Below are 72,089 nucleotides of genomic sequence, written 5' to 3'. Positions count from 1 at the left end.
TTCTGACCGTCCTCGAGCTCTATGAGATAAGAGCGAGGCCCGGTGATGTCTATCACTGTGGCAGGAATCCATAGAGTTTCCCTGGCATAGTTGTGGGCATAAACTGCATCCCCTATGCTAAAGTTCCAAATTTTGCTTGTGGAGTCGGGGTGATGTGGCAGAATAGTTTGGGTGTAGCCGGTCTAAGTGGGACCTTAGCTGGCGACCCATGAGAAGCTTGGAGGGGCTTCTCCCTGTAATGGCACTTGGCGTGATATGTTGAATTAGCAAATAGTAGTCAACCCGTGTTTGCCAATCTCCCGGGCCCAGCCTGGATAGGGCCTCTTTTGCAGATCTCACCATTCTCTCCGTCTGACCGTTGGCGGCTGGATGGAATGGCATGACCAGAGCATGTCTGATTCCCTGTGCTGCTAAGAAGGTCTCAAATTGCATGGCCGTGAATTGGGGCCCATTGTCAGAGACCAGGACGTCGGGCAGGCGGTGTGTGGAGAAAAGTTTCCGTAGTACCTTGATGGTCGCTTCTGCCGTAGTGGAGGTCATCAGGATTACCTCTAGCCATTTTGAGTAGGCGTCCACAACTACAAGGAATGTCTGGCCATGAACTGGGCCAGCAAAATCAATGTGTACCCTAGACCACGGTGCTTGAGGTTGCTCCCACTCCTTAGGAGGCGCCTCTGGGGAAGCTGGTCTGGACTCCTCGCACGGTGTGCAGGTAGCCACCCATTCTCTAAGGCTAAAAAAGAGGGGGGTTAGGAGTAGATAATTTCCATTGTTTTAATTAGGAAGTCTGGTATTCTTACACATTCAGTTAAAAGAAAAAAAGACATGACTTCTTAAAAGTCAGAGTGAGACATGGAAGTTATACCTGTGAACAAAACATATTTAATAGGCTAAAATATATTAAACACTTTAATAGAAATATTAGTGGAAGGCAATGTAAGGCTAATGCGTACCTCAAAATAGATGTTATTTTAAATCAACTGTGTGATGTTTATATTTGGTATAACTACTAGCATAAGTTTCTATCTTCTGAGGTTTATATTAATGCACATCAGGTTGGCCTTATTACTATGTGAGGTAAATATATTTCTTTCTCATGTCAATACAAAAATCTAAACCCTATATGAAAAAGTTAGTGGTTAAAACTTAGGTCTTTCCTGTCATTTTTGAAACATTGCAAAGCATACACTGGAGATTAGCAGGGGAATATGTGCAAAATGTCTTTTACAAGAGGATGAAGTATATACATTTGCTGATAATATAAAACTCATTTTATTTTCACATTCTTCATCAGCCATTCATATGAGTACAGTTAATATAATACAGTTTTGGAAAGATTTAAATTATACAGTGTATCAACAATTTTGACATGTCCGGTTAGTACATCCTGACTCCCGATTTTATTAATTAGATTTTAATCCTTATTTTTTTGTAATCAGAGGTCAAAGTATCATAGATAGGACTCTCTCTTCCTGTTTCTCCGTATAACAGTGCTAAGGTTAGGGAAAAAGAGAGTGACTCACCCAAAATTACCCAGCTTCTGTGCTTGAGTGTAGCTTAGACTAGATTTCCTGTTCCAAATTCAACATTTTAATTGCTGCACCACAGTGGCTCTCACTTCTATCTTGGTTTGCATTTTTTTTTTTAAAAGAAGGTCTGAGAATATCAGACAACAGGTCTGCCACTTCTAATAGTTCCAATGCCCCGGTTTATTTGCATTGTTTTAATAGATAGATCTGAGTTCTAGATAATATCTTTCTACTTGTTTCTGTAATGCATCAAGATTGAAATTCAGAGAAGCTATTTAAATCATTTCAGTCATGTACTGAATGCAGAAAATTTAAGTCCTGATCTTTAAAGTGATAATATATTTGACTCCTGGGAGACAAAAATGGCAGATAAAGGAACTGGTCATCAATATCAAAACAATGTTTTATAAAAATCTCATAAATGTGATTAAAAATGCATTTCTTGATTTTTTTTTTCAAGTGCTAAGTGAAATAGTGAAGCCTGTTAATGGAAAGCAATTTTATATAGTATATATAGAAGTATATATAGAAAGAAATTAATGTATCAACATTCATCTTTCAAAGAAAATGTATATATCTTCAAGTAGAGACTCATTTAAGTTTCTTCAGTCTCTGGTCCACTGTGAGAAAACCAACGCAATCTATTAGGTATGCTTAAGATTTCTGAAATTTTGTTTTACACAAAAATATTATCTGCAGATAGAAAAACTAGGTGTTTGGAATTGAAAAATGTCCTAACACTGAATACTATTTTCTAATAAGAAATAGTTGAAAGACAGCAAGCATTGCTTCTCTACAAAAGCAAATCTAAAGATTTTATTGTGAAAGGCTTTTTGACATTGATCTGACCCTATGGCACAATTAGATGCATTCTATATTATAATAATTTTATCAATACAAAATGATTTTTAAAAAAGAGAAGTCACAATCTATTTTTCTGATATCTGGAAATAATTAGATTGGTTCTAAATGATCAAAGCTATCCTTCCCAGGGTCCTGACAACGACTTCGTTAGCTTTTGTTTTATGGTTTAACTTTTTTATTAGTTTATTGAAGTAAAAAATACAAAGAAAAAAACATAGAATAGTAAGACGAGAGGAAGTGAACAAGTGGGAGTATAGTGTAACAGGAGAAAAAGAAAAGAAAAAAAGACCAACTTCTGACTCTCTTTGGCACAGTCGAAGGTAGCAACATTACAACCACAACTTTTTGCTATTACACAACAGTTTGTACAACATCTTTCTATAATTATAAGCCTGCCTAGTTTACAAAACAGAATCAAATTTCATTTTTTCCGCATTGCAAACACAAAATCTGGAAGCAATTTTGAACTAGAGACAAAATTAAATATAATCTATTATTTGGATAAAAGAATCATTTTAACCATCTCAGCTTCTCCTTGCTGTTGGGAATAAAATATAATTCATTCTCATATTTTTAAATCTACTCCATAATATTTTACCAACTTTAGAATATTATTTAGCATTACTTAAACAACCGGCAGACCTGCATATACATACATATTCATTTTATAAAAACAAAACTAATTAAAGCTTTCTATCAGTACATAAATATTTTTTTTAAAAAAATCCATGCTGATTAATCAAAATATATTTAAGTCACTTCCTCCAGCTTATCTTCATAGAATATTGTCTTTTTCTTCTCGGGAGAGTCTTTCAAGTCTCCTTTCCTGAAGAAGTTCTCAGCTTTATATCCATTAAAAAAAGTCCCAAAGCTGTTCTGTCAGGCCAGGGGTCAGCAACCTCTGGCTCTGGAGTTGCATGTGGCTCTTTCATCCCCCTCTCCAGTTCCCTGTCGCTGGTTGGCATCACAATTGATAGGGCATTTAGTTAGGACAGGTAGACGAAAAAGGATGCCGTGCTAGAAGGGGGCTCTATGGTGAGGAACCAGACTTCCAGGTAGCAGAGGAAAAAGGATGTCACGCTAGGAGGAGACTCTATGATGGGGGAACTGGATTCCAGTTGGCTCCAAAATTGAACAGGGCTGTGTGTGTTTCCGTTTATGACCTAGGTGACTCTTTTAGTATTTAAGGTTGCCAACCCCTGTGTTAGGCGTTGTAGGTTGGTCTGAAGCAAATCTTCCCATTTAAATTTTCCCTCCCTGAAATAGCTGTCATATCTTTTTTTCTTGAAGAATTCTCTGCCTTGTTAGTATTCATAAAACAAAAGTCCAAAACTTAACCTCTAAAAAATTGTGAATTCACTTGATACACTTGTTTCAGTTGCATTGGGAGGGTTGTCCCATCGTCATAAGAAGAGCTGAAGTCAGATTTATATTCTGAGGTTAGTTAGGTTGTTTGCATTACCCGATGTTTGTAAAGTTGACACAATAGTTTGATAATTTTCTACATTTTGTACACTTAGTTGTGTTTCTTGTTCTATTTTGATATCAACTATAGGATAAATATATTTTAGCTGATTCGCAAAATGATGAATCTTCTCCAATGACTGGTCAAGAATCAGTTTTATAACTGACACCAGCTCAGAATTAGGCATCCTCATAGCTCCCTCTAGCCATCAGAGACTGTTATTTATTTATTCGTTTAATTATTTATTTCTTTTCTCAGTCAATCCGAACCCTTAAATATCAGCAGATTTTAACCACCCACAACAAGAAAATACAGAGCAACCAGTTGTTTTAAAGGTAGTAGATTAAAGCCACAACTTTTATCCTTATATTTCAAACAAAAGAATATTCCATGCTTCCTTATTTTAGCTGCCTCTAGCAATCCTCTCCTCTCCTGGCCATGGCATTGGTGGATTTTGTTGATCTTCCCAATCTTATATCCATCTGCCAATCATTCTACTCTGAGCAGATCTTTCTTTCCCTCTCTTCCTCTCTCCCCCCCCCCCCCCACATCATTATTTTCCATCTCAGTGACAGAGTGTGCCTTATTTTCCATTATAAGGGTTTCTTGACAAATCACTTCTGGAGAGACTGTCACACTTTTGAACTGACCAAACCTTTTAGTATCAAACAAAACTTTCTTTCATAATTATTGTAACTTTCAACAATCCATTGGACTTTTCTATATCCTTTAGTCTAAGGGGTTGTATCATTTATTTTTATAAATGGGCTTTAAATAAAATGACTGTGAATTTCCCAAAGCAAATATAGGCCTTAAATTTATGTTGGAGGAAGAATTAAAGAGAGAAAGTAAAATGAAACAATTAAAAAGGGATTACGTAAAGTGTGAAAAAGAAAATCAAATATCTATTAAAAGCCTTTCAAAAGAACTTTTCTACTGGAACACTGCATTATATTCCCAATAGCAGAAAAATATCAGATATTTTAATGCCATTCTGGATAATTATTTATTATTATTATTTCCTTTTCCACAAAAGGATTCTGCCTGCATTATTGCTGACTCAATGCATTTTATTTTCCCAAATAACTATCTTTCTTGGCTGAGGAATTGCAGTCAAATTCTAAAAGAATCAGGCTAAAAGTTTTCCCATTCTAAAAAATGGGAAACAGAGAAAAGAGGAACTGATTATTAAGTCAGCAGGAAATATCCATTATTTCTGATCGTAAAAAGTATTATTCAAGGGTAGTGTGTGTTTGACATATGTAAATTTAGAAGTTTCATTGTAGGAAGCCATGGATTGTACCATTTGTTGTTAGAAACCAGAGTTTTTCAAACTTGACAAATTATGATGTGTGAATTTTATGTTGGCTAGATAATTCATTTAATTAACAGAAGTCTATTTTTCATACACGCACACATACACACACACACTGTTCCATATGGCATTTTTATTGCTAGAAATTGGGGGTTTGATTCTTCTTTTCTAGCCAGATAACATTTCTTGCAATTGCATTTTTGCCATTTGTAAAACAGAAAATGTCTTTTTTTTGCAGATACATGTACATATGACCTTTATAAAAAATATTTAGAACTGTGGCCGTTTGATTTAGATTAGTCAGGGGACACAAGAAAATACATGATCACTCACATGTTGTCTACAAAATATCCAATTAGCCACTAGATGGTGATGTGTCCAATATTTTTAGATGTTCAAAAGTAGAATGATTATAATTTAGGAGAGGGGGGGAGACTTTCTCTCTCTTTTCTTCGTACAGAGTGCTTGAGCAGGGGGATGGATTAGAAGACCTCCAAGGTCCCTTTTAACTCTGGTATTTTGTATCTGTATTCTGTATAAGACAGACACATATTTCATAACTGGCAAGGGATGTTATATATAATAGATATTTGTAAGTAGTTATGCAATTTCAGATTTTAAAATTTAAGGATTTTCTTGTGTGTGTGGTTATTAACAGGAGGTTCTGAATTATGTATATCATATCAGAAAATGGAATTAAAGCTAACAAGAATGACAGAAATTTTATTATCAGTAACTTTTTTATTCTTTTAATGAAAAAGATGAAGCTAGACGATTAAAACCATACAAACTAATAGAAAGTAAGGGAAAAAAGGTAAAAGAAATAAAGAAAAAATTAAGATACATTGGGGTATGTAGACCTAGGCTATTCTACTGAAAGTGGAAATACATTGAAGAGTTCATTGTGAATATAAAATGATCTAAGTTAATGTTAAATATGAAGAAAAAATGACTATAATGCTTAGTGAATTTACCAGTGATCCCAAAATAGGTAAAATGGTAGGTTTTTTTCCCTTTTGCTCAAAACTATGCTGGAGAAGTAAAGAAATTAATCCTAGGGATAATCAAAATATAAATTTAGACAAATCATTTTTCTACATGAAATATTTTCTATGGAAGTTGGATCTGATAGAATACCTTCCTACCTACAGACATACAGACCATTCTTGTATTTTGATCAGCACTTACTGAAAAAGTATTTTAGAAAAAAAAACTTGCTAAGAAAATACATAGAACATTCTTGAAAGAAGAAGGGCGGGGTAATGAAAAAACACTGATGAATTGGCAGAAATAATTGGCAGAAATAAAAGTTAGACTTGATGTAGAAATTTGGGAAGAGAAGAAGATGACTAATAGTGGCTTTGGTATCTTTGAAAATTAACTATTTCTCTGTTCCAGAACAAGATGTAGAAATCTCCCAGAGTTCACCAAAAGAGAAATGTATTGAATAATGTGCAAAAGTGGTCTGAGGAAGGACTATTCATTCATTCATTTAGTTTCTATCATCTATCATTTATCATATATCATCCATCATCTAACATCTAACATCTATCATCTATCAAACTTTATTTCTATCATCTCATTTCTTAATGCCCATCTTCCTCAAATAGATGTTTAATATATTAAAAAAGCAAGGAGACCTCACATATTCTCATCTAACTTCCTGCTCAGTGTTGACTATTTGCTTTTAGTGTCATCCCTTCAAATTGACGATTAGGAAATCAAAGGTACCAAATCAATACTACTTATATTGTAAAGTTATAGTAACAGAATCTTGCAAGCCTTAATGCAACTACCCTCTTCTTTTACCTTTATTTGAAGTAGAGAGGGATTTGTCTGAGATATTTCTGTATGTTACAGTTCTATTCCAGCCTCAGATTTCTTGATCTGACTGTTGCATTGGCAGCAGCTCTCCTCCACTCCCTCAAGGCTTCTTCTTTCCTTCTAAACGAGTCATTTATTCTCATGAATGTTTTTCCCTCAGCATACATTCATTTTTTCCTTTCAAGTGAGTCATTTATTCTCATGATTGCTTTATTTCAGCATACACTGCTTTTATGAGGTTCAGCATAGAATTTCCAAGTATAGTACATATTCATCAATCAATCATATATGTAAGTTAAGGCTATTTATTTTATCATAAGCTTTCTCTAAATCAACAAACATACAATACTGTGCTACAGTATTTCTTTCTCACATTCATACATTTCTCCATGAGAATGAGATGCATTTTATAATTTTGCTCAAAACAAATAAACATACCTCTACCAAGGCATAGAGAACCAGTTTGATATAGTGATTAAGACACTGAACTAGGAAGGTAGTTTTAGTTTTGCTTTAGACATGAAGCGAACCCAGGTGATATTCTGATGAAATTCTTTCTCATCCTAGAAAACAATAGAAAATCATTTTTGAAAAATGTTGCCAAGCAAACTGCATGGACTTATGCATTAAGACACCAGGAGTCAATATTCAAAGGCAAGCAGATGTGGGTATGTGGCTATATATACCCCAAAACAAGATATGGCAATAAAATACAAACATTTTATCCTGAATAACCCGAAAGATCCTCTCTTCCTGTTTTTTTTACATTATGTTGATTTACAATTCTGCAGGAGTTGTCTACACAGCAGCATTATCCATTTAAATTTACACAATGTTCATAGCTGATTTCCTGTTTCTTTTAAAAAATGCTGAATGCTGCAGAGATCCTAGTTTTGCCCAACATTTGTCAGTAACAAGAACACGAAAAGCACATAAGAATTGCTGATTCAAAATAATCTACTGTAAAAGGAAATATTATTGCATGAATGGGCATAGTCAGCAAATTAAAGAGCACGGGAAAAAGGTCAGCTCTAGATCAGTTGGTACATCTCTAGATGATTTGAAATCAAATGAAGTGAACTAAGGAATTTCAGTTGACAAGTATTTAATCCATGCAACAATAAAATCATTCCCTCCTATCTAAAATAGCATAGACATAAAGAAAAGATATAGGCATGCAACAAAAAACAGTAGCCTGATTTATGGTCTTTTGGTTCAAGCCTTTCTCAGGTATTTACTTTCTCTGCAAAGCAAGGCTTTTTCCTAAAACTGGAAGGCCAAAACTCATGAGTTTAAAAAACCTTGCTGTTGGTTAGAATTAAGATAATAATTATGCTTGGCTGGTGGACTCTTGGGATGGCAGGATGTAGTCTTCTTCAGTTATTCAATTTATAAGCTGCTCAGAATTGCTTCGGATATTGAGAGGGCAGGGAGGCAGGCAGGCAGACAATCCTTCCTTAGACCACATTTGCACATCCTTCAATACTTTTCTCTTTTGGTGAACCTTTACATCTTGTTCTGGAACAGAAAAATATTAAATATTCAAAGCTGCCAAAGCTACAACTAGTCATCTTCTTCTCTTCCCAATTTTTTTACATCAAGTCTAACTTTTATTTCTGCCAATCCATCAGTATTTTTTCATTACCCCACCCTTCTTCTTTCAAGAATGTTCTATGCATATTTTCTTAGCTAGTCCCCCTGCCCCCAAGATACTTTTCAGTAAGTGCTGATCAAAATAGAAGAATGGTCTGTATGTCTATAGGTAGGAAGGTATTATATCTGATCCAACTTCCATAGAAAATATTTCATCTAGAAAAAAGATATCGTTCATGGTTTGTCTAAATTTACCTTTTGATTCTTCCTAGGATTAATTTCTTTACTTCTCCAGCATAGTCCATCTCTAGTTTTGAGCAAAATGGAATTTTTTAAACCTATTTTGGGACCACTGGTGAATTCATTAAACATGATAGTCATTTTTTCTTCATATTTAACATTAACTTAGATCATTTTATATTCACAATGGACACTTCAATGTATTTCCACTTACAGTAGAATAGCCTAGGTCTCTACATATCCCAATGTATCTCTAATTTTGATTTATTTCTTTTACTTTTTTCTTTCTTACTTTCAATTAGTTTTTGAGCTTTTAATCATTTAGCTTCAACTTTTTCATTAAAACTATATAAAAAAATTACTGATAACAAAAGTTCACATTCCTTAATTCCATTTTCTGATATGATTTACATAATTCAGAACATCCTGTAAAGAACCACGTGTGCGTGCACGCACTCACATACATACACAAAAGAAAATTCTTAAATGTTCTTGTTTTCTTCCATATATATGAGTTATTTGATGTAACATTAGGCTGCCTTTCCTGAACCCAGCCTACTCATTTGTATTTTTTTCTCCATGTATAACTTTATTATTCTTCATAAGAATAGTTCAGCAGATCTTTGCTTCTCTAAGGAATTAATAGAATTCATTGATATTTTTTTCATCTGCCTTCTTTGCCATGGATACACACACTAATAATTTTAAGACTTAAGGCCAGACAGTTTTGTTTCATACCAGTCAATGTAATTAGCATGCTATCAATCTCTTCTCCTTGAATTTTAAGAAGTTCAATGGATATTCTATCTGTGTTCATTACTTTTTTATGTCACAGCAACCCTATCATTTCTCATATCTGCACAATGGCTCAGCAGTTAGATACTGAGCTTTCAGCCTCAGTTGAGAGCCTGGGTTTGAGATTTGAGCTCCGCACAACAGGATGAGCTCCCATTACGTGCCCCAGCTTCTGCCCACCTAGCAGTTCAAAAGAATGCAAATGCAAATAGATTAATAGGTACCATTTTGGGGGGCAGATAAAGGTGTTCCATACACTTTTGGCATTTAGCCATGCAGGCCACATGACCATGGAAACTGTCTTCAGACAATGCTGGCTCCCTCAATCAAGAAACAAAGAATGTTCTAGAGTCAGAAAATGACTGAGGGAAAGTTTTAATTTTACCTTTCCTCTATATTGTCTCTCAAAATATTTTGTCATTTTATAATTCCATTTGAAAGGAATGTTTTCTTCATTTCATATTTTTTTCTACTAAATTCCATCTATTACTACTCTTTAGTAATCCTATTAATCTTAAATACATTTCACATTTTCATGTTCTGTAAATGTTGATAGTTTCCCCTGTTGGTTACTTTTAATTTACATTTCTTTCACTGCTTTGACTTGCATGATTTTGAGAGTCTGTGTTCAGTCACCATATTTTCCTTTTGTGGCCCAAGACCTTCATCCTCCATCTTTCCCTAAACATAAAGGTGGCATATTCTGAAATCTACTTATATCTTTCTGCTTCAGAATATTAACAGAATAACACAATTGAAAGGGATTTTGGGGGTCTTCTAGTCCAACTCCTTGCTCAAGAACAAGACAAATAGTTGTCCGATCTCTTCTTAAAAATCTCCAGTGATGGAGCACCTACAACCTTGGAGGCAAGCCATTCCATTGATTAATTGTTCTCACTGTCAGGAAATTTCTCCTAAGTTCTAGATTACATCTCTTCTTAATAATTCTCCATCTTACTTTTTCTTGCCCTCAGGTAATTTGGAGAATAAGTTGATTCCTTCTTCTCTATGACAGCCCCCCAAGTAGTGGAAGATTGCTATCATGTCACACCTCGTCCTAGAGTAAACATTCCCAATTCCTGCAATCATTTAGCCTCCTGCCTCCTAAACATCTTGTAGTTTTTCTCTACACCCTTTGTAGAATCCCAACATTTTTTTTTTGCATCATGCTGGCCAAAACTGAATGCAGGATTCCAGTTCTAGTCTTACCAAGCAGAATAAGTGTGTTCTAATATTTCACATGATCTTGATGCTATCCCTCTATTGATATAATCTAGGGGTGCATTGTTGTTGTTGTTGTTTGCATCTTCATCACATTGCCTGCTCTTACTTAAATGATTGCTCCTTGGGACTCCTAGATCCCTCTCATAGTTACTGCTGTTGAGCCATATGCCATCTATTCCATAATTGTGTATCTGGGGTTTGTTTTAATTTTGCCTAAGCGTACAGCCTTATTTTTCTCAATGAATTGCATTTTGTTGGTGAGGGCCCAGTATTCAAATCTTCAAGATCTTTCTGGGTCTTCTCTTCTAAAGAATTGGCTATTCCCCTCACTTTGGTGCTTTCTGAAAATTTGATGACTTTCCCATTTATCCCCTCATCTAAATTGTTTATGAAGATGCTGAAATATACTAAGACTAAGACAGAACCCTGGGGTATGTAACTGCATCCTCTCTCCATGTAGACAAGATTCCACTGAAGACTACATGTTGAGGGTGGTTGGTCAGCTACTTATGAATCTATCTGATGCTGTCTATTCCATATTTTTCTATCTTACAAAGAAGTAGGTTGCAATCTACTTTGTCAAATGTCTTACCAAAGTCCAAGTGTACTATGTAAACAGCATATTGCTGATTAATTTAGTCATTTTGTCAAATAATGTGATGAGATTTTTCTGGAATGATCTGTTTTTGAAAACAAATCTGTTTGTTGGCTTTGTTTGTAATACCTTTTTTTTCTAAATGTTCATAGATCCATTTCTTGATTATATTTTCTAGGATCTGCCACAGGTATTGAAGTCATGCTGATCTGTAGTTTCCTGGGTCGACTTTTTCCTCTTTTTTTTTTTAATATGGGAACCATATCAACTTTTTTCAAGTCTTCTGTTATTTCCACTCTGCTTCAAGATCTTTAAAAGATATGGTTCAGTATTTGTAAGATCACATCTGCCAGCTCATTCAAAATTCTGAGATATTATCCATCTGGTCCTGGTGATTTGAACTGGTTCTGGTAAGGTATTGTCTTACCATTTTCTTATTTATTTTGACTTGTATTCCTAATCTGTCTTTTACGGTACCACTTTTGATAGGTTGGAATATTTTTATTTTATGTATATTGTTTTACCCTTCAGTTTATGCAATATCTCTTATTTCTTCCCTCAAATATCTTAAGCTTCCTGTCATATAAATTTGATCTATTGGACCTGTTTCTTACACTGAACTTCTACTGCAGTGTTTCTCAACCTTGGCAACTTGAAGATGTCCGGACTTCAACTCCCAGAATTCCCCAGCCAGCAAATGCGGACATCTTCAAGTTGCCAAGGTTGAGAAACACTGTTCTACTGTAATTATTTTCCAGGTCAAATTCTGTGACATATCTCCGCACTTAAATTACAAGTTTAACCTGTTTTCTCTGTTCCACAGTTTTATCTATTCTCTGCTTACTAAACAGTTTGCATTCTTGTCAGCTGTAAACTTAACATTTGCTTTGCAGAAAGATGAATTCTGCTTTGTAAAAAAAGTTTTTAAATCTAAACCGAGTGTTGGCAACCCATGGCTCGAGGCGGCATGCTGTTCTTTCATCCCCTGGTTGTGGCTCCATTGGCTAAACCCACCACTGGCTGGCCTGGCACCTTGCCCGCCCCTCCCAATCATTCTTCACTTGGCCTGAAAAGGTAAGGGCAGTAGCAAGGGATGGAGACTTGCTTCATATTCCAGACTAGGAGTGAAGTATATTTGCCTCATCTAATGGGCACTTCTTCCGGCCCTGGTTGGTGCTGCATGCACCTCAGTCGCTCAACCTGCTCTCTGTCCAGAGACACTGGCCCAATCCGGCTGCGGCCGATGCTCTGTGTCATAATGGGCTCTAGGAGGAGAAGGGAAGCTGTCTCCTCCATTGTGAAGTGCGCTAAATTTAACTCTGCTGCACAAGGCACTGTGAGCAGCACAGAAAAAACTGGGAACCACAAAACCTGGGTAGGTGTGTGGCGGGGAGGGTCATGTGACTGGATGGGAGTGATGTTGAGCTAGCCACACCCATCCATGTTTTGTGGCTCCCAGAGTTTTCTTTTCTTTGGAAAACAGGTCCAAATGGTTCTTTGAGTGTTTAAGGTTGCAGACCCCTGCCCTAAAATAAATGTCTTGGTTCTAGATTTTGACAAAAAGCTAAATCCATGGATCTAGCAATCTGTCAAAAACACTCATCAGTTGCAACCATGTGATTGGAGGGTAGTTTCCTAACAGACTGTGATGTTGAGAAAGGGAGAGAGTTGTAAAGTTGGTGGGTTAAGCCAGGGATGTTGATTTATATGTCTTGCCTTCCTAAAATGGGTAGCTAAATAGAACAATGGCTATTGTGACAGGATAGAGATCAACAGTAGGGAAAGCAAATATTACACTAGTTCAATTTTTTGCTAGTTCAAAAACAGATGAAGAGCACTAACTGAGTTACTGAGGAAAGCTCATAAATATGCCCTTTTAGAATACATTTGATATTTTATTTTTTTCCATACTCTAAATAATATAGTCATGATTTCATGTGGCCCATTCTTGTTCGCCTAAATTTGTTATTCTTACAACATTTAATTTTGCATGTTTTATTTCTACTCTAACTATTGCACATTCCTTAGTTCATCACCTCTTTTATATTCTTCCTTTCTAGACATGAATGAAAACGACTGTCTTTTCCCTCAGACATTAATTTCCCTAGTTATAAAAGCCCAGTTATTGGTATGCATTATAGAATTGGAAATATCAACATATATTACTCATAAAAGAGAATATTAGTGATCAAAGATTTTTCTTTTTTTCTTATATTATAGTATACATGCTATGTGCTAGGACTCAGAAACTATTTCAGCTTTAAATGGGAACAATGTGTTCTAAAGAGATGACTAGGCATATATTATCTGCCCAGTCCACGGCTTATTAGCCAACATTAGCACATAACCAAACTTTCTGGAAATAGAACTAAAAAGATCACCTCTAACTGGTGAATCTCAGAATGGACACCCTCTTGCATTAAGGTAGATGCACTGCTATAATTTCATTGGAATAGAATCAGGTCTTATGTTGTAATGCCAGGTACAACTCATATTCCAACCAAATCTAGTAAATGTGTTACAGTTTATAGGAGGACTTTAATCCACAGTTAGATAGAGTAACATACCCAATTTGTGAGCCTGATCCTTCAGTAAGAATGCAGTCCCACCAAAATTCTAAATTCATTTTCATCTACTCCTCCAGCAGTAGCACCTCTGTTGAATCTAAATTGTGCTTCAATTCACATAATGAACACATGGAGGGAAAGTTGTTAATGAAAGCCAGGTTATGCTCAAGCATTTGCACACATGCCTTTCATGTGATGACCTGGAGAACCAGATTTCTCATGTTGGGCAATTCTCTCTCTCATGTTTACAGTTGAAAGTTAGCTTTAGCAAACAGATACCTTTAGCCCAAGGGGAATTTCTGTTTGATCGTGCCGCTTCAAAATGTCAACACATCCAGGTCGAAGGCAATGTAGTTAGCAATGCACTTCTTCAATAAGTAATAGAGGCTGAATGAAATTTTGCTGTTAGATGGTGGGGATAGATGATAGAAAGGGTTATCAGCAATTAAATGTATGTCTGGGCTACTTCCCCCAAATGGAAGCAATAAATCTTTCTTTTATCTTCTTTTTTATGAAACTATCTCTTAATTTCCTATTTTTAATTACATGGTTAAGATATACACATACACCATCATAAAGTCAATGTGTTGATTTTTGCATCACAATGGGCACTTTTCATCATGCTTAAATTATCTTCCAACATTTCAATAGAGCTTAATATAGTACACAAAAAAGAAGATATCCTTTATCAATAAATTATGGGAATGAGCCAAGGTGGCGCAGTGGTTAAATGCAGCACTGCAGGCTACTGCTAGATCAGCAGTTCAGCGGTTCAAATCTCACCGGCTCAGGGTTGACTCAGTCTTCCATCCTTCCGAGGTGGGTAAAATGAGGACCCAGATTGTTGGGGGCAATATGCTGGCTCTCTGTAAACCGCTTAGAGAGGGCTGAAAGCCCTATGAAGTGGTATATAAGTCTACTGCTATTGCTATTGCTACACATTAGGCATAAACTCTTAACATTTATAGAGGATTGAACCAGTTTTTATGATGATAAGATGAACTCAGTGGAAACTGGCAGTATCTCATTGTCTGCCTATTTTAAAAAATAAACATTGGAACTGGTTAATATTTGAATGGGAGACCAACAGGAAATTGGAAGGGCACATCCTAGTATGAGAAGTTTTAAAAAATGTGGAAAAAGGCAATAGCAGATTATTTGTGTTTGTTGGCAAAAAAAAATTCTATATGAGTGTCTCCATGAAGACTAGGAATTGAGCTTGACTCTGAGAATTTACTTAGATCCAATAAAATCAATAAAACAAATTAATGAAAACAAAATTTAGTTCCAATCCCGTGTCAATGAAATGTTAGCACACACCCCATCTCTGAACAATCACATGATGAGCAAACATAAAGATGCTCCTTAGATTCTAATTTATGAATTGCCACAAGAACAGAATATAAATTACAAGAATATTCCACCAATATTTGAGAAATCCTTATTGAACCCTAGATAGAAAGATGATTTTTTTTGTTAAGATCAGGAATCAAATCTGAAGAGTAAAATAATGATGATATATTCAAAATATGAAAATGTGTATTGTGTTTATATGCATGTATATTCCTGAGTGATTATTAGAATAAAGAAAAATCTAAATTAAAATCAGTAGCACAAAATAAACCTCATAGTAAAAGTTTGATCTTTTTACAAAAATGTAAAAGAATGTATTTCATCTGTGTGTTTCTGAGTAACATTAAACAGCATTGGAAAACAGCAAAATCCATTTTATTCAAAGACTACTTGGTAGCACAAAATATAGGCATTATTAAAATAATTAAAAAAAAATATTTGTTTGGTAATGATGATTTTGGTGTCAGCACTTGTTGTGTCTTTTGGGGACAGTAATTAAAAATAAGAGACAACTAAACTGAGCAGGGCCGGTGTAAACCATCACCATAGAACACAAGGAGGAAATACTGTTAGCCCAGCCAATAGCAATACAGATACTCCTCAATGTGCAACCATTTGTTTAGTAACTATTTGAAGTTATAACAGTGTTGAAAAAAGTGACTTAGAGCCAGTCTTTGCACTTATGGGCAACACAGTGACCCCACAGTCATGTGATCAATATTTGGGCACTTGACAATCAGAATATATTTACAATAGTTGCAGTATCTTTGGTTTATGTGACCACCATTTGTGACCTTCCAACAAGCAGAGTCAATGAGAGTGTGGTTCGCAACAGTGTGGTTCACTTAATGAGTGATATGGGTCACTTAATGACTGTGACAAAAACGGTCATAAAATTGGGCATGACTTATTTAAAGATCAATAGAAATCCTAGTCCCAATTGTGCATATAAATGGACTGCCTATACTTTGAGTTGGACCTGTCAATGAATGTTGCAAGAGGGACATTATACAATTATTATAATCAGTGCCAGACAGTAATCTACTTGCCATATTTTATATTAATCATCTGTAAAAACTTTACTCTTTACAGTGCTATCATTTGGTATTAATTCATTAATTTACTTGGAGAGAAGGATAGGAAGAGAGAAAGACAAGCTTTCGAAAATAAATTCTACATATATATATGTGTGTGTGTGTGTGTGTGTGTGTGTGTATTAATTACTAATGAGGAAAAAGCAGAGTTCATATGCCCAGAAACACATTTGCCATTTTCTAGCAAATTTATGTCCGACAGCAGCAAAAACTAATCCTGGAATTGAGACACAACGCTCATTTACGTCTGCGATTCATCTCTTGGTATTTGTGGGGAACTGAAAGTTGTTCCTTAATGTCCGATACGCAGAAAATATCTGCAGTACTGGCAAATAGTATATTTCACCAAGTGAAGGAATTAGACCCCTCCCTCCAGTTTCATCCAGCCCTCTCTAGGTATTTTGCTTCTCAACCTTTGCCTGTGGCATTGACCCCATCAGGACAAGCAGCAGTTTAAGTCCACGCTTTCACTCCTTACAACAAGTGAATAATCTGCTTCTACCTAATTGGGATCTATGGCTTCCTATTTTCTCCCCTTTGGGGAGAAATACTTAGGAGAGAGAATCAAAGAGGTTACTTTGACCCTTTTATTCTTTACCTGTTTTTGGGGTGAGTAATCCTTTTTTTGTGTGTGTTTATTCTGCAACAAGCTAATATATGTCCCAAAGGTGCTTTTTTTTTTTTTTTTTTTTTGTCAGGAGACAACTGGGATTTCTTGTTTTTTCTTTGGAAGATGTTTTGCTTCTCATCCGAAAAGCTTCTTCAGCTCTGACAGGATAGTGAGAAATGGGAGGATTTATACTCCTTGCAGACAGTTGGTAAATGGCATCCTTTTAGTGGATCATTGAAGATTACCAGCTGTCTACAAAAAGGATGCAGATTCCCAATGGTCTGCAAGGAGTATAAATCCTTTCATTCCACACTATCCTGTCAGAACTGAAAAAGCTTCTTGGATGAGAATCAAAATTCTTCAAAAGAAAAAAAACAAGAAAGCCCAGTTGTCTCCTGAAAAAAAGCACCTTTGGCACAATCATTACCTGGATGTCTGAGAATCTCTACAGACTTTAAGCTAATAGATGGTTAATTCCTTTACCCCCGGCTCCTACCTTTGTTACATGTGGCAACAGAGCAAATTCCTTCTCCATTTGCCAATATGCACCTATGTATATGTATATTTGCCTGTAAAGTACTTAATTACTAGAAATCAATCTAAGCCAGTTGTTAAAATAAACTAATTGTTGACTATTGATAACTTCCTGACTCTTTTCTGGTGGATCTCTTGATGCCAGCTAGTCAATGATTGTAACTTATGGTGACTTACTGGTCTCACTAGCTAATTTCTAATGGATGATTTAGTGCTTGTTAGCTTTTATGTTATGTTTTTAATCAAGGGAACTTACCAGAATATAAACTCTCAAGGTAAAACCAAAGTGGTTAGAAGGTGGATGAAGAGTTATTTGTGGCATATCTATTATCTGATGATTGCCAACCTTCTTACAAAGAAATGTTTACTAAATAAAGGCTAGTCTGATCCAATAGCTTTTCTCAATGTTCTTTTAAAAAAGTACATGCTTAGAAATGCTTTCCACTAGTTTCTTGTACTTTAATGGCACTGAAAAAAGTGACTTAAAACCATTTTTCACAGTTACAACCTTTGAAGTATCCCCATGATCATCTGATGAAACTTCAGATATTTAGCAATTGGTTCATACTTAAGACTGTTGCTTTGTCCCAAGGTCATGTGATCACCTTTTGCAACTTTTGACAAGCAAAGTCAGGAGAGAAGCTACATTCACTTAACAACCAGATTACTAATTTATCAACTGCAATTATTCACTTAACAACTGCGTAAAGAAAGATTGTAAAGTGGAACAAAACTAATTTAACAAATGTCTCACTTAATAACAGAAATGTTGTGCACGGTTATGATTATAAGCCAAGGACTACCTGTGTGCCTTTCAATGATGATGATAATAAAGATGACAATGATGATGAAGATGATGACAATGATATTAATAGTGACAGCATTACTCATACAATTCACTAAACAAACATTCTCAGATTAGACTATTAAATCTCAGCTCTGGAATAAATACATTCTAAAATGAAGATTGCTTTCAGCATTTATAAAGTTGTTCTAACCCTTTGGTTATATATATTTTTATATATATATATATATATATATATATATATATATATATATATATATATATATATATATATATATATATATATATATATATATATATAGAGAGAGAGAGAGAGAGAGAGAGAGAGAGAGAGAAACCTGATAAAGTTTTTATTGAGTCTGGCCACTAAAAATTAGAATTACAGTCAAGAAGCACATGGAAAGGCCCTTGCAACTTTTGAGTGAATAAAACATGGATCAGCTGGAACAGAAGTATTCCAATGTCATAAATCATGGACTGCTTTTGCTTTGCTTTTCCCATCCATTTTTTGTAGAATAGCATTTTGACCAAAATGTGAGAGGGTGTCTTAAGCTACCAGTCTTGGACTATATTCTCCATTTTGAACTATGTGATTTCTAATGATCTGACAGACAACCATTCTGGTATTTAGATGAGTCTTTGTTAGCTTAGGGAACATCATGCAGGCATGCAAATAATTAGCATATAGAATCCATATCCTCTTTATATTGTCTAAATTTCATACTGGGAAGATAGGAGGAGAAACAAAGGCATATAACCAACTTTTCAGCAGCCAGATAAATGACCAGCAAATAATTGGTGGCTTTGCCAGTGCACTTCAGCATGGAGAAACTGAAATTAGATTGGAAGGGATCATAAATGTCGAAGAGAAAATAGTTGAGGCTTCAAAAATCCAGATGAAATTTGATAAGAAAATGATATAGGCTTTGCTGCATAATAATGGTTGACTTGTCTTTTGGAACCTAGCTCTCACAGTTCTTGTAACGGAGGCAATGAATGAAGTTTCCCCCCTTCCTTCAAGCTGATTTTAAGCTCTCCCTGTACATACAAATATACATACATGCATACACACACATACACACATGTAAATAAACAAACATAAATTCATGTTGGATTCAGACCCCAGTCTGAGGCCAGATTTTAGGAAATAGGACTTTCCAAATATTGTCATTTATTATTGATCATGATGTCTAAAGTTCTAAGGGCTCTTCTTCATCTTAATATGTTTTCCTCTAATTTCTCAGACAATGGGAAGTATGTAGGTAGACTTTCTACTTTATCAGTTATTAATCTCATTGTGTCCCTGAAATGAGGACAGCAATTGATTTCATAAAGGAAATCTAAAGAAAGTGATTGGTAGATTCCCTTGTGTCATCTGTCAGTTTACAGGGTTACACCTTCTTAATCTTTCTAACATCATTAGTGCTAGAAGGGAGTGGAGATTCCTCTCTATTTGACCTGACTGATAGGGCAAGCCACTCTATGTAAAAAGAGAGCAAATCCTATACCCTTTTAGCGCTGAAAAAGTTATTTAGTCGACTAATGAAATGTCTGCAAAAAAACAACAGCAACCAAACTTAGGGCCAAGAACCCCATAGTATGTGTGTATTTTAATTTTCAATTTGTAGATGCACATACAGCTGGCAATGCAAGTAACTGTAGGTTGTGAAGATGGGGTTTAGGATTATTTCAGTTCATGCTGCTCTTTGAGAAGACTGGTGATTATGATCAATACAAGGCTATACTCCTGCATAAGAGCTTGTGAAACTTCAACAGTTGTGGGGAGGGGGAGATTTCTTGGACCACCCAGATCCAGACATCGGATAAATATTGGCAAGGAGCATTTCCTGTTGGCTAAATAAATAAATAAATAAAATAAAAATGGGAGATGAAGAAAACATAGACTTTGATCATTGACTACAAGGTTGCCAAATTAGAACAGGCTCACAAACAAAATATATCCAAGCCAAACTACACAAAGGTTGGACCTGTACGTTATTATTTTACTTTTTTTCCAAATAATTTCTAAACAGTGGCTACCAGGAATGGATCTAAAAGTGGGATCATGACCAAGACGACAATTTTGAACTCTAAATTAGCCATATAAAAATGCACTTCCCCAAATCTGCTATGGGTATCAGTAACTTCCATTCCTAAGAATATGAAAAGAATTGAAAGTTTAAAGGAAAAAAAACTTTGTTTGCCTTAATGCTCCCGTCTCTCTTTTCAGGCTGCCAAATAGAATATCTCTCTTTTTTGTTATTTCTCTTTCTCAAGTCTATATCTTTCTCTCGTTTCTATTCTTTATCAGTCTAAATCAATTCATTGTAAGATGGAGTTCTTTTCATTGAAGACTATAGCCTGTAATCTGCTATATTAGCCCAGGTTATTAAGAGTGCATAGAAGCAAAGAATTATACCTCCACCTTCTTTCATAGGTTTTAGAAAAGCTGCCAATAAAGTTTCTTCTCATGTGCGCTTGTCAAAGATGTTAAGATGTAAGACAACAGTTCTACTTGAGATTACATTCCTCAAACCACTTCTTCAGTGGCTCTGGGTCTGTTTTTTTCTTTGACTCTTTTACTGTATTGTACCTCCTAATGCTTACGTCTTCCAGTTTTTTCTTCATAGAATTTTTTATTTTTTTTCTTCTTTTCTACGAACAGATTTAGCATTTCAACAAAAGGTATGCCATTTTTTTCTAACCTGGAACATTCTAGAGGGTCCTAGACAGAAAAGCTTTCTACAAATATTTTTGAACATGAGCATGGGTATCCCACATAAAACAAAATATATGACAATATTTCTCTCCTAAGGCACCTCCCTTTCTAAGTTCAATACATTGCTGCAATGATCACTCAATGGCTGCACTCAAAACAGGAAATCTTCATGTGTGTGTGAGAGGGGGGGGGGAAACTGAAGATGTGTATCACCTGAAGACAATTGGCAACTGAAGATATCAACAAAACATTCTCAACTATGCAAATAAAACATCTTATTAGATAATTTTTCTTCTAGTACCATTGCTAAAATAGACCAAAAGAGGGAAATCCATTAACTCTTCTTGAATGACCCTAGTTCCTTGCCCCTTTGTTATTTCTCAATTAAGTATTTCTTATATTTATATTGTTCCTTTTATTCAGAAATCTAAGTTAGTGCATGAAGTACTCTTCACTAACCTATATTATCATCACAATATAGTATTTTTTCATTCATTTGGTAATTTTGACAGTTTAAAGTGAATTGAACCTGGGACTTTCTACTCCAACCCCAAGCTCTGACACATCACTCACTACATTGGCTTTCAAATCCATTAATGATTTTTTTAGTTTTCATTGTTATTGTACTTGTTTTTGCTTTAAATTAACATTTGTCTTTCCCACCATGTTGTCTTTGCCACCAAGTTAGTTAGCTAAGTCAAATCAGGGATCCTTTATGCTTTTAAGTATATTGTTACAAAAAAAAGTATTAAATTATACCAATGGTGCAAATGAGCTCTTTTTAATCACAGTTTTCCTAGACTAGTTCATACATCATTCTAAGTATAATAGTGTTGGCTTTACTTATTTTATCATCCATTTCATGAACCCAGCCACTCCTTGTAATCCATAAACCATAAATTATTATCTAATGGAAGGGGCAAAAAACTAGGGTGGTTCAAGAAGAGACCCTACCCTTTATATAAGAACAGAAAAGACCCTGTCAATGTAATACTCATGCCAGAAATTCTTCAAGCTTTCAATTGGGATATGAACTATCACCAAAGTGCAATCTCTTTATCTATATTTGAGGGAATTTAAAAATCAGACTGCATAAATGTAATATACAGTGATTTTCCTAGTCTCCTTTCAGTATTCCCTAAGAGCCTGGAACAAGACTTTCACTACAGATAGGTCACTAGAAGACATGCATGCATACTTTAAATATGCAATTCAACTAAAGAAGCTGTAGAAGAAATACATCCAAGATGTCTAGTTGCTGTAATTATAAGTAGCTGTTGCTTGAAAAAAAGGGAGATGAAGATTTGAAATCAACAGGAAAAAGAGCAAATGTTTACCAATCTTGCATGGAAATTTTCTGGCTCTGCATCAAGCAATATTAGTACTTGTAGCTGATCTTTGAAGCAACCTCTCTCTCCTAGAGCAAACCAGTTAGAGTTGTTGAGCAATATTCTCCATTTTCCATTTCATGATTAAATTTTCCAAGAAACAACTCCTTTTTTAGAAATTCAGTGAGATTATGAAATTTTGCCTTGCAAAACCAACTTTTAAGACTATAGAGTCATGCTAAACCTGAGGATCATCACCCTTGTGAGTCTTTTTAAACTATTAACACTATTAAACTATTAAAAGAAAGACACGGGAGAGAGAAAAAACCTTCTAGTCTCTTTCACCAAGGTCGATGGGAATTTTCAAATAATAGAGGCAGGTAATTTTTATCTGGATTGTGATTAAAGCAATAGAACCTCTATGACGCTAATTAGTCATTTTCAATAAACACACAAAGAGAACTAGAGAATAACTAATTTTGGATTTCCAGTAAAACTGATTTGGACTGTTACAGAGTTCTGTTTGCTTCATTGCTCTATTGCGATAGATATTGCAGTTCAAACTTAACATACTGAATCATTCTTCCAAAGTTCAATAACTGCCACTTAATTCATCACTGTGTACTATTTTGGTTTTCCCAGAAAGGCATTACCTTCATAAGGTTACTTCAAAGGGAATATTCTTGAGCTAAGACTAATTGCAAATTTCTCTAATGCTAGTTTCTCTCAAACTGTCCTCTATAACAGTGGTCTCCAACCTTGGCAACTTTAAGACTTTTAAGAACTCTGGAAGTTGAAGTCCACAGGTCTTAAAGTTGCCAAGATTGAAGGTTACTGCTCTATGACATCTCTTAGTTCTTACTGAGCACTTCAGAGTTTTTGGCTAACTGTGCACTCAAGTTTTGAGCATAGGTGGGAGGGGGACCCATAAGTTAACTTTTCTAAATATGTCTATTATCTGTCTTTTGCCCGGCAGTCCTATCTAGAGTTTTAATGTCAAATCTTTTAACAAATCTAGAGCTAAAAGGAGGCAGAATGTTATTTGTCCATCTCACTAACCATTTAAACATATAGACTTAGTTACACACACACACACACACACACACACACACACACACCCCCTACTGAAATTATCAGAGTATTAGGAAACTTGTGGATACAAACCCATGGTTAACCCCAGTACAAACAGTGATCCTTATGAAATCAACCCCTTTGTTGTATTACTTGAAATTAGAATGGCAATAACCTGTAGGGGGCTTGAAGGGGAGGTGGAAATCCAAGGTCACATTACAACTACATCTATCTATATCTGCTCACATTGCATCATGCCAGGATCTACAAAGTAGTCAAAGCCACATTTTGCTATAACTAACATCTCTAGAAACAAGAGAGCTGTGTAGGCAATAGTGATTGTGCTATTGGGAGATTCTGCCAGAATAATTTAGCAAAACATGTACATTATTTCAACCTGAAGAGAGTTGCAGATTGAAATAATTCTGAAAGATTACTTTCAAATGAAAGCATACTACAGAATATTTTAAGATAACTGAATTATCTCATCTCTCCCCAGAATTTAATGATCATTTTTTCTTTCTTTTCCCAGTCTTCAAGGAGTGAATTGTTGGAGGAAAAGGGGAAGAGGCAGATTAAGTGGCAAGCAGAATGGTTCAATTCATTGGAGGACATGGGACTTGGTATAATAGTGCAGAGAATAAAAAGTATGACCTGAATGGAGAGAGGGACGATCAATTACCAAAGCAGCAAAAAGGGAAACAGTGCTTAAAATCAAATAATGAGGGAGGATTATAAAAAATATCTCAGACAGGCATCTCCTTAATTCACATGTACATAAAAGAAGATTATGTTACCGTAGCCAATCTAAATGGAAGTAGTTTATTAGACTTTTTGTTGTTGTTAGTTGTGAAGTCGTGTCCGACCCATTGCAATCCCATGGACAACATTCCTCCAGGCCTTCCTGTCCTTTACCATACCCAGAGTCCATTTAAGCTCACACTGGCTGCTTCAGTGACTCCATCCAGCCACCTCATTCTCTGTCGTCCTGTTCTTTTGTCCTCAATCATTCCCAGCATCAGGCTCTTCTATGAAGTTTATTTCTTAGTCTAGGGCTGACAAGAGTCTAGGGCTGACAAGAAATCTGCCTGATGGCAATATATTATCTGCATTCATTTCAACAATCTTTGCTCATGTCCTGTTTTTGGTTTCAATTATACATTGACATATTAGCAGATTACTCAAGATCAGAAAATCACAGCACAAAGAAGGTTACTAAGTAGTTTTGCTTTTAACAAGAATATATAGAGCAACAAAACCAGTCCAGAGTTCCAAGAGCCATGTCAAGGTTATCAATCAGTCCAGAGGTGGGCCAAATGTAAACAAATCTCACACAAGAACTGGAGACTGCACCTGTTGATTCCAACAAGGGATCATGGATCAGGGCTACCTCTTAAAGCCAGCTGCCTTTATTCAAGAGATGTATGCCTTTACTTTGCAAGGAGCCTCACAGAATGTCTTTTCTATGCTCTTCACTCCAGTCATCAGGTGCAGGGACTGAGAGGTCATATGTCATCATTATCTGTACTCCAGCTCTTTAGGTGGTGCCTGTGTTTGATCAGCCTCAGATGATTATTAACTGTGTATCTCCTGAGACTGTTCACAGGTTCTGCTGGAGCTTTTCTTGAACTTCAGAACCATCATTTGAATTCTTACTGACTATAGCCCATCTGTAGTAGACACATTTAGAGGATTATATTCAAGGGAAGGGGGAAAAGAGATGTAGCTCAAATTTTGTGCTAAGAACAATTGTATTATTATTATTATTATTGGTCTGGGAATAATCAAGAGGGAATAAGAAAGATCCAGGTTGCCTTGACTTCTAAGCTACACCTGTTCTTTGCATAGTTTTGACTTGGGAGATGGAAATTAGATCCCCATTTTGCTCCCCATATTTTTCTGTTGAGTGTCATGGAAGATTATTTCAAAAATATATGAAAAAAAAACAACTAAAGGAAGGGAATGGAAAGATGCAACAGGATGAAGAGCTGAGCCAATAATACATTTATATTTTGGAATATTCTGATGTTAGAATACATAAACCTATTATGTAAAAAGTATAGTGAGCAGGATGGGTTTCTGAAAAAGGAAAATGTATTATTGGCTAGAGTGGCTCAGCTTATTTTTTAAAAAAAATTAAAATAGGAAAATAATGTAGTAGAAATGCATAGTTCTTAAAACTACCATTGAATAAAACAAAATGTTTACATACAAAGGCTGAGATTTGTCATATTCCAATAGGACTCATGGATGCAAACTAGATTTGTAGAATTTGCATGGTATGACAATGAGTTTAGGAATGGAATGGGTTGTTCTACTAAAACATTTCTAAAATGATATGTAGAAAATATGTATTATGCAGTGCAACATTCAGCAATGGACTTTTGAGAAGTTGTATCTTATTTTTGTAATTGTTTATGTTGTATGGACTAAGTAGTTCCAACAATGGATTCACATGTAAGATGAAATATGATATTATTTTTATGAAACAGTTCATGCCCTCTAGTACATTTAGTTCACTCCTATGCTTTATAATTATTTAAGATATTTATACTCCAAGCATTATTTAACAGACCCAAACTAGCCAAAGGAATATTCTGTAAAACATTTATTTCAAGCTTTTGGATCAGTTAGATAAGCACCATTAATGGTGTGGTTTAGTTTTGGTAATTACTGTTTAATCAGAGCAGAATGATTTTGTATTTATTATAATGGATTTAGTATACTGTCCAGAATCTGTTGTGAGATGGAAGTCTCCATAAAAGATTAAAATAAAATTAATAATTTTATTTATTTTGTTTATTTAAGTAAAAAAAACTAATCATTTTTTCAAAACAATTTGGCAACAACAGAAATACATTTGAATGACCAAAAATACACTAAAAGAGAATAAATTTGGTTTAGTGGTTAAGGCACCAGGTTAGAAAACAGGGGACTGTGAGTTGAAGTCCTGCCTTAGCCATGAAAATCAGCTAAGTGATCTTGGGCCAGTCACTCTTTCTCAGTCCAAACCACCTTACAGGTTTGTTGTGATGGTAAAAATAAGAGGAAGAAAGACTCAGGGGTAGGCTGCTAGGGGTTCACAGGAGTTCGGGAGAACTTCTAGCTAAGATTCTGTGCAGTTCAGAGAACACCCAAATCCCATTCCTGGCTGGCCCCGCCCACCCTCACAGGCATCTCCACCAGCCCATTTTTAATGCAGGTAAGTGCAGGGTGTGCATGGAGGCTTGGGGAGGGCAACAAATGGCCCTACCATAAGTTTGGGAAAGCCAGAAACAAGGTCATTTCCAGCCTCCAGAGGGGCCTCCGGAGCCTGAGGTGGCCGTTTCCACCCTCCCGGAGGCTTGAGGAAAGCCTCCAAAGCCCCAGGAAGGGCAACCCCCCTACCATGGTGCAGGAGGCTGACTAGGTGGGCACATCCACCCAGCAACTGGGCAGAGAACCCCTTTCTAAAAGAATTCACATGTAAGACCCCACCCCTGAAGAAAGTATGTTGGATATGTTCACAACCTCCAGTTATTTGTAAAAATAATAAAAGTGGGATATATTTACATAAATAAATAAATAAATAAATAAATAAATAAATAAATAAATAAATATCAGAACTCCAATAGTCATAAAAATATTTACTCTAGCAATTACATTACTTCTCTCCAGAAAGTGAAAAAGAAATATTTTTAATCCAAATCTGATCAAAAAGGAAGATTTGAGGACTTCAGGGGGAGGGTTGGAGAATGTAAAATGGTTCTGTAAAAGCAAAGCTTTGAAATAACATTGAGAGCATAAGTAGTAAGATTTGCATTCAACCAAAGGTGGTGGAAGAAGTATTGGTCTCACCTTAGGCACAAAGTAAGCTGGATAACCCTGGGCCAGTCACTTTCTCTTGCATTTATGGAGAAGACAATGGCAAACCACTTGTGTAAAAGCCCTCCCCAGAGAGCTGCAGAGGGTTGTCCAGATAGTCTTTGAGAATTGGACAATTGAAGGAAGAAAAAAGAAGAATATTCTTCTGATTCAGTAAATGCTTCTCAAATCCTTGTCCATATGTTCTTTCTTCTCTCCTGTTTCTATGTTCTCGAAGCACTTTTCTTTTAATCGTCCTGTCCTGTCCTTATTAATTCACTCTGTGAACTTGGCTTTTACAGGCTTAGCTGTGACTATTCAACCAACTGTTACACAACCAATAGAGATTCGCCTGGTGAATGGTTCAAGTCGCTGTGTAGGGCGAGTGGAAATATTCCATAATGGTCTGTGGGGTACTGTTTGTGATGATAATTGGGGCATAGAAGATGCCCGTGTTGTCTGCCGGCAGCTGGGCTGTGCAACTGCAATATCAGCACCAAGGGAATCCAATTTTGGCCGAGGAACTGGTCGCATCTGGATGGATGAAGTTCGATGCATTGGGACAGAAAGCTTCCTCAATCAATGCCCATCAAGACCTTTGGGAGACAATGATTGCCATCATGGAGAAGATGCTGGTGTTGTGTGTTCGGGTGAGTACATCAACTGAAAATTGTGTCATATTTGGCATGACTGATTGATATGAAGGTTTCAACAAGGGAAGCTTTTCACAGTATGGATGGAATTATTATAACCCATTAATATTTGAGCACCAACCGTTAAATTTCCACATGCATTACAGAATAGGTAGATGGATAGCATCTTTGGAATGTTAACCTTGGAATGATAAACTTAGTGCATGTTATAATGTATTACAGAATATTAGTATTGCATATACTTGAGTGAAAACATTCTCTCGTGATGATAAGTACTATTTACCATAACAAAGGAAAGGCATATACATAGAATAGCTGCAGGATATTACAAGAGGATAGTTTAACTATCCCTTGGAATTAAACTCATTAAACTCTTTCTATAACATCAAAAAAACTCATGAACCAATATGAGAATTCAAAATTGTAAATATATCCTTAGTTAAGCTTGATTCCTGGTGTTTGTAGTTTGCCTGACATCATTATAGAGATGGTTGATCATCTAATGGCTCTGGATTGACATATGGTCCCCTGCCCCAGTAATAACTAGGTCTAATTCTACTTAGCTTCTGAGACTGGCCAAACTTGAGTACCATTATATTTAAGAAGGGGAGCATTGATGAAAGAAGAATATGATTACTTTCTGTGCAGTAGGAACTCCAAACTTCTTTGCCAGATCCCTGTCAGAAACTACAAACAGTACAACTATCTTCAAGAAGAATATTTTATTTTATTTTATTTAGTTTGTCAAACATATAAAAGATAACAGGTATAAGTATGAACATAAATATGAACTCACTAAATGGGTAGGAATAAATGGAGACAATAGGACAGGAACGGTAGGCTCACAAAGGATATTATTCCATGAGGGAAAGGAAATGGAATGACACTCAGTAATGAAATCCAAAGCCTCAAATGGGATCAGGTTCTGGAAAGATAGCAGATAAAGGGTGGGAAAGGAGAAATTTTCGTAACTAACTTAAAATCTCCCTGTACCTGCTCAGAACAAAACCATTCCTCCATCATCAACTTATTTATCATTTTGCTATGTAATGTGGTTCATATATGTTTCTAAAAAAATCCAGCTGATTCCCAGAAGATAGATCAATTTACAACTTTTAAAAATAAAACATCTGGTAGATTTCTATGAGGTTGGAATAAAGAAAGATGATGCATTTTGTTAGTGTATGTTAATGGTGATTCCTCACAAATACTTATATGGGCTCCTGCCAAAAGCAGAGAATGCTGGGGTTACTAAAGCTGTGGCTGCTTTTGTTTGAAGGTTATAAACATGTTCTTTGCTTGCTTTTTAATCCAAGAATGGCTGCTCTGGATGACTGCAACATTAGAATCCCCTACACTAAATTAATTTTCCATTCTCTCTTTTTCTTTCTACACAGAGATGAGACTGGCAGGTGGTTCAAGCCTTTGCACTGGAAGGGTTGAGGTGTTGTTTAACCAAAGATGGGGAACAGTATGTGACAATGGCTGGGATTTAGCTGATGCCACTGTGGTGTGCCGGGAAGTAGGCTGTGGAAGTGCTTTAGCAGCAGCAGGTGCAGCTAAATATGGACAAGGAACTGGTCCAATCTGGATGGATCAGGTAAACTGTACAGGGGAAGAAGACAGTCTAAGAAAATGTCCACCAAAAAGTATGAAAGAACACAGTTGTAGTCACACTAAGGATGCTGGCGTGGAGTGTGCAGGTAATAATCATAAAATATCGGAGGAAATATTATATATTCTGTTCTTATTTGTGTATTATTCTGTCCATCCACCGGGTAGGTGTGTTAATTCTGGATGCAAAATCAATTGTAGCACCAAACTATGTTAGTTTAGCATATTGAAAATGAAAGTCATTCCTTGAAAAATATTCCCCATTCATTTTTTGTCTTTTAAATATGTAAGGCAGTGATAAAGTGAAAGGATCTTAGACAAACAACAACAAAAAATCCAAAAAGAAAGAAATAGCAATTATTGCCGTGGGGAAAGGAACTAATAGGAAAGTTGTCCAAGTCTCCTTGAAAGAGATAAACGATCCACCAAATTTCTTTTTTTCTGAAAATGTAATCCACCAATCATAAGAATGAAATAAAAAATCTTCCATGAGGATCTGCTGTCTTCTAGAAATTAAGATGGGGCAAATGTACTGTTTAACTGTTATCTCCTCATTTCTCTATTGTTTTCCTCAATGTTGCCTTGATAAAGATTCTCTAAATCTTCTTATGAAAATTCATTATTTATTTCCTACTATACCTTTGAAAGCAAAGTTCTGTGATATGCTAAGCCCCCATAAGAGGAAGAGAATATTTGATTTGCAAAGAAGGGGAAGTCTGAAGTTTTAATGAAAAATAAAATTTAATTTCCTTTTTCTGACACATAGCAACCGTTTCCCCCCCTCAAAATACCATTGAGATATTCAGCCCTTTTACTTTTATACATATATGTCTGCATTCATATATCTCAAGATTTGTACCTGGAAATATAAAGAAGAAACATTTGTATTTTATGGTCATAATAACTACAGAAATATGGAATTATAAGCAACTTAATACTGGGAGTGATATGCAAATGATCACTTGGAATTTTATTTATTTGTCAAATTTACATGGTTACTCATCTCACAAAAATGTATTCTGGAGAGTGTATAAGTAATAAATCAATAAAATAGAAACAATCATTAATAAAATTAGAAAATAGTTATTATTAAAATATTAAAAAGGCATAGGAAAGAGTGAATATTAACAATAAGAATGGAGCCGTCTTAGAATGCCACATTAAAATGCCATATTCATTTGCAGGTATAAATACAATGAGGGCTGCGGTATTAAAAGAGATCTTAGTATATTGTAGAAAACCAATTGTGCAGTAAACTATCTCCAGAAATGTTCATTCCTTATCAATGTTTCTCTTTTCAGAACCACCTGAGATCAGATTATCAAATGGTCCCAATCATTGTTCAGGGAGAGTTGAGATCTTGCATGAAAAACTCTGGGGAACTATTTGTGATGACGACTGGGACGTTGATGACGCCAAGGTTGTATGCCAGTATTTAGGCTGTGGGAATGCACTGTCAGCCCCACGTGGTTCTCGCTATGGAGCTGGAGCTGGTCCCATATGGCTGGATGGTGTGAACTGCACAGGGTCAGAGACAGCCATCAGCAAATGTCCAGCAAAAGCATGGGGGGAACATGACTGCACTCATTCAGAAGATGCTGGTGTGGTATGTGCAGGTAAGAGGTACTTCTGAAAACTCAGGACTGAAGCTGAGTGTGGGTGTGGCAGAGGAGTTGGATCAATTTTTCTGAAAATATCTCATAAATTCATAGTTTGGTGGATAAATAGACTACTTAGTAGTTACACATTTATTTGTTTATTCTTTTTTGTTTCCATTTATGCATTTATTTGTTTTATATTTGCATCTATTTTAATAGTTTTCCTTTAAAAGGTAAGCCCAAAATGGTTTTAATGTAAGAAAAGAATGCTAAAGAAATAAGTGAAAAAAATAATAGGAAAACAGAAGTGGCTAAAACTGGTGTGTAGTTTTGAGAGACCTTTCATGTTATTTCCTTATTAAGAGGAAAGAAAACCTGGAAGAATATAGTATTGAAAATAATTCCAGTGCAATAAAATACTCTTAGCCTGTTGTGATATGCCAAATGCAAACATTTCTGAAACATAACTTGCACATAAGCAAGTTGTCACCTCTTATTTCAGAGAACTTTCAGGAATGCTTTTGAAAAAAGGACATGGCTAATGAAATAAGGCAGTCTTCCCCCTCTCTTGATAAATATTTTTGTCAAGAGAATGGGAGGTGAAATCATGGCAAAATAACACTTTTGTTTTCCTGTCAGGATAGAATGATGAAGAAGTATGAAATAAATCTTGATTCCAGTTGACTGTTTTACGTATTATGTTGCTTTTTTGAAGCAATATAGAAGTTGCTAGCCATTGCTTTCTTCCAGGAGGGAATTTTTTTTTCTGCATGTTATTTGTTTTGTTGACATACCAGTCCAACCTATTTCCCATTCAAGCACTAAGTTGACTTTTTAAGATCAACCAAGGTCCTGCTACCTAGTGAGGATCCTCTTAGACAGAAAAGAAAAACTTCAGATAAAGTGATATAGCAAAAACTGGTCCAAAAGACTCTAGTTTGAAGCTTTTCAGATGGACATCTAGATTGCTGATATAGGCAATGACAAAAACCCTGGGGGACTTTGAATGGGCTGGCTTGGACGTATCAGAAACAATCAGATGTGATTTTGCTCGTAGGGTCCTTTCTGCTATTCCAATATTATTATCTGACTTCTGATTATATTTTTAATATGTGTACATTGTATTTTTCTTTTCCCCTGGTAAATACGTTTCCCTTCAAAGTTGTGGAAATTGTATTTGGAGGATATACCATTTTGCTTTCTTCTTTTGTCCCATCAGAACTTCGACTAGTAGATGGACCCACTCGTTGTGCAGGAAGGCTTGAGGTGTACCACAACAAGCAATGGGGGACTGTGTGTGATGCAGACTGGGATTTAAATGATGCCAATGTGGTATGCAGAGAACTGGAGTGTGGAACTGCCGTAAAGGCCATTGGGGTAGCACGGTTTGGCCAAGGAACTGGAACCATTTGGCTAGACAGAGTGAACTGCACAGGGAAAGAAGCTTTTCTGAATGAATGCCCAAAAAGACCTTGGGGAGAGCATAGCTGTGAACACATCAATGATGCAAGTGTGGAATGCTCAGGTAATTTGGTCAGTTATGTTGGAACCTAGATCAAGAGCAGACTCCTGGTTTAGTTGCCAGTTCTTCCGCCATGGCAAGGTTTCTGGATAAAACTGACATGACTTAGCTCAGCTGAGAGTGAGGAATGATTTCTTGAAATAGAAATATTTGGCACACATGCATGCAGATTATAGCAGCATTTAAAGTTGGGTCAGTAGTCCTAAAAGTAGCTAAATGGTTTCTCATCAGGAAAGGAAGGAAGGAAGGAAGGAAGGAAGGAGGGAGGGATCCAAATTGGTATATGAACAAGCAATTATCTAACAACCACCTTCCACTTAAAATCAACAATGACTATGTATCACATAATCAATCAAAGATTGCTTGAGCTGTTTAGTCCTGGTGGAAAAAAAGTAAAATATTTTATAATCAGCTGCAATATGAGGGGAGAATGTAGAAGTTGTCACAACAACCAAAGCAGTAGTAGCAGCATTACTGTACAACCTTTGTCCTCTGTGCATGTCAACACATGCACAGGGATGCTATCTTCCCTCTCCTTCAACAATCTCCCCGCTCCACACCATGGATGCTACTAATTATGAGCTTTGAAATTGCTTTCAAGCATCCCTTTAAGCCATGGCTTGTTTCAAGACCATGCCCAGACAAAAGAATCCGCTAGCCAATGTCGACTGTCGACCCCTCGGGGGAGGGCCTTCTCTGTGGCTGCTCCGGCCCTCTGGAATGATCTCCCCGTGGAGATCCGGACCCTCACCACCCTTCAGGCTTTCTGCAAAGCCATTAAGACTTGGCTGTTCCGGCAGGCCTGGGGCTGATGAGTTCCCAGCCCCACTTGAATTGTTGCGACTGTTGCTTTGTTTTTAACTTGTTTTTGTCCTTGTTTTGTTGTTTGTATTCCTCCCCCCACACTTTTATTTGTTAGCCGCCCTGAGTCCCTCGGGAATAGGGCGGCATACAAGTGGAATAAACAACAAACAAAAGAAAACAATCCTGCAGATCAAGAAAGTAATGTTTTACTTGGCCAGTTCCTCATTACTTCCATTTTAGCAGTTTTGTTGTCCTGTGTCCTTGTCCTTTAGGCTTCATTAAAATATTGAATGGGGCATAAAACTGATCAGAAGTAAATCAGGAAATGATAAACAAACTGCATGTTTCTGATGACACAGCATGTTAAGCAACAGTTGAAGTCAATAATGTCGAATTATGAGTTACTATGTTAGAATAAATAGTTTTATTCTTGACCATTCACAAATCACAATCAAACAAAGCATATTATGACAGTGTGACATATGAAGTCAGATATAGGTCCAAACTCCTGTGTTGACTCTACCTAGTTTTCATACAGGCTGTTGTGAGAAGTAGGAAAATAACAGTGACTCTAACCATTTCAGACCCCAATGAAGTCAGATTGGTGAATGGTACAAGTCGTTGCTCTGGGAGAGTTGAAGTGCTGCACAACCAACAGTGGGGAACAGTCTGTGACGATGGCTGGGAGCTCGCCAATGCGCAAGTTGTGTGCAAGGAACTCGGCTGCGGAATAGCTTTATCGGCCCCACGAGGAGCAAAATTTGGAAGAGGAAATGATCCTATTTGGCTGGATGATGTCAAATGTAAAGGAACAGAAGCTGCTCTCCGTGACTGTCGTCTAAAATCTTGGGGAGACCACAACTGCAACCATGGAGAGGATGCTGGTGCTATATGTTCAGGTGTGCACTTAAGGAAGGGTAATATACAATGGGTTTGGAGATTGACCCAAATAATAAGCATTGTTTTTCTTTGCTCGGCATCTTCTTCTCATTTAGATTTTGGCTGCCTACATACAATTGCCCTATATATAGTTCTTGGTATGTCAGCCAATGCGCAAGTGTAGCTGCTGAGTTGAAGAAGATTTAAATGCCTCTTCAATTAATATTTGCTCCTTCTCATCTTCTATTTCTTATATGTTACTTCTATTTCTTATATATTGAGATTAAAAAGTTGTTTCCTCAGTAAGGATGAATTTATTCATCTCAAGTAAATAATTTCCTTCTTAAAAATTGTTCTTCTGTAAATGTCAGGAACCAAGATTTCTGGAAGCAAAAAGGGTCAAAAGCTTCTCCTTATGGAGAAAATTAGATATGTTGATGGTTAAAACCATGTTTCCTAGCAAGAAGCTGTGTGTGTGTGTGTGTGTGTGTGTCTGGATGGTCTCTTGTGGTGAGCCGAAGCACAAGAATGGAAGTAGTGATCTTCCTTCCATATTTGGGCATACTGGGGGTTGTAAATCTGTCTGTCTGTCTGTCTGTCTGTCTGTCTGTCTGTCTGTCTGTCTGTCTGTCTGTCTATCTATCTATCTATCTATCTATCTATCTATCTATCTATCTATCTATCTATCTATCTATCTATCTATCTATCTATCTATCTCCCCTCCCCTTCGTGTGAAATGGCCCAGCAGTCAGATATTCAAGAACCTTGCCAACAATTTATTTTATGATGTTGTGATTTTTCAACCTTTTATTTCCCATCAGAACTCCGACTGATGAATGGCTCAAGCCGCTGTTCAGGAAGAGTGGAGATCTTCCATGACCAGCAGTGGGGGACTGTGTGTGATGACCGCTGGGACATCAAGCATGCTGAGGTGATCTGCAGGGAAATGGGCTGTGGTGTTGCTTTGAGAGCCCGAAGAAAGGCATTTTTTGGACAGGGAACAGGGCCAATTTGGCTAGATGATGTGAACTGCCAAGGAACAGAAACCTCCCTCAGTCAATGCACAGCAAGCACTTGGGGAAGAAATAACTGCCACCACGGAGAAGATGCTGGGGTGGAGTGTGCAGGTTAGTTTTAGCTAATTTGGGATTTTTATTTTATTTATTCCAATTGCTTTGGGGATATTTATTATGGCTGAATATTGGGATACAAAGTCTAATCTCCATAAATCTATAATGAAAAGACATTTAATATGGAGGAAACATAAAATACAAATCTTTTGAAATAATATTTTTGCTAATCTACAAGATGTTCTTCTAACCTCCAAGAAGGTAGTTTCAAGATAGACCAACAATTCTCACACATTTTAAATGAACTCATGGAAGGGCATCAACTCACACCAGAGAGGATAGATATAGATAGATACAAATTAACAGAGTTGCAAGGGACCTTGCAGATCATCTAGTCAATCCCCCACCCTAGCAGACCTTACACCATTTCTGACAGATGGCAGTCCAGTCTCTTTGTGAAAGCTCCAGTGATGAAGCTCCTACAACCTTTGAAGGCAAGCTGTTCCATTGGTTGATTACTTTCACTGTTTGAAAATTTCTCTTTATTTCCAGGTTGAATCTCTCTTTGTTCATTTTCTATCCATTATTCCTTGCCTAGCCTTCGGGTACTTTGGAAAATAGCTTGACCCCCTCCTTTCTGTGGCAATCCCTCAAATATTGGAACATTGCTATTATGTCTCCCCTAGTTCTTTTCTTCACTAGACTAGCCATGCCCAGTTCCTGCAATCATTTGTTGTATGTTTCAGCCGCCAGTCCCCTAATCATTTTGGTTGGTCTTCTCCGCACTCTTTCTAGAATCTCAACAAATTTTTAATAGCGTGGTGACCAAAACTGGATGTAGCATTCTAGATGTGGTCTTACTAAGGCTTTGTAGAGTGGTATTAGTACCTTACTTGATCTTTATAGTATCCCTCTGCTAATGCATCTTAATACATTGGTTGCATTAACTTAGTGAAGAGAGCTTCATTCTGATATTTATTAAACCAGGCTAGAGTCTTTTAGTTACCAGATTCTTACATCACACAAAGACAAGGGTGTTTTCTTTTTCTTTTTTCTTTTAAAAAGTAGTTTGTTAAATGACCTATAGTTCTTATAGTTCACATAGCATATACATATCATTCATTTTTGCAAGACCCCAAAACAGATATTGAATACTTGATGAAGAAACTAAATGACTTTAGAGCACTAATGGACTTCAAAACAAATAAACAGAAAATAACAATGGTTGTCTAGAATAAGGCTTTTCAGGATTATGAAATCTTGACAAAAATGTCAGGTTTCAAGATGGAGAAAAAAGTGAAATATCTTAGGGTTACAGGGACAAATAGAAATTTTAAATTGTTTCAAAACAATTTTGTAGTTGATATCAAAATTATATCTAAAAATATCTTTCAAGATGGGATAATTTGCAATTACCCTTATTGGGTAGAATCTCTGTAATTAAGATGAATGTTCTACCAAAGATGTTACTTTTATTTCAGACTTTACTGATACTTATTCCTGATACTCCATTTAAACAATGGCAAATTGATATTTCCAAGTTCATATGGCAAGAAAACCCCCCAAATATTAGTTACAAACTATTACAAGGTGAACTTATCCTCAAATTGAAAGAAATGATGGAATCAGAAGAACATGTCTTTCACTGGTTTACATATTTAACAACTAAAAGAAAGGCTTAAATCAAACTTTAAAAGTCATAGATTTGACCTTATTGTGTGGTAATAAAATGAACATATTATTGCCAAGATGGGTATAAACTGTTATTGAAATTGAATTTGGAGAATGAGTATGTGAAGCATTGTATGATCCAATGACCAAAGAGCTTTGGATATAATATAATGCTTGAACAAAGGGAAAAACATGGCGTCAAAGTGTTTAAAATTTACAGCAAATTGTAATTTAAAATATTTTTTTATGAAATAATGATGGTATTTAACAACAGTAATTAGATTCATATTTTAATGGAGAAGATACCAGAAACTTTTCTTTTAGGCTTAATGGATAAAAAAACTTGTCCCAAAGATGCTTTTTTCAAAAGGCAACTGAATTTTCTTTGCTTTTTCATTGAAAACGTTTTGTTTCTTATCCAAGAAGCTTCTTCAGTTTTAACTCTTAGAACTTAAGATCTTCTTGAGAAGATGAGAAGTAAAACTATCTATTAATTCTTGTGTTGCTAATTTTATCTTTAAGACAAAAGAGGAAATAATTTTACACCTTTAACTATTAAGATTTAATAAGAGGTATACCAATCTCTTATTCCAAAGTTCTTGCAATAAATAATATTTACCTTAGCATTTCTTTAATTGCTTATTTTAAAAAGGGGAGGGGGATTTCTCTTACTCCATTATCTGTCAATTTTTCTGCAGATTTTCCTTCTACCAAGCTTAGAAATAATATCTATCTATCTATCTGTCTGTCTGTCTGTCTGTCTGTCTGTCCGTCCATCCATCCATCCATCCATCCATCCATCCATCCATCCATCCATCCATCCATCCATCCATCTATCTATCTATCTATCTATCTATCTATCTATCTATCTATCTATCTATCTATCTATCACCTATCTCCCAACAAAGCAAAGAAAGGAGGAATGTGGATAATCTTCAGTAATGTTCTTCCAGTGTCCAGAAACAGGAAAATAATATCATTGTTCATAACAGTTAATAATATCAAAGTCACATTTAATTTAATGATAGATAATAATAGCTAAATTTCAAAGAAAGGAGTCACAAGCAATGAAAATCTGATGCTGAAAACAGAATAACATAATTGGAAGGGACTTTGGAGATTTTCTAGTCCAACCCACTGCTTAGGCAGAAAAGCCTATACCATTTCAGACAAATGGTTGTCCAATCTCTTCTTAAAAACCTCCAGTGTTGGAGCATTCACAACTTTTGGAGGCACTGTCAGGAAATTTCTCCTTAGTTCTAGGTTGGTTTTCTCCTTGATTAGATTTCATCCATTGTTTCTTGTCTGGTTTTTAGGTGCTTTGGAGAATAGGTTGACCCTCTTCCTTGTGGCATCCCCTTAGATATTGGAACACTGATATCATGCCATACCTAGTCCTTCTTTTCATTAAAAACAACAAGAATTATTCCAAGCATATTTCATGATCCAGTATATTCTAAAGATGATTAGAAAATATAATTTATTATTTTCTAATTAGATTGAGGAAAAAATAATCTAAAGCAATCCAGGATATATTTAGAGAGATAATTACCAAATTCAAAAAAGAATGAGCACCTCCAAACATGCCTGCTGATTTTTTAATAATGAGAGTTTCTACCATGAGTGCTTGCAGGTAAGCAAAAATGAAAGTTTGTCGGAATAAGTTATGCTTATCTCAGTCTAGAGAAGACTTCCTTGACATGTTCCCCCACCAAAAAAATATTTTAGTGAAGACAAAGGTTGCTAAGGGATGTGGCCAAAGGTTATAAAAGTTGTAAAAATGTTCACATCAATTTTGTGGGGAATTTCCTCAAAGTCAATGGTCTTCTGATAATATCGTCTATCTTTTCAGATCCAGTAGAGCTCAAACTAGTCAATGGCTCTCACCGGTGTACCGGGAGGGTAGAGGTATTTCATCTCCAGCAGTATGGGACCGTTTGTGATGACAACTGGGACTTGAATGAAGCTGTTGTTGTGTGTCGGTATCTTGATTGTGGATCAGCCATTTCTGCCCCTCGTTCAGCTCGGTTTGGTCGAGGAAATGATGCTATCTGGCTGGATGATGTTGAATGCACAGGAAGTGAAACTTCCCTCACTTCTTGCAAGGCTAAGCCTTGGGGAACCAATGACTGTAACCACGGGGAAGATGCTGGTGTCGTATGTTCAGGTAACTTGAACATGTATTCTATATTAGGAGAAAGTAAAATAAGGACAGATAATCAGACTGATTTCCAATCTTCAACGATTCCTGATCATTAGATAAGTTACTGGTTTGAACTACTATGTAAATTGTCTCATGTTCTCCACCAAAGTCTTCTGAATAAGACCCAGTAGGATTAATATACTATTGCACTGATGTTCTTCTTGTGGATTTCACAAGGGCATCTGTTTCACTATTGTGTGAAATAGGATATTGACTAGATTGGTATTTGATCTTAGCCAGTCCAGTCTCTTCTTATATTTTGCCATCCAATTTTTCCTCAGGAAAAAGAGATTGTTTATTTATTTTATTTATTTATTTATAAAATTTATTGGCCATCTACCTCAGGGTAACTCTAATTTTTAGAAAGAGTGGTATGTGGTCATGTGCTATAATCAATTCCAACAAGAGAAGAAAACTAAAGAAGACTCAGGTACACACTGGAAACATATTGGTATAATCTGTCATATTTACAATCGGTCAAAGATAGAGAGAATTTAGTAAAAATAATACTGATGTATCTCCATAATCTGAAGCAAAGCATATGTTTATGAAGCAAATCATCTCTCTCAATTGTTCTGTTCTTGCTGGCCTCTCTGAAGACCATTGTAGGTCCAGCTCAGTTTGAAAATGCTTCGTGTCTCTTGGGAAAAGTTTTATTCACATCCTGATCTTTCCAAACACATACTCTAAGAGGCTAATCCGTTTATCCTTTTGACTGCTTTACTTTCAGAGAATCTCAGGCTAGTCAATGGCACGAATCGCTGCAGTGGAAGAGTAGAGGTTCGAACACCTGGGAGTGATGAGTGGGGGACAGTCTGTGACCGGACATGGGACTTAAAAGAGGTAGAAGTTGTATGCAGGCAATTGGGCTGTGGAGGTGCTGGATCGGCTCCAAAAGGAGCTCATTTTGGACCTGGATTAGGCCACATCTGGATGGATGATGTTAATTGTGACGGCTCAGAAAATTCCCTTCAAGAATGCAGAGCAAATACCCAGGGGACAAACAACTGTGTTCATGGTCAGGATGCAAGTGTTATTTGTTCAGGTAATTCATGGTAATTCAAGTTGTGATTTGTGATGATTTTTGCATTAGTCTTCATAGCACATAGCTTTATTAAATGTATCAAAGGGGGGTAAACTAGCAATGGAGATCTTGGGAGATGACAAACAGGACCTGCAAGATATACAGTGACTACCATATATATAAACATCTAAATTGCGACATTGTTTTAGAAATATTTAGAAATATTATTTGGGGCGTAATTCAGAAAGAATTCTCATTTTTTTCAGCCATTCAGTCATGACTGACCCTTGGTTACTCTATGGATTAGCCCATCCTCACCACTGCCACCCCTTCATGTCTGATACCGGTATGCCACAGAGGGCCTGGCAGAATATATCCCAGCTGGAAGCAACAGTGCAATAGCCACTGCTACCGGGGGCGAAGGGGTGGCGATGGCAAGGACAGGCGGACCCGGGCTTTCCTTCTTTTTCCCTTCCAAGCAGGCTTCTTGCACAGCTCCAGCCCATGGCTCTGAGGAGGATCTGAGGTGTGGAGCTCTGCTGCTTCCAACTGGGATATATTCTGTCAGGCCCTCAATGGCGTCTTTATGCCGGTAGCTCACCTCCCCGCCAGCAGCTCCTCCACCAGCATCCTGGCTGGAAGTGGAAGTACAACAGCCGCTGTTGGAGAAGGGACGAAGGGGTGGCAGTCGCCCATTCTCGCCACTGCCACCCCTTCGCCCCTGGTAACGGCGACTGTTGTGTTGCTGCTTCCAGCCAGGATGCTGGAGGAGCTGCTGGCAGGGAGGCAAGCTACCTGCATAAAGACACCGCCAAAGGCCTGGCTTGCTGACATGGGAGCAGCTGTGGTGGCTGCCCGGTCGCTCCTACCCTACCCTCTGTGGCTGCAGCTGCTGCTCTTCTGGGGCTGCGCGGGGACTGGCTGGCTTTTCTGGAGCACCCGAGCCAGCCAGACACTCCAGGCCTTGGATCCACATCAGTGCCATGGACTGCAGCCATGCAAGTAGCCCGCTCAGGTGGGGAAGGAGGGAAGCCCTTGCCCATCCTTGCTGCTGTCGCCCTCGCCCCCGGCAGCTGTCACAGTGACACTTCTGGCTGGTGTTGGAGTGGCTGCAGGAGGCGGCCAGCCACTCCTGCCCTTCCCCTTGTGGCTGCCACTGCTTTTCTGGGGTGCCTGAGCTGGCCAGGCACTTCGGGCCATAGATGAGCCATGAACTGGAGGGCTGGGGCCACACAAGAAGCACTCTCAGGCGGGGAGGGAAGGAAGCCCGACCACAGCTCTACTCTGCTAAGAAGCGATGGATGGGAGCCCCTCTCTGTGTCTTTTGGCATATGCAGCCATTGCTCTTCCTGTTGCTGTTTTTTGCATGTGCATGCATGACAGGAACCAGATCACCAAATGGCCGACGTGCATGTGCACACTGGAAACAAAGATCATTTTCCTGGCAGGTGCATGTGCACCGGGCAGCTACTCTTCTGCTTTCTGGCATGCCAATGCGTGTGAAGACCAGATGGCTGCTGCACCCAAACCCAGAAGAGCAACTGGTGATGGCTCCACATGCCAGGAGAAATGGGTCTGCGTGCCACTTCTGGCACCATGTGCCTTAGGTTTGCCATCACGAGTCTAGGACTTCTTAGTTTGATATTTTTGCAGTCCATTGTCTATTGTGTTTTGAGGACAATAATGTTCACATTTTGAAAGAGGGACAAATTCTTTCCTCAATAGAAGTGGAAGCCTCAGATATAACCTGTTCCCCTTTTCATGTTGCTGTTTCATCAGCTCCCAGGACGATTAAAACCCCTTTAAACATTCATCAGAGATGTTACATTTAAGGAATCACTTAGGGCAGTGATGGCAAACCTTTTTGGCACCTAATGCCCAAACAGAAATGTGCATGCATATGCATGCATGTGCGCGTGCTAGAGCACTGGAAACCTGAAGACCAACTGGCTGGCTCACATATGCCTGTTTTTTGTCCATTTTCAGGCCATTTTTAGCCATTTTCATCTATTTTTCAAGCTGTTTTCCAGGTTGTTTTCAGGCCATTTGTGGGCCATTTTCGACCTGAAAGATGGCCAGAAAAATGGCCCAAAATGCCCCCAAAATGGCTCAAAATGACCTGAAAACAGCCTGAAAAACAGCCTGAAAAAGGCCCCAAAACAGCCTGTTTTGGGGCCAACTTTAGTCATTTTTCCAGGCTGTTTTTCAGGCCATTTTCAAGCCATTTTGCAGCACTCTGGTGCCCCTAAAGACCAGCTGGCTGGCATGCGTGTGCACACGGGAAACCAGAAGAGCAGCTGGCAGGCCCATAGAGAGGGCTCTGCATGCCACCTCTGGCATGTGTGCCATCACGGTCCTAGGGTAAAGGATTTAGGAGTTGGAACACTTATACCATAGTGACAATTTACCTATTCACCGAATGAGTCTATCCAGATTATGGAAGAAATGAAAAGAACTCCAGTTGCCATCATTCAACTTCGAGAAAATTCTATCTGATTAATTGAGAATCTTAATCAACACCACTAAATTTTCTTATTTTCTTCAGCCACCGAGCTTCATCACTTTTCAACATAGCTCAGCATGGCATTGACCTCACCAGACTTGGTATTTAAAAAAAAATTCTTAGGGAAGCATGCTAAATCCTACATAAGTCCTACAGATGTATAGTATACCTATGCTATACGAATGCCAAGAAAACGCAATACATTTACTACAAAATTTTCTATTTGGAAGAAGTATTTTGAGATTGCAAAAATGGGGTTGAGCCAAGGTGGACACCCTTAATTCATAAGAGATGCAAACTTTGCAGATTATAAAGAAAGAATAATCATTGTCAGCAGCTATTTTTGACATCTTCCTTTAAGTTCCTGATGGCAGTTTTATCCTTTACTGAGCTTTCTGATGCAAAGACATTGGCAATAAATTGGCCCAAATTTTAGTTGCCTCAATCAATTGAAAGTATTTTGCCATATTAGCTCAGCTGTGTTTCTTGGAAAACCTTAACTTTCCTTGCTCTGTACCTTTCTTGCATTCATTTCTAACAGACAGAATGAGCCTACGATTTCATTTTTTCATCAAAGATTCTAATGTTCTACAAAGTTGCTAGATAGAGGCAATTATAGAAGTACTGTAGAATGAAGGCAAGTGAGAAAGACTTTTTAGAGCCTGGAAACAAGAAATCTCCATCACATTCCCTTGCCCCACATCTCTATCAAACCTCATTGCTCCAAGAAAGATTCCCACATCTGGGCCACAAAAATGTGGATAATTACTATATGAAAGCAAAAAATTGTATATATGCTCACAACCATTTCTGGGGATTGCCTGGAGTGCTGGGACTCAATGGGAACATTGTCAAATGAGAAGGGAGGGAGGGATACTGTTGCTCCCAGTTCTTTCTCTCTTGCTATTCCTGTTGCCCCAGTTTTTGCTGTTAGTGAAAGACTTGAGATGCTTCCCTGGCATCTGCTGAGGCCTGATTTTTCTCTCTTTTAATTCTCTTCCTCCACTGATGTCCAGCTCATGAAGAATGGGGGTAAAGAGAATATGCCAAGTATATCTGAGTTGCAAACATCTGGGTAACCACTACATGGTAATGGAGAGATGCTGCTGTCTAGTGGTTTTCCAGATTTTTTTCATGCCGAAAGATATGCTTGAAAGATAAAAGATTTTGAGGCAATTGAGTTGGAAGGTTTCTTTTGAGAAAAGAAGTCATGAGTCTACTCTGAATAAGAGGACATTCTTTCTGAATTGAATGGTGGATGAGAACAAGTAGGAACGCAAAAGGTAGTGTGAAAGAGGAAGGTCAGTTCTTCTGAGGCTAAACAGAGAAGTGCCTATAGGATTCTCCTCTTCCATTTCTTCCTCCAGCCCTCAACTACCACAACATGTTTGGGGGTACTTTGTACTTACACTGTCTCATGCTTGGGGTGGGGGGAGGTATTCAGAAAGGTTTTCTTTTTTTGCATTTTTTATTTTCTTACATACCATTTTAAGTATACATTCACATAATTGTTATTCATCTTTACATTTGTCATTCTTATACATTTGCTATTTCATTTAATAGGTTTTAATATACAGTTCAGGTTGCTTTATTTACCATCCCTTCTGCCTGTTGTAACACCACCTTATTTTCCCTTTCTTTTCTCCCTGTCTCCCTTCTCTACTTCCTTCCTTCCTCCTCTCCTTCTCCTTCTTCTTCACCTACATTTCCCCCTACTCCTACTCTTCCCCTTCCCCTTCCTACCCTCTCTCCTTCTCTTTCTCTCCCTTCCATCCTCCTCTCCTTCCCCTTCTCCTTCCCTTACCTTTCCACTACTCCTCTTCTTCCTCTTCCCCTTCCTACCCTGCCTCCTTCTCTTTCTCTCCCTTCCATCCTCCTCTCCTTACCTCTTTCTTTGTTTCCCCCTTTTCCTCTCATTCTCTCCTCCTCTCTCCCTCAGAAAGGAGAGGACAGAAAGCTCTATTTGAGTGGATTGAAAGCCTTGACATTGTTTAAATTGTATGAAATCTGTTTATTCTGTAGACACTTTTACCCTCAATGTGGCAAAGATAAGACTGGAAGATGGTCCAAATTCTTGTGCAGGCCGGGTTGAAGTCCTTCACCAAGCTCAATGGGGAACTGTGTGTGATGATGGATGGGGTCTTCAAGATGTAGCTGTGGTGTGTAAGCAGTTAAAGTGTGGCATTGCTTTGGAATACCACTCTGGGGCACACTTTGGAAGAGGTTCTGGCCCTATTCTCCTGGATGACGTGAACTGTACTGGGACAGAAATGTCAATCAAAGAATGCCGAGGACGTTCCGTAGGAGAGCATGACTGTGATCATTCAGAAGATGCTGGTGCTGTTTGCTCAGGTAACTTGCAGGTGGAGGAAATTGCAAATTAAATACAAATGCTTGTAGTTTAAAGTGTAATTGTGTGTGTATGTATGTGTGTATGTGTTTGTGTGCGCGCACCACTACAGTTTGGAATAAAGGAGGGCTCAAAATCCTTTAAATGTTCCAGAGTTGTATTTACCCTCAAATGCACAATCGAAAATATGGAGAAAGGAAAGCAATATGGAAGGCAGATAACTAGAGCCAAAACAACATACATGTTTCCTACAGCTTTTCAGTTTGTTATTCATATATTTCTTCAAAGAAGGCAGTAGTTCTTCTGCATTAATATGTTAATCCTTATGTCCTATTCTAGCTAAACATCCATAATATTTAATAACATATTTTCTAATCCTCCTTTTCAAATCACTGTTTAAAGTTTACATCCAGTTTCCTTATGTTATACCCATATCTATATATACATTGTTATTCTTATCCCTCCTTGATTTGACTATATCCTGTATCATAAAATTTCCCCCTAATAATCAAACTTTCATTGTATCTAACAGTTTATTATTATTATTATTGTACCACAGCGGCCAGTTGTTTCGCCGGATTTGGCATTGGTTACTAGTTACTAGTTAATAATTGGTTGTTGTTGTTGTTATTATTATTATTATTATTATTATTATTATTATTATTATTATTATTATGTATAATCAAAAGGGATTGCTAATCTTCCTTACATGGGTGCCATTCAATATTCATATCCAATTATACTCATCATAACACTACACATTGTATACTTTAGTTACATTATCAGTTATTTATTTAAGCTATATCTATTATCAATAAATTTCACTAAGTTTAACTTGTTTTAAATTATATTCTTCCATCTATCAACCTGTATCTTTCCAATAGCAAAACAGTCTCATATCTTCTGCCATTTGTAGTGCCAGTCCTCTAATCACATTCTTGGTCAGCTTTGTATAGACTTCTTTTAGCAACTCCTTGCTTATAAGATCTCTCATATAATCTTGATGCCCTCTTTCTGTTTCCTTATTCATCTTATCTTTGATTGTCAGCAGTGTTATCAATGCTTTTGCTAATAGAATTTCTCTCTTTAAATCCATAGATTCTTTAGTTTCTTCTTCTTCTGTATCTTGCCCTCTGGAATAGATTTCCTTTCCATTTAATTCCTCTTTCAGTATTCCATTCTTTCCATTTTCAGAGACAAAGCAATCACCATAAATATCAGCAGGTTTAATTTCTTTCTATTCATTTTCCACTTCAATTTTTTGAGTTTCAACCACCCCGTTTTGCATTTGATAGACATCCTCAATTTCATCATCATATGTTATTGTTATGTGCTCTCAGTATTACAGTTTTTTCTCTATTCTTTCATATGTATTTGATAATTTCTGTATTTCTGAAATTATTTTTTGCAAACTTGAGACTTCTATTTTCTTTTGAAATTGTGCCATTATAACAAACACTGCTGCTTTAGTTTGGAAGATTAATAAAATTAAAGAACGTTGTTTTCACTTTTCTCTGATTAGAAATATACTTCAAAGGGACATCTGTGTGCTTCCCTTCTTATCACTCTCTGTAAAACCTTGAAATGCCAAGTCAAAACAATCCGTAAAGGAAAAAAAAGTGTTCAATTTTCAATACACAAAACTCCAATCAACAAATCCCCCCAGCCTCCGAGTGGCATCAGTGCTGTTGAAAATCTAAATTCCTTTTATATCTTTTTTGTATTTCAAGTTAGAAAAGAGAATCCAATCTTTAAATGAATTAGAAAAACACCCACAGCAATGAAAGGGGAAAACTTTAGTCCATAGGTTACAGAGAACAATAAAAGAAAAAATAGAAGAAGAAAACTTAATCCATCTGTTTCAAAAGGCTTGCATAAATTCCATCCATGAAAATAGCATTTAAAAAGTAAGATAACCACTGTCCAAAATCATTCCAAATTTAATCCCGCTGTTTGATTGTTCTATTCTCCAATTTAGATTAATTTTAAGTTTTTATAGGCAGTCTCTTTTTAAAACAGTAAAAGTTCCTCACCAGCTGGAAACACTTTCTCTTTCAATACCTTCTGTTTTGGAGCTGCCCCGACTTTGTCAGCCTTGGCTGGATTTTTTGTCACTGTCTTGAAGAACTTCTCTTATTTCTTTCAGGGATTTTGCAATATCCCTGAGGTCAGCAAGACCTATGCTTCCTGTTCACTGTCTCTTCAGGACAGTCTAGGTCCAATTGGACCACCCAGCAGCAAAAGTATTGGCTACAGTCTCAGAGCATTGAGACCGCACATCCATCTCGTTGCGACGTTGGCTCTTCCTTCCAAATATTTCCAAAATCTTAATTGTGGCTAAAATGATCTCAAACTGAACACTGGGACACACCATATCAGTTGAGAAGATCAAGTTAACTCTCTTTTGTTTTCTAGGTCCCCTGGATGTACGATTAGCAAAAGGCCCCAATCCCTGTACTGGACGAGTAGAGTTGAAGTATAATCGCTCCTGGCTCTCTATTGGGGATTCAGGTTGGAGTCTTAATGAAGCCACAGTGATATGTCGACAATTGGGCTGTGGTTCAGCATTGTCTGTGCCCAAGGGCAATGAATATGGCACGAGTGTGGGCCCAGCATTTCTGGATAATGTGAAATGTAAAGGAACAGAATCATCCCTTGCTGAGTGCCAAGCTGCAACCACAAGTTCCAAGAAGTGCATCTGTGGCTCCTACGCGGGAGCTGTATGTGAAGGACAGTCAGGTATATATCCTGTCCAAATTTTAGGAATTATGATCAGGAAGGTAACAATAATGCAGCTGTCTTACCCTTGACTTGTCTTCCTCCCCACTTTCCAGGCTCAGGGAGAACTGCTGCAATCATTTTAAGCTTGCTAGCTATTATTTTACTCATCGGGGGTTTATCGTTTTACCTGTGGAAAAAGGGTGTGAAATTATCTGCACTGAATCCTTTCACCCAGAGACGAGGTAAGAAGTTAACAACAGTTTTTCAACATTTGACCACTTGGCAGGGTACCTCAGATTTTATTTGCTTACGTACACAGGTTCACTATTTGCAGAATAGTTAACAAAGTCTGCTCCTTTAGATGCTACATTAGATATTGACCAGTAGAAGGCACTGTATGTTGAACTCACGCCATTATAGTGGCATCATGTGACATATTGGGACTTTTTCCCCTTTGCTAAACTGGGTGTGGGTATGGCCAGTGCATGAAGCACCTGGGCCACGGGACAGGAGTTTGACAGCCCTACACTATATATTTTGTCCTTGTTGGACATCTTTTGGTGTAGGCATCCTCCGTATTAATTTTTTTTAAATTCAACCCTTTAATGAGATTTGAACCCACAGGCTTTGGAGAATACTTATGCCTGAAGAGTCCCAATAAGGATGAATCTGGTCACATAATGCCTCCTATAAATCACTAACTAATATAACATCTGAAGCTTTATAAATCCTGTCCCATAGTCTTTAAGAAAAGGCAATCTGAACGCACATAGCATGAGGCCCAGGCCAATAACAAACGCAAAACTCTAATATGAGAGTGTAAGGGGGGGGGGAATAGAAGCACATATGCATAGTTTCTAATAGCAAACGCCAAATAATAATATGCTACTTCAATTGATTCATTTCCTTTTGATTTGGATAAATTGTTTTAGATCTGAATTGCTAACTGATGAAACATGTGCTAGCATTCTTGTGTTGTTTCTATAATGCTTCAAATAATTATTGGCATAAAAATTCTACATAGCCTTAAATCCAAATTGTAATCTAGATTATTCTTAACTACCACAATAACATATTTTTTTCTATAAAAATAGTTAATTGGATTGTTATCCACCTACTTTATTTATACACATATAGGGTAGTTGAACTTGACATCTGATGATAATATGTGCACATCCTTTAAGTTTTCTTTGAAGCAATATAGAAGCAAGTGGTATTGTCTTCTGACTTTTTTTTAACTTCCCAGTCCAGCCCAAAATTTTAGAATTGCCCCATTCTACTTTGTTTCTGAACTTTACTATGTGATCAAAGGAATTCAAGGGGAAAAGGCTTTGTAAACATAGGTTAGGGTTGCATGTCTTCCGACGTCTTGGATTGCTGACCCATTTGGATCAGCAAAAAGCTCATTCAAAGAGCATCCATCTTTCTCTATGTGAGCAGACTCCTTTAACATTCACAGTTTCAGAAGATGGCATGGGTTTCTTTTCTCTAGTATGTCTGAACTTGATTCTAGGTCACCATATAATCACACCAGATTTTACAACTTATTTTGCAGTGGTTATAAAACAAGTGCCACAGTTATTAATGTTGTGATCATTAAGGGAAACCACTGAGTGCTATGTTTCCCCCCCCCTGAAACTGGAAGTAAACACCAATTTCCAACAGAAGCATTGTAAATCATGGCCACATAACCAGGTGATGCTTCAAATGGTCCAGTATTAAAAGGTGTGAAGAAACAAGTAGAAGAAAAGAAGATCCAATCGAAATAGAAGCGGAGTAACATTTTTCTTTGTTCTTGCAGAGCCCTTCATGGAAAACATCAGTGTTGGGTCAAATATGGTCAATGGCCTTCGAGAAATGTATAGCCGGGGAAGAGAACAAATCGCCTCTGAAGGGGACCCTGAAGGGGACACCATCTGCCTTGTGAAAGCCCCATCTGATCCTTCAGCAAGCAGCACTGACTGACAGACTGGGAAGGGACAAAAGTTTAAGTGTTAGAAAAACAGAAGCTACTGTCAGAAATAGGTCCTTCTGTGATCCGCTCACAGGATGTCATAACCATGTCATCAGTTCTCATGTTGTTAGCATGAATGTTTAGAGACTTTTGCTGGCATCCCTTGGACTGATCAACTATTCTCACTATCCCAGAAATTGAAGTAATTAGACAAGGATTGAAGACAACATGGATGTACTAAGAGATATCCATGATATTCTTACAAGATGGGGCTTTGGCAAATTGTTTTCAAACTCCTTGTTTTCATTATTGTTCATTATAAGTGACAACATTTGATTTAATATCCTCACTAGAACCATCATAGATCACACTTGCTGCATATTAAAAAGTTAGATCCAATCCCTAATACAATAATAAAAAGCCAATATACAAATAGGTTGAAGGGCCTCTCATTCTGAAAAATATAGGACAGTACAGCTTTTGTACAAGGTGTAGACAAATCCTATATCACACATTTGAATCAACTTTCCTGCAAATCCACATCAAAATATAAGCAGAGTTGAACTAACTGAGCTATAAAGTTTAGACAATCCCTGAAACATATCAAGATAAACATGTCAACCTGAATTGGGTCCATCTTGGAGTCAGGGGTATGCAAAATTTATTTGTTTCCATCAAAATTTTCTTTATATATTTTTTATGCTGGACAAGGAACGTTTGATGTTTACAACTTTCTTAAAATTCCCCTATTTAGCTTTCATTTGGGTATATTTTTTTCTACATTATAAATATCTGAATTCTTTTTTATATCCAACTACTCCAAGTACATCAGCTACCTTAGTGGTAGAATCTAGCTAACCTTATTTGATCTAAAAAAATCTAAGGATAATAACAGTTGTATGAAAAACATCCAGGAAATCTCAATGATGTAGGCTAATCCCTGAAGATATCAATAAGAAACCATCTCAGTATTACTATTTAAAAAAGCCAGCATGGACATATCCATGTTGTCATCATAAGCCAAGCTCATCTTCAGGGAGATTGTATTTTTGTACCCTCAAAATGAGCATTTTTAAATATATATATTTTCCAAATACCCTCCTTTTTGTGCATTTTTGAGGATAATACAGAGAAAGGCAAATACTTTCAGGCTGTACCAAAGGCCATTTTCACAAGTAATATCATTTATACCCCTTAAAATCCCCTTAAAATCCGTACAGAATTTCTTTTCCATCCCATGTTTGTCTATCTGAAACTTCACTCCCATTTGTAATTTTGCCTACTTTAACCTTTGGTGTAATGGGGGAAATGGTTTAGTTGCTTATGGTGATATAGATGAATTGAATTTTACATTTAAAGCTAAACTACATAAATATTTGTTATGTAACTTCATTCTGAGCATTTCTATTAGGAGTAATCTGTATAATCAAAAAATTTTCTTGTATAAAAATACACTTTTGGGGAGAAATAATAAACATCAAATCAAAGAAAAGGGGAGAGTTGTCCATCAATAAGTTGTCGATATCCTAGTTATGAAGGAAGGTGTGTAATGAGAAAGATTTCAACCCACAAGATAAGCATGGGATGCAGGTTTGAAGGTTTATAACTTTTTTCATATTTTTTTTAAGATGAAAAAAGCTATAATTAAGAATCAATGTAGCTGATGAAATCATTTCAACGATCCAAATATTTGTCTAAAAAAATGGTGTACAGCTGGTGGCCCCTAAAATTTGACTGTGGCCTCTCCAAATATGCAACTGAATTACTCTTTAATGTACTGAAAAGTGCTGATCCAATTCGTAAAAAGTAACCGTTCCTTCCATTCAAGCTAAATTCCCGATTAGTTTTCTAATCTCCATTTTTTTCTCTTAACCCTTTGACTCATCTTTCACCCAAGTCTTTCCAATGAATGTAATATATTCTCGCTGTCTTTAAAAATTTAGATATTTGAAGTTTATTGTTGAGGAGATGGGTTTTTTTTTCTTTTTCAGAGGAAATAGCCTTTCAGAGACTTGGCAAAAATGGGTTCAAGAAACAAGATTTTAGAACAGAAATCCAAGATATCTGTGGTATAATACTATTATAGTTCTTCCTTGAGTTAGTAAGAGGAAAATGCAGAATGTCTTTTTCTTCAGCAGAATAATTTTCTGCTTTCTGGTTTTAGCATTATTAGCCTGTCTTTGCTGTCTCTACAGTAGCAGGAAATGTATAAAACATAGACAATTTGGCTTTTAGATGTTGAAATTCTTCAAACAATACTGATAGGACATTATTGATTGACCAGCTTTCTCTGCCAGAAGACCATTGTTTACTAAATAAGGCCTCCATGGCCCATTAGATCCAGAGTACAAAGTCTAGGAGAGCAAAGTGGATTGTCATAAACTGGGGCACCCCCTTTTCCTCTCTCTGATGCCATTTCTCTCTCTCACTTTCAGTTGCCTTCCTCTTTCTGTCTTTTCTCTCCCTGAAATATCTTGTTGTTTTGTTTTTGGCCACTTTGTGAATGGAAAGGCTTTTAAAATTAATCTAAACTGAGACAAGCATAGCAGAGTGCAAAATTCAAGATGGCAACTTTGATAGCACAAAGCCCCACTCCTGATCTCCTTGTATTGACGTGGCTTCTATGTTCATTTAATTTTAAGGGATTGCATTTAAGACACCACAGAAATGTAGATTCCAAACATCCAAAAATATAGCTTTAAAACATTAGGGTTTCATTTGCTTCAAAAATTCCCAAAATGAGTGAGGGTGGGGGTGATGTTATGTTCATTTCAGAGAGTGCATTTCAAAACATTTCAGAGAATACATTTCAAAACACCAAGAAAAAATAAAGTTACCAATTACCTAGGATCAATATAGAAAAGTTCAACAATATGGTTCAATGAAAATCCTTTAGAGCTGTTAATTATTACCTTTATAGCTAGCAAAGAAGCTTGCTAAAAAAAAAAAAGATTAGAGGAATCCATGTAACTTCCTGTAGGGTTTGTGATTCAGTATAATCTGTATCATGTTGGCTTGTTTCCTTTGGCGACCATAATCAAAACAACAGATAAAAGCTTCTGACCCATTGTTGAAAGAAATGTCATTCTGGGTTCAGCTCCAAGTGGAGGGAAAGACACGGGAGACATGAAGGCAGCTTGGAAAGATGGTTTAATGGTGGACAGGCCACATGGCTTGAGTCCTGAACAGAAAAGGTGATCACATGCTTCAATGTTGGGTAGAGAAGAAGAGAGGAGAAGGGCTGAGATGCTGAAAGTCCCTGGTTTTATGCCCTCTCTGGCCTTTGATCTTGAGCTTGTATTCTGATTAGTTGTCAGACTCCCATGGGGCCATGCAGGGGCAACTCTCTAAGCTGTGTTTTGAATCCAGGTTTGGTTGATTTCTCAGATGCCATGTGGGGAGTGAGTGAAGGCTAGTCATGCCTTAATCCCATCACCCTGGAACTGAAGGGGAGAATTCTTTATTATGTAAAGGGATTGGCTTAATCTTAATGGCCCATTGACAAAAGAGGGATGAACAGGAAGCTGCAGGGAGCTATTCTGTCTTTAAAACATGTTTCTCCCTTTTCACATCTAGGGTAATCTGCCTTTTCAATATTTCCTAAGATATTTCATTTTTCTGGGAGAGGGCTGGGTGATAATTTCCTACACCATCCTAATGGGGACTGGTTCTAAAATGGCTTAAGAAAATTATGTCTAAAATGAAGTACATCAGAGGCAGCCTAGTCCTCCCACTTCCACATTCTTCACTAGAGTATTCTCCTGATATTCTGTCCTCCAAAATTTATATCTCAGGCATAAGTTAAACCTTCAGTGAAGCTTATTGGTATGTAAAGGCATGGAATTCCTAAAGAAGATATTAATTCTCATTACCATATTCCTTTGTTGCTGTTGAAGTTCTCAGGATTGTGACAAACTGGCATAAATATTACTGTCTGCTGTTCTCTCTTGCCTTCCTTCAGCCTTAGCAGGAAACTCCCTGCCTGGGTCTTTGGGCCAGCTTCCTGAAAGTGGTTTTGGATTTCTTTAGGCTAAGTAGTTAAGAATTCCTATAAGATCTGTTTGTATATCTGCCTCTTAGCCGCTTGATAGCAGAAGTGCCCGGTGTCCTTCCATATTATCAGTTTTCCTTGGACAGCAGGCTTCCCTTAGACATAATTTCTATCTCTTGCCCACAAGCACTCATAGGCTTCTTTACCTTCTTTGTCATTGTTCTGTTACTTCATTCACTTGTTTGATTGATCAACAGTAGGCATCACTGCTGATGAAGTGATGGTCTCCTCAGAGCATTCCATCTAGACTGTGGATTTTCCGATAACGATAAAAGAGATTGCACTGTGTTGAGAAACTCCTGCTACTTTTTTTCAAGAACTGTAAGAGTTAGCACTGCATATAAGAATTCAAACTCTACAAGATAGTGGATGTAGTGTCACAATCCAAACCTTGTCCATTTTGAACATGTATGTGTTGATGTATTACAAAAGAGACAGGGTTTACATCTGATGCTAATCCTACATCTAGCCAATTTTCACAAACATGTTAATACACGTGGAGGAAACAAGTTTCTGCTGTATGACAGTAACACTACCTGTGGAATAAAATAAACCATAAAGCAAGTGGCAATTTTGAAGTCTGCAGTGGTAAAAGAATTTATAGACTGTTCTGTTTCCTTCAGTGATGATGATTACTTGGCCCTGTTTGGAAACCAGCTTGGCACAATTTAGAAAAATGCCTTGCCGTTTCCTGACTGGTACAATCTGGGAGTTCCTTCAGTGGGCCATCAGGATTGTGTGATTAAGAAGTCATTCCAGATACAGTATATTTATTATTTTCAGTTGTAGATACATGAATAGAAGGAAGTCCCAGAACTTGGTGGCCTCAAACAACATATGAGACTCCAAATATAACTCAGCTTCAGAAAGGAAAGGAGAAGGAAAATCAGAACATAGAAGAGGAATCCTGTAGAGAATTTTGTACAAACGATATAAATTATAGCATTTAATTTTAAGGGACTAAACTTCAGCTAAATTTCAGCTATCACTAAGACAGACCACAGTTTTGATTTAGTTAACTTCAGCTAACTTAGTCTGTATCTAATCTGAATACCTTACATATGTTTATGATCCTCCTTCCTTCATCCAAGGAATTGAAGTCTAACCCATTATCATTATAAGTGACGCTGAGGGCTGATTGGTTTGAGGATTTTATTTATTTATTTATTTAAAAATTTCAAACAAAAATGAGAGCAAGAATAAAAGAATAAAAATACCATGACAGATATGATAGGCATGTTAGTGCACTTATGCACACCCCCTCTACTAATCACTTAAGTATGATGTAATATCCATGGAAGTAAATTTGTAACTGAAGCTGTGAAAAATTGTAGCTGAAATAACTGAATCAGGTAGAGCATCCCAAACTTTGACAATCTATTACAGAAATCATATTTTTTACAGTCAAGTTTAGAAAGATTTATATTAAGTTTAAAGTGGTTGTTAGTGTGTATTATTGTGATTAAAACAGAAAAAGTCATTTACAGGTAAAACATTACTACGTATAATTTTGTATGCAATACCTAGGCCTGACTGCAAGCTTCGCAGTTCTAAGTTATCAAGGCTAGTAGCATAGTGAGTTCTATTATGTACAGAAGAGTGCAAAACTTCTTGTGAAATACTTCTGAACCCGCTCGATTGTACTGATTGTACTAATCCAAAGCAGAATATTCCAGCTTCTACTGCCATAATATTCCAGGCTAATCCTAAAACTAGGGACAAAGTCCAGCAATGTTCCTTGAAAGATCAGTCACTGGAGGAGGAATAGAAGTTATTGAAGAAACAATACATGAACTCTTCCCATTCTCTATATACTTTCTTCCCTAAGAAGATCATGAGAAAGGGATGGACCTGGAGTCAAAAAGACAAGTTGAAGTGAGCTCCTTCACCTTTGAAGCATTTTACTCCTGTTTCTTCTGGAATGCATGCCTTTTCTTCAGTGTCACAGATTTTCAGTTCATTATTTTTCTGTGACTGTTTGATTTTTCCTGCTGCTGTCTCTTCCATGTGGGTTCTTAGACGTGTTACCAATGCACTCTTCTGACAGAATCTCCTCCCACATTCCAGGCAGCAACACGGGTGCTCCCTGGTATGGATTCTCCGATGTACAAGGAGATCTGAAAACCTAGTGAATCTCCTTTCACACAAGGAAATAGTTTTTCTCTTGTGTGAATTTTCTGGTGCCGGGTGAGGTCCGATGGATAACTGAATCTGTAGCAAAAGGGGTTTTCCCCAAAGTGTGTCCATTGGTATGAAATCAGGTTAGAGCCCTGGATTGTTTCCCACACTCGGCACAGGAAAATGGTTTTTCTCCTGTATGGATCCATTTGTATATTGTGAGGGTAGAAGAAGAAACAAATCTTTTCCCACATTCTAGGCAGATATAAGGTTTTTGGCCCGTGTGGATACGTTCATCTACTTTAAATGCTGACTGATGGCTGAAGTACTGTTGGCAATGAGAACAATGATAAGGCTGTTCTCCAGAGTGGACTCTCTAATGACTGATCAGCGATGGTCTCTGGGCAAATGATACACCGCATTCAGTGAACATGTATAGTTTTTCCCCTGCATGAATTTTCTGATGTCTAGTCAGGTGGGACAATTGACTAAATCTTATCCCACATTCCATGCAGTGAAAAGCCTTGGCACCTGTGTGAATGTTGTCATGTTTCGCCAAGTCTGATAGCATCACAAAACATTTCCCGCAGTCAATACAATTGTAGGGTTTCTCCTTTTTGAGAGCCCCTTGCAAAATACCATGTGTCCCCTCGCCTTTGATCTCTTGATTCTGAATGGCTCCTGCTCCTCTGTCGGTGATTCCGGAACCTAGGAGATAGTGCAGAAAGAATTTCAGAGGTTGTTACTTAATGCACTGGTGTGATCAAGATCTTGAAAACCCCGAAAAGATATCCCAATTTGTTAAAAGTTGTTTTCTACTAACAACAGCTTTAGATATTCCACTTCTATGTAATATGGGAACTTACTGTTTATTCTAAACAAGTTGCTTAGAAGATTCTAGAGATAAGCCAGACTACATGTTGTACAGCAGAGAATGGTAACTATAAAACTTGGTATTTTGGGGTAATGAAGGATCAGAGGCTGCAACTGGCAGGACAACAGGTAGAATTGAAAGGTTTGCCTCCTTTTTATACATGGATGGCTGTCAGCATCTAGCTAACCTTAGTTGATCTTACAGTGGAATGGAATGCATTATAAGTAGACCTTGACTTACAACGATTCATTTAGTGACCAAAGTTACAATGGCATTGAAAAAAAATGACTTATGAATTTTTTTTTACACTCACAACCATTGTAACAGTCTCATAGTCACATGATCAAAATTTGGACGCTTGGCAACTGGATGTATTTATGGTCATAGGGTCACATAATCATGAAATCCTCTTTTGCAATCTTTTGACAAGCAAAGCCAATGGGGAAGACCGATTCACTTAACAACTGCAGTGAATCAGATAACAACTGTGGCAAGAAAGGCCCTTAAATGGGGCGAAACTAACTTAACAACTGTCTTGTCTATCAATGGATATGTTGGGTTCCATTTTAGTCATAAATGGAGAATTACCTATATTATTTGGATGTAAAATCAAGAAATCATCGCACCATAGGCTAGATGTAAAAACAAGCTTTGTTAAAAGGCAATGCCAACCTCTTCTGCATCATTTCAAAGAATACACAACTAAATGCATGGTGTTACTAGGTATCAAATTTGATTCAACTATAACCTTACGTTATATGATGCTTATAACACAGGCTGGGATTTTAATTTAGTTTTCCTATTTTGGACTTACTTGGGTATGTTTTTGTTCCAGAGAGAAAGCAAAAGTCAGCAGTATATGGTGCCAGGAGTTACCAAAAAAGATTTCACAAGTTGCAATTTCTAACTTTCCTATAGAAATCCTCTTCTTTTGAAATACAGCTAGGAATTTGCAAAATGTAATTTCAAAATGTTTTGAGAATGAACTTTTATAGAAAGGCCCATCCAAAGTATGAAAGGGACACCTCACAAGTGAAGATGGACTGACTTCCAGCATTTTCATACTCCAGTGATGGCGAACCTTTTCAGCACTTCCGGTGCCCAAACGAGAACATGCATGCATGCATGTGCATGTCCATATGCCAAAACACCAGAAACCAGAAGAACAGCTGGCCGGAGCACATGTGCATGCCAGCCAGCTGCTCTTCATGCACACCAGAGCACCGGAAGCCTTAAGACCAGCTGGCTGGTGTGTGAATGCCTGGTTTTTTGGGCATGTTTTCAGGCTATTTTTGGCCTGAAAAAATGGCTCCGAAACAGCCAAAAAATGTTCGACAAATGGCCCAAAGACGGTTGAAAAAATAGCCCAGAAAAGCCCAGAAAATGGCCTGTTTTGGGGGCATTTTCCAGGCCATTTTTAGACCATTTTCTGGTGCTCCAGCACTGTGAAGACCAGCTAGCTGGCGCGCATGTGCATTCTGGAAATCAGAAGAGCAGCTGGCAACAGCGCATGTGCTCATAGAGAAGGCTCTGTGTGCCACCTCTGGCACATGTGCCATAGGTTCACCACAGTGGTGGGTTTCAAAAAAATTTAGAACCTATTCTGTAGGTGTGGCCTGTTTTCTGAGAGTGGCTTGGTGGTCATGTGACCAGATGGGAGTGGTTTGGTGGTCATATGACCAGATGGGAGTGGCTTGGTGGTCATGTGACCAGGTGGGCATGGCCAAGTTGGAAAATGTGGTGAAACTCACTTAACAATGCTCTTGCTTAGCAAACAAAATTTTGGCCTCAATTGTGATCATAAGTTCACTCTCTCTCTCTCTCTCTCTCCCTCCCTCCCTCCCTCCCTCCCTCACTCACTCACTCACTCACTCCCTTATTTCTCTCTCCCCCACTTACTTTCTTTCTTTCCCTTCCTTCTTTCCTTCTTTTCTTTCTCTCTCTAACTTTCTTTCTCTTTATCATTCTTTCTTTCTGTCTCTGTCTCTCTCTCTCTCTCTGTCTCTCTCTCTCTCACACACACAATTTCTCTCATGTCTGCCACTGACATCTCTCAAAGAGAAAGAAGGATTCCTGCCTTGGGAAGGGGTGGGACTAGATTACTTCCATGTTCCCTTGCATTCTTTTATATTCTCTGTCACATTTAGTCACAAACAGCCCCATTCACTTTAAAGTTGGTCACAAACTCCACTCACCCTATGCGCGCCCTGGTCCCAACCAAAGAAGTGAGCTGTGGAGCAGGAGAAAGGGGGGTGAGTCTGTGGCTCCATGTTTTTCGATCTTCTTCCCTGTCTCGGTTCTGTGGGTAGGAGGTGCTGCTGCTGAGGAGGTGCAGCAGTGGTGGCGGGGGAGTTGGGGCACTGCCCACTACCCACAGCGAGCCCAGGAGCAGTAGCCACTGCCAGCTGCTCCATGCCGCCATCACTCACTCCCCTTCAGGCCATCGGCTGGGCACACAGAGGGGGCGTGGTGACACAGAGGGCAGCCAAGAGGGGACAGGGCTTTGGGGGGCAAAGAAGAGCCAAACTGAGGGGAAAAAAAGCTCTGCCAGTTGGGGTGCGGGTGAGTCGCTCCATGGCAGGAGCCTTTAATTATTTTTTTCTCTTCCTCTCACGAGAGTCGCAACAGTGGCAGAGACAGGAGGAGCAACAGCTTGTCATGCGCTCTCAATCTGGCCTGCCTGAGGAACAGGAGGGGAGTTTGGCTGTTTAAAAAGCCTGGCGTGGAACTTTCCTGTTCCTTCTTTTGCTGTTTGAACATGCCACGCGGGGTGCGCTGCCTTGTCTTTCACAGCCGCCTTGTTTCCAATTGGGGGGATCCATGAAGAGGGACAGAAAAGATGGATTTCTTCCCCCCAAATGGAAATGAGGCAGTTGTCAAAGCAAGAGAGTGCCCCCCCCCAATGTGGCTTGTTCAAAAAAAAAGAGGAATTAACAGGAGGGGGATTCGTTGGACAAGCCAACAGGCACGCGCTGCTCTCTCCTCTGACAGCTACCTCATTTCTAATGAAGGGGTGGGGAATCCATGCGATTTCCTACCTCTGCATGGATTCCCCGCTCTCCCTCTGCGCGCCCAACAGCCAAACCCTCCCAGAAGGCTTCTGCTGGTGGGTGAGCGAGGGGGGGGGAGAGGAGCAGGCTAGGGCAGAGAGTGTTCTGGTATCGGGCCCTGGAAGCCCCGGTACGGGAAGGCATGCTAAATTATTTCAACCGGTACACGTGTACTGGCAGAACCAGCTGAAACTCACCTCTGGTTCACCATCATGGTCATAGTCCTTTTCAGAATATTGTGATGTAGAATGAAACACAGGCCTGATCATATGATCTTACACTGAGCTGAGTAGAGCAAGACTATCACCACTTGCAAATTAAAGGCTTACCTAACAAGCTTGCTTTCCCATTATCATGTTTCTTGACTTCCTTGGCAAGAAGCCTTTGTCTGGCATCTGACATGGCCTGCTTGCCTTCGGAGAGATTTACAGCTGCCTCTTGAAATGAGTCAGACTCCTGAAATGACACTGTAAGTTAATATCCAAGCCCCTTTTTCCCAAAAATTTTTTTAGCAAAATGATATCATGTCAACAGATAAAGCCAATAGAAATGAAAACAGCTGCAGATAAGAAGTCATGCATTAAAACATTAACTATTATACAGAACACTGTTTAGGTGTTTATGAACATTTTGTATATGGGCAAAAATGAAGGAACCAACACCTGCAAACTCATTGGCATTAATCTTAAGTTTTACATAATTGGCCAAAGCATAAAGGTTCCCCCTGCTTTTTTGGAAGGGAGGAAGGCAACTGTAGGTCACAAGACAAAGGAAAATAACACAACGATTTCAGAAAAGTTAGGATTTTACTCCCTTTCCTACTTTTTTAAGGCTATGTATACATAAAAAATAGGGCTGTGAAAGTTGGACTATAAGAAAGTCTGAGCACCAAAGAATTGAGACTTCTGAACTATGGTGCTGAAGAAGATTCCTGAGAGTCTAGTGGACTGCAAGGCAATCAAACTGATCAGTCCTAGAGGAGATCAACCCTGACTACTCTTTAGAAAGCCAGATCCTGAAGATGAAACTCAAATAGTTTGGCCACCTAAGGAGAAAGAAGGACTCACTGGATAAGAACCTAATACTGGGAAAGATTGAGGGTGAAAGAAGAAGGGGGCGACAGAGAATGAGGTGACTGGATGGAGTCACTGAAGTAGTAGGTGTGAGTTTAAATGGACTCCAGAGGATGGTAGAGGACAGAAGGGCCTGGAGGAACGTTATCCATGGAGTCACAGTGGGTTGGACATGACTTCGCAGCTAACAACAACAATGCATAAAATAATAGATATCCATCCCAATGGCAATTATTGTACTACAATCCTATGGGGTCTTAGCCCATTTTTTTTAGCTTCCCCCATCTTAAAAAAAAATCATCTGGAAATTTTGCTGCTATCATGGCATCAGATGCCACTGTTTGTGCCTGCAAGTTGCCCAACCTGATGTCCAAAAATCCTTCTTGATTAGACTGCAAAGCTAAGCCAAAAGCTTCAAACTTCTGGATCCATTTGCTTTTTTTCATCTGGATATTTGGAATTTTGAAAATACATAACAGGCATTCTGAGGCATCATAGTATGCATGGCTAATTATAATAGAAGTAGTATGAAAGGACTGCTTCTCATTAAAATATATAAATCTTCTGGTAGGGCAGAGTGTACAAAGAGGCAAGAAAAGTGTTGTTGGGCACACTAACAATATGGGCACCAACTCAAGTAGCCACACTTGAAACCAAATAAGGAGACCTACCTATTTTGGGGGCATTTTCAACTGAATGGCAAAAACCACAGTTTTGTTAAGAATCACTAGAAAGGAAGATTCAACCTTATTTTCCTCCTAGCTGTCCTCTAGAAGATCAGAAGAGTTCTTTTCCAGAAGATTTTTGTCATTGATTCTAGCAAACATTATGAGAGCAAAAGGAAGTGAGACTTGAATCTCACTGCTACTGAGAAATAGTATGGAGTGCTGTGTGTGCACTTCTGAATAACTGGGCTGAATCATAATTCTTCTTCACTTGCATAATTCCAAAGGGATCTGCAGAGTTCAGTGCACCATGTCTAAAAAAAAGACTTCCCTTGGTTAATTTGCATTAAGCAATACGCACATCAATGTGCCCCATGGCCAAATATGCAAATATCAGAGGTAAAGCTAGTAGTCTTTTCTCACCTTGTTTCTTCAAGATGTTTTTTGTAGGTAGAAAAGTTACATGTTGAATATTACAAGGTTCCAAACCTGGGGAACAGGAAAGCTAAGGTTTTCTGAAAAAACTCAAGTATGTAATTGTTTCTGAAGTGTTCTTAACACTTCAGAATGTGGTCCATGTGTAAAAGTGGTGGTAGTGGGGAAGCATTCCACCATGGTGTCAATAACTTAGCTCTTAGGAACCCCAAAGACTAACATGATGGAACAAAATTTGTTCAGAATTTGTTTATACAAAATGTCCTATAGATAACACTATTCACAAGACCAATATGGAAGACAGCTTTCGTGTGTGTGTGTGTGTGTGTGTGTGTGTGTGTGTGTGTGTGCATGTGCATGCGCACTAGAAATTGGTAAGGTTCATAAGCTTTGTATATTCTGGCATCCTAATCATTGCCTCAGCATGCATTAAGTCATCATAAGGTTAGTTAGAGCGTAACCAGAGTGGTATTCAGCCAGTTCTGACCGGTTCTCGTGAACCGGTAGTGGAACTTTTGAGTAGTTCAGAGAATTGGCAAATATCACCTCTGGGTGGCACTGCCCCCATCTATTCGCTGCCTCCTGAGTACCAGCTAATCAGCGTCCCCACCTGATCAGCTGGGTATTCTTCTGCTGCCCTGCACAGGAGAATGGAGCTGGAAAGCAGGGTAGTGGGGGGCGGGGGGAGGAAATGGGGATTTTGCAGTATCCTTGCTCTAGAGTGGGGTGGAAATGGAGATTTCACAGTATCCTTCCCCTGCCATACCCACCAAGCCATGCCCACCAAGTCATGCCATGACCACAGAACTGGTAGTAAAAAAATTTGAATCCCACCATTGCACATAACTATACATGAACACAGTATAGGTAGTCCTTGACTTATAATCATTCATTCAGTAACCATTCAAAGTTACAATTGCACTGAAAAAAGGGACTGATCAGTAGCCCTCGCACTTACAACTGACCAACATCCCCATGGTTATGTGATCAAAATATGTGCTTGGCAACTAAAATATATGACAACAGTTGTAATGTCCTGTGGTCATGGGATTGCCACTTGCAATCTTCCCAGCCATCTTCTGACAAGCAAAGTCAATGGGGAAAGCCAGATTCACTTAATGACCACATGATTCACTTAACAATTGCAGTGATTTGCTTAACAACTATGGTAAAAAAAGTTTTAAAATTGGGCATGACTCACTAAGCAACTGCCTTGCTTAACAACAAAAATTCTCGCCTCTGTTGTGGTCATAAACCAAAGATCACCTGTAATTTTATACTGTTAATCCATCTTGAGGCTGGATTAGCTTGTTGTGTGAGCTCAGCCATCATAAACCGAAAGATATATACATGTATGCTGCTAACATGGAGAGGCTTTTTATGCAACGCAATTGGTATTTTATCTTCCTGAAATATGGGTTACTCATTTTCTACACCATTTATGCAATAAATCTCCTTATCTGTGACTCACTTTCCAAATTCTCCTGCTGGCGCAAAAGAAACCCCTCTGCCAAGGCAACAGCTTGGGCATAGGTCTCAGAACCAATTCTCTGACCTGGCTTTGCCTTTGCCAAAACTGTCAGAAACTGCTCCAGAATTAGCAGCTCCAGGATCTGTTCCTTCGTGCAACTCTCTGATTCCAACCAGCAGTGGCAGAGTTCCTGTAACTGGCTAAAGACCTAACGGGGTCCCTCAACCTGCAGAGAACAGAAGAAGTGGAAGAGCTGCCACTGAATCTCAGCAGTACTTGAATTGTTGCTCATGGAAGTTGTTTTAATCCTCTTATGGTCCCCTTTGGCATTCAGATTACTTAAGATCTGTTGGGTTTCAGCCCCAAGAGTGGGCAGAAGGTGGATCACCCCTTCCCAAGACTACTGGCAGGCACCAACCACATGATCAAAGGTAGTCAAGTCCTCCCATAAGGTCAGACCTGGCAACTGTGAGGCTTCCCATCCTGAGATTGGATGTGGGACTGTTTTCAAATATTCTTGCCACTGACTTTTGAGGCAATGAGGAATTCCTTCCTGTGTTGATATGGCCCACTGGAACAGATCTTGAGCATCGCTAGAATGTATTGAAACAGTGTGTTTTTCCTGGTCCATCAGACCCTTTTGGCAAATGCCTTTCTTGGGCCTCTTTTTCCATCTTAGAAAAAATGTCAGATAGAGTTGAGTTCCTCAGAAGGAAGTCCACCTCTGCCCACCTGGAGGATTAGAGACCGAACTTCTATCAACAAAAATGTTTAAGCCTGCTGTCTTCAAATTTATGTGTGGAATGTCAAATAAGTAAAAGAAAGACATCATACCACTGCACAATTCCTACTTTGGAAACTGGATGAAAATGTCTTCTTGTAAATATGTTTTATTTTCATTTCATTTCGTACAGTCACATATATACTGTGCATAACCGGGGCATATAACATTGAACAATAAACACAGCCCTCCCTCTTGTCAACAATACCCCCCAAAATACAAACCCAATATACCACTTCGACCCACTATACACCCTTTCTTTCGCCCCCCTCCAACTTTCGTTCTTCCCTCCAACATTCCCCTCTACCCTACTTCCCCTCCCCCTCTATCACTCCTCTCTCCCAATACACTCCCTCCCTTCCTTCTCATCCTCCCTCCAATCCTCTCTCCCACCCTCTCGACCCCTCTTTCTTCTTTCCCTCTACTCCTCCATTCGGTGTATTTCTACTATCTATCAATATATTCAGCTTGTCCTATTTTCACACTAGAATTAAAGAGCAACAGTATACAAGTGCAATCATGTTACTTTAAAATCTAACAAATGTCTTCTTACTAACACAGAAGTGGCAGCTTACAAAGCAGTTAAATCTGAAGGCAAGAGCCCTCAGCCAAGAAAAATATGTCTGTTCCTGAATAAAAAGAAAAGACACAGAAAAATAATTCATAGAATAGAATAGAATAAGTTTATTTATAGGCCGCCCTTTTCCCTGAGGGGATTCAGGGCGGCTAACAACTTATATGGGAGGGGGAACATACAATGACATATAACACAATGTATAATTAAAATCGAGCAACATTCATTCAGCATTCGGGTGGGGGCGGATTATACTCTTTACCCCCAGGCCTGATGGGATAGCCAGATCTTGAGGGCTGTGCGGAAGGTCTGAAGGGTGGTGAGGGTACGAATCTCCATGGGGAGATCATTCCAGAGGGTCAGAGCTGCTACTGAAAAGGCTCTCCTCCGCGTAGTTGCCAGCCGGCACTGGCTGGCAGATGGCACTCGGAGGAGGCCTAATCTGTGAGATCTGATGGGTCGAGAGGAGGTAATTGGCAGGAGGCAGTCTCTCAAGTACGCAGATCCACTACCATGAAGGGCTTTATAGGTAGTGAGAAGCACCTTGAAGCGCACCCGGAGATCAACAGGTAGCCAGTGCAGCTCGCGGAGGATAGGTGTTATGTGGGCGAACCGAGGTGCGTCCACAATCACTCGCACGGCCGCATTCTGAACTAGCTGAAGTCGCCGGATGCTCTTCAAGGGCAGCCCCATGTAGAGCACGTTGCAGTATTCCAGCCTAGAGGTCACAAGGGCACGAGTGACTGTTGTGAGAGCCTCCCGGTTCAGGTAGGGTCACAACTGGCGCACCAGGCGAACCTGGGCAAATGCCCCCCTGGTCACAGCCGACAGATGGTAATCAAAGGTCAGCTGTGGGTCCAGGAGGACTCCCAAGTTGCGAACCCTGTCTGAGGGGTGTAATATTTGGCCCCCCAGCCTGAGCGATGGAACACAAGCCAAATTATTGGGAGGGAAACACAACAGCCACTCGGTCTTTTCGGGGTTGAGTACAAGCTTGTTTGCCCTCATCCAGTCCCTAACGGCCTCAAGACCCTGGTTCATCACGTCCACCGCTTCATTGAGTTGGCACGGGGTGGACAGATACAGCTGCGTATCGTCCGCGTATTGATGGTATCTTATCCCATGCCTCCGAATGATCTCGCCCAGTGGTTTCATGTAGATGTTAAATAGTAAGGGGGACAAGACCGACCCCTGTGGCACCCCATATGTTAGGGGCCTAGGGGTCGATCTCTGTCCCCCAACCAACACCAACTGCGACCTGTCCGAGAGGTAGGAGGAGAACCACTGCAAGACAGTGCCTCCCACCCCCACCTCCCGCAGTCGTCGCAGAAGGATACCATGGTCGATGGTATCAAAAGCCGCCGAGAGGTCAAGGAGAACCAAGATGGAGGCATGGCCTCCATCCCTGGCTCTCCAGAGATCATCGGTCAATGCGACCAAAGCGGTTTCTGTGCTGTAACCAGGTCTGAAGCCCGACTGGAAGGGGTCAATTCAAACTATAATAGCATGCTGACTGAGGAATACTGGAAGTCCACACAGCTTCAAGGTGACAAGGTTGAGAAACGTTGCATTAAAATGCCTGAATTGTCTGCAAAATGGATCCTTTCCTGTCTGCTTTTAGGCACAGCATCGGGCGGGGGGGGGGATGTTACTGTTTAAACGGAAGGAAGCTGTGTCCTACTGCTAAAAAGGAACTTACATTAGCACCCAACAACTTCCAGAAACTTTTAGTTTTTCTCTCTCATTCTTCTTCAAACCCAAATCTATACAAGCATTGAACAGTTTAAGTAAAGCATAACTTTATTATACTAAGCTGTGATGGCTTAATTGGAATTTTTACTCAGCTGATAAGCTAATCATCCACTGTGGCTTATAAACCCACACTTAGGGCTGACAGTTATGCATAAAAAAGGCCTTTATAGTATGTTCAGCAAACTATCATTGAAATAAACGATGAAACAAATGATGCCAGCAATTCTGTTGCCTAGATCTAACTTATAGAAACGGGGACCTCATGTGCCAACTTGAAATCCATTTCTACAGTACATGGTAGGGCAAGAATTAAGTTGCTTCTTCTGACATGAATTATAATTGTCATCACAATTATAAAAAGAAGTGGAGATATTTTTTAATTGATACAAAGTTCTTTTTTTATTTAAAAAAAAGCAGACATTGAAAATGCAGTGGCAAAGATTTTAATTGAGGAAATAGCTGATCCCAAAGAAGGAGAACCTCTTTTTTGGGGGGTGGGGAGGCAGAAATGTTGTGTGAATCATGAGCGGACTAAGACAAGCCTTTAATTGGCTCAGGGATTAAACACATTCTACAGAAAATCAGGAACCCCCCCCTGGTTTCTACTCCCCAAGCTAGCCCTTCAATCCTTTGGGCCTATAACAGAATAAAAGGACAGATCAAGCTTTTGCCATAGACTCCTGTGCTCCCCCCCCCTGTATATATACTATGATCTTTTGATTTGGGAGTTTCTGCATCTTGGTTGCAATACTGAAATATTGCAGCCCCAAATTTGGGAGGGGATGGGGAAAAGAAGCACTTAGAAATTTTAGTACTTCCTCATTTTTTCTACTTCTATAAAATCCAAACTGATAAATCCATACCACCTCCTGATCAACTTGAATTAAAGCCCCTCCATTTAAATATAAAATATACATTGGGAAAAGGCAACATTACAGCCTCCTCTGACCCACACATATATAATCAGCCCTCCTGATTCTAATGCATAGCAGATCACCATCTTCTCCCAACGGATCCAGGAATTTGGACTGCAGGCTTCTGCCAGCTTCCCAATAAGCTAACTTTCCACAAAGCAAGGGCTAAGGGGCTTCCACATGGCCAGTTTATCCCCCAAAGGCTCCAATATTTGCTTTCAACATATTGACCCATATTTAAAGTCAGTGGTGGGTTCCGGCAGGCACTACTGTCAGTTCACTCATGTGCACGCTTGATGTGCACTGCACGTGCATGAACAGAACTGAAAAGCATGATGGTGCTGCACCCCACTGCCCGGGGAACCAGCTCAGGGCCTTGGCAGGCCTGGGTCACTGCCGGTTCCAGCAACCCAGGCTGCCAAACCACTACCATAGGTCCAAACTGGTAGGAACTCACCACTGTTTAAAGTTGATCTGGTGTAAATGCTCCCACTACAATCCCCTCGCTCTATATCAGCGGTTCCCAACCTTTTTTTGGCCATGACCCACCTAAGCATCTTTAAAATCCTGATACCCCCCCGACATATAATTCTTACTTTATTCAAAAAATGAACTCTACTCACATAGAGGAAGCCTAAAAGGTCATTAACTTGGTTTAAACAAGGTCCAAATTGCCCCCATTAAAAATTAACACCCCCCCGTGGAAACCACTGCTTTATTCATATAAAAGGAAATGATATGGGTATAGATTCATTTCCTTAAAATATTCAAAGGCAATAGCTGAAAGGCCTTCCCAATATATCTTCTGCTCAGCTAGATCCTGTTTTCATTTCCTACTATTAAAGGAAGAAAAACTAGAAGGGGCAGAGTTGGATAAAAAAGGGGGGCAAAAGACAAGCACTCTCACCTAGAATCCTCATCAGAATCAGAAACTCACAGGACATTAAAAGCAGCAGCATAAAGAACAGAACTGGTCCAGAAAGATTTGAGACTAGTTGCAAAGTTGACAAGATCGTCCTGAATCAGTAATTTAAATTTTTTTTATCATCTTTTAAAGCTTCACGCTTGACCACATTTGTTGCTCAGGAAAAATAGTTCTAATACTGTATAATACAAGAAGTGATGGCTGTGAAACCTTTTGGCCCACTAGATCCTATCAATCAATCATTACTAAGATGACCAGATGTCCTGCTTTTGGCAGGACAGTCATGATTTTTCAAAATTTGTCCCATGTCCCGCGGTGTGTTCAAAAAGTCCCGATTTTCCAAAAGAAAGAAAAGACGCTGAATCATCAATTTTAAAAAGGATGCCATTAAAAAAAAAGTTTTTATTTCTCTGAAGTGTCATTCCCGATGTGGCCTTTAGAGGGCAGTGGTTTCCCTCCCTCTGCTCGGCTCACTCGAAGCACCCGACGAGGGGCAAGGCTCCTTCCCCTCCTGCACGTGTCTGCGCCAACGCATGATGTTTTTGCGACAACCGTCCGGCGGCCTTGGGTGGGGGGGGGCTTTCTGGTGGTGGCAGCTTGGCGAGGAGGAGGCTTGGTCCTGGGCCAAGTGGCTCAGCCATTGAAGTTTTTTTTTCTGCCTGCTTCTCTCGGGTGCCGCTCTCCCTGCAGCCATGCTGTGCAAGCTGCCGTCAGCAACCTGGTCCAGGTGAGCTGAGGGGAGGCAGGCGGGGATCCAATTGGAAGAGGCTGGCGATAGGGGTGGCTTTTGAAAGGGTTGGGGGTGTTGGGGGAAGGCAATCAGGGAAAGCCTTTTTTTTTACAGCTCAGGTGCTCGGAGCCCCCGCCCCGTCAATGGTGTCCTGCTTTACCCATCTTAAAATCTGGTCACTTTATACTATGGAAGCCAGATCGCTAGAAGAGACTGGGATGTAAAGCTATATAAAAATTCCCTGAATTTTCCACTTCGTCCACCAGCCTTTTACCTCCTCCAGGTGTTTGTCCCCCTCGGTTTTTTGCAGCACAGCTTCTCAACCCCCACCCCCATTTCCACCTATAGCTTGCTTTCAACAAAGCCCAGCTGCAGCCAATCCACTACCCCAGAGAGACCAATCTTATTAAAATTCAAGTCCTAAGTTTTGATCCTAGAAAGAGAGGAGCAGGAAGGTTGTCCTGCACTAAAGCACCCCCTTTTTGCTCAAACCCAGTTTCCTGATCGTCTCTAGGGCTGGGAGTTCACATTCGGTTTAATTCTTGCCATATTTCAAATCAATAGTGGGTGGGTTGTTTTTTTCAAGCAGCAATTAAAGTAAAATCAAATGAAATGGTTTTCCTTCAAGGTTTCCCGGGGAAAATACCAGTGATGCGCAGGAAGGGTTTGGTTTCTTAGGAGGTCATCTACTCGTAAATGGAGCAAGAAGAATGTGTGAATGAGAGTCCCAGCCAAGATCAGACTGCAAGAAACTGCAGGCGATTCTTTCAAGGTTTTCAGCTCAGCTATTGAAGGAAATACAAAAGAATGGTAGTTGTAATTTTCACTGTTATATGTGTATTGTGGGGAAGGGGGTTGCAGCAAAATCTGGTTTTATACGTCTTCAGTATTCCATCCCTCATGCCTTCTTTGCCTAACAGGCAGATGCTCAGAAAGGCATTATTTTGTCAGTTTGGAGGAGCAAAAATAGAGGAGGATGTATCACTAGGGTTTCAGTTTATCATGTATAATTAGGCCACAAGCTAAGAATATTGTTGCCTTAATATAGATGAGGCTCTAATTTGGGGAAAAACAACATTGCTTTTTGTATATAAATATCTCCATGTAATAAGTACCAATAGTTTCAGTCCTCCAGTTTCAACTACAAATCTAAACTAGGCAATATATATGTATTCCACTGAATTGAGAAGGACTCTTTTCTATGTTTCAAATTGTACTTGTCTATTAACTAAAAAGTCAATCACTTTGAGCCATCACTCAAAAAGGAACACATGTCAGAAAAAATGGATTTGTATTCTTTTTCTCCATTTTCCTTATTTGTCCTCTCATTCTTTTGTTTTTACAAAGAGGAAAAAATGAGGATCTTCTAATTTATTCCCATGGGAATAAAAAAAAAGTTGCCACAATGTTGCCATGATCTAAAAAAGATGTCGAGATTCTGGAAATTTTAGAGTGAAGAGAAGAGCAACAAAGATGATTAGGGGACTGGAAACTAAAACATATTAAAAATGGTTTCTGGAATTGGGCATGTCTAGTTTAATGAAAAGAAGCACTTGGGGGTGACACAAACAGGAGCTGTATGAGAAAATCGACGCTAAGGTTGTTAAAATTAGAGATGAAATGCTGAGACTTGTAACTGTATTAACAGAACATACTTCTGGAATGGAAGATACTCTAGAGGTTCTTAATGATGCCAATACTAACTTGACATTGAAAACAGAGGTGGTGGAACAAAAAGTGGAAAATGCTGAAAAAGAAATTATTATGATACAGTACCGACAAATGGAGTTTGCATTAAGAGTAAGGGGGCTGCGTGAGGAGAAACAGGAGAACCTGAAACAGATCCTATCAGAAGCTTTTGACCGCCTGATGGGAAGACCAGGGACCAACCTTGACTGGCAAATTGACAAAGCTTACCGCGTTAATTCTTGGCTGGCAAAGCAGAAGCAGCTTCCTCGAGACATCGTTATATATTTTACTACAAGAGAGCTTAGAAATATGGTACTGCAAGCGTCTTATAACACTAAGCTTCAAATTGGCGGTCAAGACCTGACTGTTTTGAAAGAGATACCACCTCAAATGTTAAGAGCCAGGAGAGACTACGCTTTTTTGGTCGAAGAACTTAGAAATCGTCAGATACAGTATAGATGGGATGCACCATTTGGCATTATATTTACATTTGATAACCAAAGGTATCGCCTCAACTCTGTATGGAAAGCCCGAGATTTTTATTATAATATATTGAAGGCCGGATACCCTGCACCATCTGGACCTAGAGAAAGACCACAAGAAGGACAGGATAGACAGCAAACGACACAACCCCCAGACAAGATGGAGCATCTCTCTTTTCTAGAAGTGCAAGGTGTTATGGAACAAAGACCTAGCCGCATGACTACCAGACGAATGGAGAAACAAGCTAAAAAGCAACAGCATCAACAATCACCGGCCATCGATCAAGGAACTACAATAACAAGTCTGGAAGCAGTGGGAGGAGCTAGACCTAAGGTTAAACAGGCCATGCAGGAAGCTCTAAAAATGCTTCAGCCAACCAAAGATGACAACTAAGATTTTAACATGGAATGTCAACGGACTGAATTCTCCACAGAAGAGGAAGAAAATATTTCATTATCTCAAACAGTTTAAGAATGATGTAATTTGTTTGCAAGAAACTCATATCAAGTCAACTGATCAAAAATATTTGATCAACTCAAAACTTGGTCAACATTTTGCAGCTTCCGCTAT

General features: G+C 38.5%; 1 protein-coding gene and 1 long non-coding RNA gene across 2 annotated transcripts in view; one reads left to right on the top strand and one right to left on the bottom strand.

The window, feature by feature from the left end:
- LOC116520869 overlaps positions 1–14,163 on the bottom strand; it is a 14,303-nt gene extending 140 nt beyond the window's left edge. Inside the window, exons 1-3 of the long non-coding RNA XR_004256852.1 lie at positions 14,012–14,163; positions 7,436–8,515; positions 1–733 (exon numbers count right to left, since the gene is read on the bottom strand). The exon at positions 1–733 is cut by the window's left edge and continues 140 nt beyond it. This is a non-coding gene — a long non-coding RNA (uncharacterized LOC116520869). The remainder of the gene's footprint in view (positions 734–7,435; positions 8,516–14,011) is intronic.
- A 2,714-nt stretch (positions 14,164–16,877) lies between these two features.
- On the top strand, positions 16,878–51,053 carry LOC116520849 (deleted in malignant brain tumors 1 protein-like). Its single transcript, XM_032235260.1, has 13 exons — positions 16,878–17,067; positions 27,671–28,018; positions 29,419–29,724; positions 30,937–31,251; positions 32,453–32,758; positions 34,144–34,458; positions 35,260–35,565; positions 39,032–39,346; positions 40,113–40,427; positions 44,932–45,261; positions 47,675–47,998; positions 48,094–48,222; positions 49,782–51,053. Exons 1-13 carry the CDS (start codon positions 16,974–16,976, stop codon positions 49,943–49,945), a joined length of 3,567 nt encoding a protein of 1,188 aa, XP_032091151.1. The 5' UTR covers positions 16,878–16,973; the 3' UTR covers positions 49,946–51,053.
- Positions 51,054–72,089: the final 21,036 nt, after the last annotated feature.

This window comes from Thamnophis elegans, chromosome Z (assembly GCF_009769535.1).
Source record: "Thamnophis elegans isolate rThaEle1 chromosome Z, rThaEle1.pri, whole genome shotgun sequence".
NCBI lineage: Eukaryota > Metazoa > Chordata > Lepidosauria > Squamata > Colubridae > Thamnophis > Thamnophis elegans.
This window is presented reverse-complemented; position numbering and strand designations above follow the sequence as displayed.

What these genes read in the sequence shown, in the direction of transcription:
- LOC116520849 (XM_032235260.1), top strand. Translation starts at nt 16,974, where the DNA reads ATGGCTTCCTATTTTCTCCCCTTTGGGGAGAAATACTTAGGAGAGAGA. An exon ending in TGCTGGTGTTGTGTGTTCGG is followed by an intron (nt 28,019 to 29,418) that starts GTGAGTACATCA and finishes CTTTCTACACAG; the next exon opens with AGATGAGACTGGCAGGTGGT. An exon ending in TGCTGGTGCTGTTTGCTCAG is followed by an intron (nt 45,262 to 47,674) that starts GTAACTTGCAGG and finishes TTTGTTTTCTAG; the next exon opens with GTCCCCTGGATGTACGATTA.